A 72,089-nucleotide genomic window follows, 5' to 3' on the forward strand; every position below is an offset into this window, starting at 1 on the left:
CCCTCCACCTTTCTTTGATAAGGCTGCAATGAGCAGGATGAGCCATCCTATGGATGCCTTATGCGCTAGAAATAGTGGCATTCGAGACATGTATACTCGCCATGTATCGATGGAACATTCCATGGGCGAATTCAGGGAGGACATGACCACTCGCCACGAGTCGATGACAGACACCATGGGTGAATTTCAGCAAGAAATGCGCACTTCCATGAAAACATTTCAAGATCATATGACTACTCACCAGAATCAGTTCTAGCATATGACTAGCACCAGTTTCAAGATCAGGTGATGCACACTTTAGGCGATATCCAGGAGCAGTTAGCCTCCATGGAAGCTCATCCTGCACGACATCGTCGGACTCCTGGTTTTTCTTCTGCAGCCCCTGAGGATTCTCCGTATACATTTTATTTTCCCGGTCTTGTATTTTATTTATGTCGGATATTTTATTTACGTGTATGCATTTTAATTTTCCACCCTAGTATGTCTTTTATTTCCTACATTTTCCAAAAATTCTGCCTTGTCTATATAAGATCTAATATAATATTTGACAAGGCAGAATTTTTGGAAAATGTAGGAAATATATATATATATACCACAAAAAAATTAGGTTTGAATTCATTTTGTAGGTGAAGTTTTACGTACGTACTTATTTTAAATTAACTTAAGTAGCTACTATATATATATATAGTAGCTACTTAAGTTAATTTAAAATAAGTACGTACATAAAACTTCACCTACAAAATGAATTCAAACCTAATTTTTTGTGGTTATGAAGCACTCACCATAATGATTATCTTTCCAAAATTTTAGCTCCTTTGGAAACCTCTAACATAGATAAAAATTATTGTCATCTTTAAAAAGAAATCTAATGGTCCAGAAATGTTGAATTTGTGTAATTGTTTTTTGCCAAAGTTAGAGGTTTCCAAATGAGCTGAAATTTTGTAGAGATGATCTTAATATTAAGTATATCATATCCACAAAAAAAATAGGTTTAAATTCATTTTGTAGGTGAAGTTTTACTTACGTACTTATTTTAAAGTTAACTTAAGTAGCTACTTTAAAGAGAAGGACTGTATATATATATTTATTATTATTATTATTTTGGATGTGACACTTAACGGCGAGCTTTACCGTCCACTAATGATTTGGAAAACGGCTCTATTTCCTTTCTATAAATAGAAAGTTCACCACATCCTTCACATTCACTCCTTTCATCTTCTTCCCTCTACATTTTTTTTTAATTCTAATTACATTTTTTTTTAAAGTTCTTACAAAATTTCAAGCTTCATAGATGCACTAGAAAAGTTCGAGCAGCAGCAAATTGAATATGTTCCTCAAATCTTCATGCTCGTTAGTTTTTTTATCGTAATGTTGTTAATGTGGCATATAGTCCTATCTAATATATAGATTTGTATTTTGTTTTCCCGTTGTCATTATGGTGTGTTTTCACATCCCTGTAAGTTGTTACAACCTATTGATTACATTTACGTATTCCTTGTCCTTCTACTTACGCTATTTACGCTAAAAAAACAGAAAAAGAAAGAGTGCGCCACTCCTTGTAGTCACATGCCCTATTCTTTCCCATCCACACTACATCCACTTTTGCGCCTTATTTTAGGAATATACTAGTTGGTCAAACTACCCTGTGAAACCTTCTCTCGTATATTCTATCTCTTTCCACGTTTGATTCACAGTCTCAGGGATTTGATTTTAAATGATCTTTAATACAAGGACCTTGATAGAATTGTTTTAGAAGATACACGTGGTCTAACTACCCTGTGACACCTCGATCTTTATTTTCTGCATCTTCGGATTGGTGCCTATTTATGGAAAGACTAGACACCTCTCAAATCCAGTCTTCCCTTTTTCACTAAATTATCTTCACCACTCCATTCCTTCCCTCATTAATGGCCCTCACTTGAATTTTCGTGCTCAAGCAAAATTTTATGGAAACTTTCCAGAGCGGTCTATTTCACCCATATTTTGATACTGAAATTTTACGTCGAGGATGGTTCCCTCTATTACATCATAAGGAGGCACTTTATTCCAGAGAATTGGTCCTGCTATTCTATGCACACGGTTATTTCCAAAACGGGCAATTATTTGTACGTGCAAACTGATGCGAGCGCGAATTGACTATGGCAATCATCTCTGAGCTCCATCAAATTCCCATTACGAACCCAGGGGTACACCTTCAGGATTCACCATTCGACAATATAAGGCATCTGATGTTTGCAACTATCCTTGCCGGATAATGAGGACATTCTTCCCACAGTTTGTGGCCACTTTTCATGACTGGGTACGAGTAGATTCTATGTGTCCGACGATCAGGATAATTGGTTCTTTGCGATTTCGGGTCTGGCGTCGGTGCCCTTCGAGGTACCTGAGGAACGTTCATTGTTTCCCTAATGACGAAGATATGATAGCTCATCTGGACACTTCAAGAAATAGGAAGTGGAGCGAAGTCTGGGAGAGCATAATAAACTGGCGTGACGCAAAGGAATGGCATTTCGATAAAGATGAAGCCAGAATGGACATACCCCTAATTCATGATTAAGGCAATGTAAGTTGATGTACATATTTGTTGTTTTACTTTTTGATGTGAAAAAAAAATAACCTAACAGTGTCCTTTCCCTTTGGTGTTGTATACTATATGTGGTGTTATCATAATTTTCTATTGAAGATATCAACTTTATTTTTGCTCAAGCCTATCAGGTATATTCTTTCTTCCTCTTGATGCTTTGAGGACACAGCGTCCGTCTATTTGGGGGTGGTTAGAAACTTTCGCAAAAATTAAGCATTCATAGTTGTATATAGTTTTATTCTATGTCTAAATAAGCGTATTTAGTGACAAAGTCTCATTTCTTTTTCTGTGATGAAAAATATTTAGAAATCTCACCCTAGCATTAGAATTAGGACTTATTCTTAAAAACCTAAGTTAATACGTATGCAAAAGTTTTTACATCTTTTCATGAGCATTCATACACTAACTATCATTAAATGTACATAGCAGTAAGTCTCTGGGACCCACGGTTAGACAACTTAATTTCCATATCCTATGAGAATCTAACTAAATAGCCTCAAAATGTGTGATATGTGAGTAATGACTCAGAGGAGTAGTTTTTCCGAATAGAGAAGTTCACACGTCTATGTACTTGATCACTACCCGAATCCTAGGTGAGAATTTAGGCCTTCGTTGGATCGATATAGCCAAAAATTCACACATGTAAAAAAAAATTACCGCTAGTCGCCCCACTAAACCTTTCATTAACCCTTTCTATTTCACCAAAAATTCATTACCCATCTATTAACCACAAATAAATAAGCCCACCTAGATGATGAGTATGAGAAATAGGATGAAGTGCGGAAAAATGAAGAGAAAAACTTGTCACAAATCAAAATCAATTACCTGCTTTAGAAGAAAAGAAAAATACAAATAGAAATATGTTTCCAAAAAATTCAAAAAAAAATCAAAATTAGAATTTCCCCCAAAATCAAATCAAAAGGAAATACAAAAGCTTAAAAAATCCAAGTATGGAAACTCATGTTAGAAGCAGGAAAGAAAATAAGGATTTCTCTAGTATAAATATCTCGAAGACCTTATTCTCTCATACTTATCATTTTTGAATTTTCCATTCCATTTTCTTCTACACTACCACCTAAGCCCCATAACACCTAATAAAGACTTTTAGCTCAATTAGGAGTAGAGTAGTCTGATAATAAGTAGTAGATGTGAATTGTCGACCTCGGCTCCTCTGACTGTCATTGAGTATGTGAGGAAACGTGTGCCCACTGCACACTGGAGTTAGCAAAACTTGAGTGGAAAAATATGAGAGAATTTGTGTTTCGACACATACTTGTGAGAACCTACTTAAGAACGCTATCCAAAGGATCTAGAATCGGCCCTACTCGTACATTTCATTGTAAAGATCACTGCATGCATGATCATATATAGATGTTTTGATTATTGTATGTATATTAACTTGAATTTCAAAAGAATTAAATCCTTGTTTCCCCCACTAGTGAGATGTATAGATATCTGAGATTAATTAAGGGAACAAGCCTTTGTTACTGAGTCGTTGTAGTATAGATGAAGTTTGTGAGTATCTTCTCTAGAAAACTCTCACGAGGCTATAACTTGTCCACTAGGGAATTCCTAGTGGTTCAAGGCCTTGTTGCATACGGTCAATACAACGGCACTCTGCGAAATGAGATTTAGTTTAGGACAGCACAATTTTGGCCAGTTATCGTTTTAATGTCTCTTCTTTGCTTGAGGACAAGCAAAGTGTTGTTTGGGGGTGGTGTGATAAGTACCCAAAACTGTAATATTAAACCCCGTAGAGACATAGGATTTTGGTTAATTATGTGTTTAATAATCATGAAATAATTATATTTTCGTCCTTTTGCAGATTTTCGCAATTAACATGAATATGATGATAAAACATGCATCAAAGTACGAGAATATTATGCATAGTCAAAGTCTTCCCACTCTCAGCCCCAGTGAAGCCAACATAGCCTGACTAGAGTCGAAGATTCCAAAAGGACAAAACCAGTGCAGAACGGGTCCACGAGTAAAGAAGCAACAAACTTTCGAAGCTCACATCTTTCAAACCTGGACGTCGAGTTCAGAAAGTGAACTACCAGAACGACCAGGGCGACGAGCTCTACGCAAAGACAGAAAGTTGTAAAAACGCCAAAATCAGAGCCGCACGCCACTGGACACAACACGTGGACCCACTCTGCAGGCCCGCAAGATATGATGTGTCAGCATACATCGACAAGTGGCAAGACATTTATGTGCCACCTTGCAAATGGGAAAAAGACAAAAGAAAAATCCATGCATGATTTGATGTTGCAAATGAAGAAAAAAATAAAAACAAATTAAAGCAAGTAAAGACAAACTTTGTAATACAAAGTTTAGATTGTTGCAAAGTGAAGAAAAACAAAACAAATAAATGGAGGCTTCACGTGAAGGGGCTATATATATGAGAAGGGGACTTTTCCTTTTTTTAGACCTTAGTTTTAGCTTTACATTCTTGCATTAGTTTCCTTCCGTTATATTGCATTTTTCTTCCAGTAGTTTTATTCCAGCATCAAGTACTGTAAGTCTTTTACTTTAATAAGATTCATTTCTTTCCAAGTTAAATTCCTGTTCTTTATTTACTTGTTTAATGTATACAATAAGATCAATCCATCCATCATGACCATGAGCTAAAACCCTCCCAAGGGGGATGGTTAATGATGCTCATGTGAGGATCCAGATTGACACTTTAATGTTCCTAAATCACTACTTAGGAATTAGGTGTATATTATGCATCCGGTCCCAAAATGATTAAGACTGTCCAAGTTTGGGGTGTTGATGCCCCAGAACAGTTTCGCAAAAGACCCAAAATGTCTCGCGCGAGACCCTATGGTAGCCATTAGCTCTCTGATTTGTCCAGCTGATGTAGAATAAAAAAGGAGCTTAAATGATATTATAGAGATGGAATATTAGTTCAACTCCTTATGCTAGTGAGATGAGCTCAAAGATGCTTGCATCTCACTAGGGATCGATACTCGATGTCGTCTCGGGTTTGTCTATGAACTCGAAATGGATTAGAGATGTAGTGATATGGTACTCTAACTGTTGAAACTGATTTATTCATGAGTACGGTTAACCCTTCTCCTGTATCTTTATCCCTGTTTATTTTACATAAAAATCAATCGTTATTATTTTATGTTACTTGCATTACCGTTAGTTTAATTAAACTTGAGAAATAACCTAAAATCCTACTCACTAAAAGCTGTAAATCCAGTTGTGAACCTTGCCGAGCCCTAAGGTATGGACGATCCCTTACTCGACCTATCCTACAAACCGACGTGAGTAAGGTAACTTGACTAAACGGACGTTTACGGACTTTGGACTTTGGACTTCGGACTTTGGACTTTTAAGAATACAAAACCTAAATGACCGTTTATCAAGTTTCTTAAAACATCTCTCCATAGTTTTCAAAACCAGAAGATATAAAAAAAAATGAAAGATATACATCCGGAGTAACCAAAATGATACCAGATTAGCGTATAATTTTATCTTCTTGGCAAAAACCTCTATATGGATAGAGATATATTTTGAATGAGAAAACAAACCCAAAAAAATAAAAAATAAAAAATAAAAATGAAAAAACGAGGCGTCTCCAAACGAGAATTAAATAAATAAAGTAACCCAAAGTGATACTATTCTCTGTTTAATTCTATCTTTTTGCCTCCACCTCTCTATTTTGTCTCGAGAATCTAACGTTAAAAGACTCAAAAAATTTCAAAATTTTCCTTTCTTAAAAATCCTTCTCCTCTCGTTTAAATCTTTTCCCCTTTTAATCTCTCTCGTTTCTGAAAAAATTTCAAAAATGTCTTCTGTAGCAAACAAAAACCCTCCACCTAGCAAGACTAGATGGATCAGTTTCAATGATCATGTGCAAGCACTTCCTAGAGAACTGCAGCTTAAGATATGGACACATATACCGAAAATCATTCCTGGTTTAGGTAAGAGTTTATACGCACGTAAGAGACGAGTTAAGAGAGAAGGCTGGTGTTTGAATTGTCAAACACCAACTTGCCCTAGTCTTCAACCTCATAATAATTTTGTTTATAAAGTTTAAATGTGTTATCCCCTAGTGCATTATGCTCGGTCTAAGAGAGTAATCCAGCCATATGGTTGGGATTGACTCAAGTTTTCAAAAACCCCAAGTCTCACTATGCTTATCAGAGTTCGCTACGAAGGAACCAGCTAGCAGTATCTCAGTGGACAGCATACAACCTGCTAGGCTTGGCCAAGCCTTCGGATATAGGTAAGGCGATGCTTCATATTTTATGGATTCTTCAAGAGTAAAAGAACAGTTTTTGTATCGTTTCCTTTATCTTCAAGCAGCTCTGCAAACCAAAGAAGACGTCTGCCCCTCTACCAGTGCTGGTCCCCAAGATCATGCAGCACTGGGGGCTCCAAGCCACAGACGCCCTAGTGTAGGTCAAGGACGCTACCACAGGTCCTATCTATGCCCACTACGTCTAGAAGTCATAACTTCCACTTGAAGTTAGACCCGCTGAGCAAGCACGCCCGACTGAGAAGGTGGATTACTTCGCTGAAGATGCCACTCAACAGTTCACTCAGCCCATGGACAGAATTCACTTCCTCCATGGAGGCCAGAGGATTTTGCACTCATATCTCCACCAAATCAGGGAAACTCAGGGAAACATCATAGCGGAATAGCGGAATATCAGAGCGGAACAGCATACCCTTAAAAAAGAGCAGCGGACCTTCCAGCAAGAGCAGCAACGTTTTTAGCACAGTGTCACTAGAACACTACAGAGCATCAGAGACGCGCTCCCGCGTAGTGATAGACATGCCAGGCCTCAACGTCAGCAAGGAGAAGGATCTTCTAGACGTCGAGACGAGTCACGCACGAATTCTGACTAGGATTCCTAGTGTCCGTATAGTTGGATCTATTTATTTTTATGTTTTTTTTTCACGTGTATGACGTAGTATAAGTTTAACTTTATGTTTAATATTATCTGTGTGTTTTATTTTGTTTTTCTTATGGAATTTGGTTTATTAGAAGAAGGTAAAACAGAAACATCATGCCAAAATTTTCCATTTTCTTCATGCATTTTATATAAGTTTTCAAGAAAATACAAAAACCCAAAAAGATTTTATAGTAGATATCCCTAGTATAATAAACCATGTATTTCTCGTTCTATATCAAACAACTCACACCCCAAACTTATTTGGGGGTAGCATATTTTCATTATGAAGAACAGAATACAGGTCTATCGCCGTTTTTGCTTTTGTTTCTATGGTAATCTCTTTCCTTACCTCTTCATACCTTGAGGACAAGCATAAGTGTGAGCTTGCATTAGAATTAATGCAAAACGTTTGATTGATTGAATGAACGCATCAACAAGCGAGCTTGCATTAAAATGAATGGAAAACAGTTGATTGAATGCATCTACGTTTGAGCTTGCATTAAAATAAATGCAAAACACTTGATTGAATGCATCTACATGTGAGCTTGCATTAGAATGAATGCAACACACTTGATTTATTGAATGAATGCAAAACATTTAATTAAAAACATATTCGTGTTAGCTTGCATTAGAATGAATGCAAAACACTTGATTGAATGCATATACGTGTGAGCTTACGTTAGAATGAATGCAAAACACTTGATTGAATGCACCTACGTGTGAACTTGCATTAGAATGGATGCAAAACACTTGATTGATAGAATGAATGGAAAACACTTAATTGAAAACATCTACGTGTTAGCTTGCATTATAATGAATGCAAAACACTTAATTGAATGCATCCACGTGTGAGCTTGCATTAGAATGAATGCACAACACTTGATTGATTGAATGAATGCAAAACACTTGATTGAATGCATCTACATGTGACCTTGCATTAGAATGAATGCAAAACACTTGATTGATTAAACGAACGATTCTACAAGCGTTTTTGCATTAGAATGAATGTAAAACACTTGATTGAATGCATCTACGAGTGAGCTTCCATTGGAATGAATGCAAAACACTTGATTGATTGATTGATTGAAATTGAAACACTTGATTGAATGCATCTATGTGTGAGATATCATTGGAATGAATGCAAAACACTTGATTGAATACATCTACGTGTGAGCTTGCATTAAAATGAATGCAAAAGACTTGATTGATTGAATGAATGCATCTACAACAAGTCTCCATTAGAAAGAATACAAAACATTTGTTTGAATGCATCTACGTGTGTTCTCGTATTAGAATGAATGTAAAATATTTGATTGAATACATCTACGTGTGAGCTTGCATTAGAATGAATGCAAAACACTAGATTGATTGAATGAACACATCTACTAGCGAGCCTGCATTAGAATGAATGCAAAACATTTGATTGAATGCATGTACGTGTGAGCTTGCATTAGAATGAATGCAAAACACTTGATTGAAAGCATCTGTGTGTGAGCTTGCATTGGAATGAATGCAAAACACTTGATTGAATGCATCTACTTATGAGCTTGCAATAGAATGAATGCAAAACACTTTACTCATTGAATGAATGCAAAACACTTGATTGTTTGAATCTGCAACGAGCTTGCATTAGAATGAATGCAAAACACTTGATTGATGCATCTACGTGTGAGCTTGCATTAGATTGAATGAAAAATACTTGATTGATTGAATTAATGCAAAACACTTGATTGAATACATCTACATGTGAGCTTGTATTAGAATGAATGCAGAACACTTGATTGATTAAATGAACGCATCTACAAGCGAGTTTGCATTAGAATGAATGTAAAACACTTAATTGACACTACATCAAAACAACACTTTTTTGACGAGCAGAACTCATCAAAAAATTCTTTTCTTAACGAATATCAACTGTCATTATGCCCGTCAAGTTTTTCACCGTGGTATTTTTTTTGACGGTCAATGCCAGTCAAATAGCCAAATTAATATTGACGTTTCCAAACTGTCATTTATTTTTAATATTATTGACGGGTGAGGTTTGTCAAAGTTGTTCTTTTCACCTGTCAATTACGCCCAAATTTATTTTGAAATTGGATTTTTTTTTTGTTGTTTCTTGGCGTGAGTCTAGTGCTTTTAGAATTGTCAATTTGTTCTTGACAGTTTTAAGCCGTCAATTTTCTGGGCACACATTTTTTTTTTTTTTTGGAAAGAATATGTTGCAAAAATAAAAAATGGCTATATATATTCGTTGCACCTGCAAAAAACAAATATTGCCAACCCAAATACATTCATCCAGATACAATAAGTACCTAATCAAATAACACTACAATCAAAACATACACTTCCATTTCTCAAAATATTACTAGAATGCAATTCAAGTATCAGTACAAGAGTTTTTTTCATAGTCTTTATACAAGCATCTTCGACACTTCATTCTTCAAAACCCCAAAATATTTCACGTTTCATTACATACATGTATATTTTCCAATACTCCATATATACCCATCTTCATGTTAATAACATATACAAAATGAGCTAAAGTGGATAAAGAAAGCAAACCAATACACATCAAATTGACTCGACAAAAGTCTTGGGCCATGTGATTGTATCTCCAATTGAAATATCAGCAAGTGTTCCTTCCCCAACATACAACTCCGCTGTACAATCAAAGATGTCATCTATTGTTATGCTATATGAATCAATAGATATAATATCACTAGACATACTTCCAAGTGAAACAGTTCTTTTTCTGAAGTTCTTCAAAAGACAATGCGTGAATGGTGAAACATGTGGCGATTGTCTTGCCTGCAACATGAAAAGTATAATCTAAGTACAAATGCACACAACAAACTATCAACATTTGTGATTTTATTGAAAGTCATCTAACATGTGGCTAGTAACGCTAGACATCATGCCAATACAATCATTGCAACCTATGAAGCAAACACCAAGCCTATGGCCTATGACATAGACTATGACGTGACATAGCATAATTCACATAGCAGGTGGAGGTATCTGAAAACCCTCGTCCTGACTCTTTTCAACTTCACGAGTCAGCTAGAAGTAATTCAAATGGAACTCTCCGCTCCCTTCCAACTTATCATTGTCACTAATGAGGGAGTAAAGATGGAGTAACATGACACATCCCACCAAATCCCATATAGCAACAAACAGTGAACATATGCTTCCCGCATTGCAACCGAAAGGAGTTGATTTCCCCAAACTTGTTATACACTTCTATCTCATATACTAAAAAATATTATCACTTCATTTCAAGAAAAAGGAAAAAATAATAAATTAATCCAAGCTAGTGATCAGTATCCACTTAAACAAAATCCCATCAACACAAAAACTCTAGGCATGCACAGCACAACTCAAAACTGAGAAAACTCCCCACAATCACATCCTTCAAAACAAACTTGTATACACCGAAGAAAAAAAATGTCGAGTAGATTGATTGAAATAGCATAATTAAACTTTAAGTAACTTACTAGATAAGATTCTAATCATGACTGGAACTGGATTGGAAGAAATGGGTATTCCTGATATTGCTTTTACCACCGTTTACTTCTTATACAGTACGTAACTTCTTTGTCACTAGAAGTTTGTAAAGTTCTAGAGGACGTGCTTTGCTGAAAAAAGGTGTTTCAAACCAGGAGAAAATATGTGAGTTTAAGCTATTACCTTTTTGTTGGTTATATGATTTAGTGCGGTGCGATGAGTTCCTAACCATAGATCAAGATTCTTACCAACAAACAATCATATTTCAAAAGGAAGAAGTAGCACACTTAAACTGAATAACTTCATAACCAACATATAGATCAAGATTTTGTCCAGTCTTCCAACTTTATTTAAGTACCTGAGAAGTACTTCCGAGCTCCGAATGATCATGCACATAAACCTCCATTTTTTCCTCAAGGATCTTACGTGCGGTCGACTCTTCATCAAGACGTTGCATCACTAGTCTGACAATTTCATCTGTAATTTCACGTTTTCTCTTTTCTTCTTCTGCAATTTTCTTATAAGGAGCAACGGCATGTATAACAGTCTTTGTGAACACCAGTTCCTAGTCGTCTAACTCGACCCTTTCCATCACGGCCATAAACCTAATCAAAGGGAAAATGAACACAATCATTCAATAATACTAGTACTAGGAAAGGAAGGCAACAAAGAAAAATAGTTAACTCTTGTTTTTTTAGCTAGTTACACTTTAATTTATATGAAGAGTTTATGCATGTAGCATTTGATTTCTAGAAACAATTGTACACACTTGTACTCCAATACTTTTCTGGACCAATACTATGACATTTAAGGCACTTTTCAACAATATGTATCGAGTGGTTATTCATTAGGCAATGCAAATCAAAAAATAAATAACAATAGATCAAGCACACCTTTGCCATAACATCATTATCTAAATCTTTGTTTCCCAAGTAGGGTCCAGGCTCACAAGCCGTTTGATTTCATCCTAAAAACAAAAATGAAAGTCATACACACCAATCTAGAATTCAAATGATTGCTTCATCATAAAGTAAAGTTTAAAGAACACTAAAATGTAAATCTTACTAGAGAAGGCTTCACAGCAGGAAAAGGACATGACCCATCCTTACTTGTATGTGTAGCCACAAATAGTTGTGTTCTTGTGACGATACCATCAGGACTTTTCTTAATCTAAAACGAATACACAAACCCAATAAGCATAAAATAGTATTGCAGTGAATCTAGAAGATATTAGCGAAAAATAGAATATACCAGTTCATCTTCAATCCTAGCGCATCCGTGTCTACCAAATGTGTGGCAACTTCATATGTTCCCTAGACAACTTGCCTTTTTCTCGCTTTATTTTCTCGTCATCCGTCGAGCAAATTTCAATAAATTTTTCCCAATCTTCTTTCTTTGTACGCTTTGGTATGTTTAAGGTTTCCATACGCGCAACATTCGTTTCAAATTTATCATATACCTTACAAAGTCTATATTTCCAACCCTTCCAAGATATGTTGGCTTTTAGCAAAATACCAGCTTCACGATCAAGTGACAGATCATATTCATCCTTAAATATGATACCATAATGAAAAGTGAAAATAAAATTAAACTTTATATGAAAAAGTGAGAATTGAATGAGTCAGATTGTGTTGAATGTTGATGGGCCGCTCAAGGACAATGACAATGCAAACAACAGCCCTTGCTATCCTAAACCAAGGGCTTTTTGAGATCAGCGGCCTTGCTGGTCTCACGGAACACAGACCTCACATAGCATTAGCCTGAGGGCATCATACCATTGCCTTGATAGCCTTAATAGCATCAGTGTACTTGCTGAAGAAGGTACATCACTCCATCCAAAGACAGCAAACATCTAAAACCATTCCAGAGAAATTCAAACAACAGAGTATGTCGTACTTACTATGACGGTTTTCCACAAGTGTTTCTTGATTGTTTCCGGCACAATGGGACAATCAGCATAAGTAGGTGGACAATGCATTCTAGCCATTCTACCAATAAAAGAGACAAATTTTGCAGAACCAGGACCAACAGGTTGCCCCTTACTATTGAATTGAACTTGCTTTTTTGGACCTAAACATTTAGATAAATTCATGAGATTACAAGAAATACAATTATGAAACGACATCAATTATGAAACAAATAATGATCATATTATCACCTGTAGGTTCGGGCTCGCTTTCTTCATGTTGTGACTCATTTTCTTCGAGCTGTGAGTCGTTTTCTTCATAGTCACTTTCATGATCAGATCCGCTTTGTGACATGATTGAATCCAAACTAAATAATGAAATCATGAAATTCCAGGTATGTTAGTAAAATTCTAACCTAGGATGACAAAAGATCATACCATTCAAGATTAAATATATTCCTAAAAGTTGGACTTGTACAAAATTAAGTATCATCCAAAATCTAAAACATGATCTAGGCACTTTTCACCTCCTGATAGCAAAAAATAGAACAAAAGAAATGCACAAGTAGAAATACCAAAACCAACAAACAAACATAAAAAAAACAAGTACGTACATAACATGCACCCTAATCTAACTTCGGTTTCACTCTCTACAAAACTCCATCGTCTTCCATAATGTCACCCATTAAAGCAGCTGAACCATCTAAGTTTTCCATTGCTTCAAAGACTAAGGGGTCTTCATAAGTATCCACATCATGGTTCAATCTCTTAGGAGCATGCAAGACAACATGCCAACTATCTCTACTAAGATCCTTACAGTAGAAAACTTGAGCAGCTTCGGAAGCAAGAATAAATGGGTCATCATCTTCATTTGAGTTTCTTTTCCACCTCTCTAGACTTACAAAAACCAAGTTCGTATCTGAATCAACATAACAACCATTTCTTTTATCTTCAATACGCACCCATTCACAAAAGAAAACTATTCCTTAAAGTCATGGTAATCTAACTCAAGTATCTGCTTGACGACTCCATAATAAGTGGCTTCGTCTTCCACTAAGTTTTTGTCCTTTGCACTTGCCCTGAAGTTGGTAAATGCCTTCATTGAGACTCCACTATTTCCAGTTGTCATATTTACTTCTGAATCGTATGTAGAAAACACATAGCCATTTATTGAAAAGGATTTATATGACTTGGCAGAAAAGGATGGACCATTAGCAAGCCTCTTGAACCTGGACATCTCTTCTTTCTCAAGTTGCTTTCTCAGCCAAGGAATGTAATCATGTGACTTTAGGCTCTTCAACTGAAAATCACTCAAGCTCACATTGTGTTTCCAATTTCCGCTATATCCAATTGGAACTTTCAATTGGTGCAAAGTTCTGCATATAATTTCTCTCTTTGAACGGGAAAGACAAAAATGTGCCTTAGGATATGATAACTCCCCATCCTTTTCCACTTGCCACAGTTTTTTTTTATCTTCATAGCCTTTAGGTCTTTACGGGCTTCCATCCCATCCTTAGATTTGGGAGCGTCCATGATCAAGGCAAGGAGGTTTTCTGCTACATTTTTCTCCACGTGCATCACATCTAGATTGTGACGAATAGGAAGGAACTATAGCAAGCAACATCATAAGCAAGATGGAATACAGAATTATAGTAATACTATATAGAAAAAAAAAAAAAAAAAAAAAAAAAAGGACAAAATAAGTGAGTACCTCCCAATATGGTAATTTAAAGAAGATAGAATCCTTTGACCAAGCAGTCAATTTCAGCTCTCTTGTGGACCTCTTCCTCTTCTTACCATTCACCTTACCATATATAGTCGGAATTTGACTCATTTTCAGTTTCACTACTGAACCACTCAAACAACGAGGATGCTCGTCATGTTCTTCCTTTCTATGAAATTGGGATTTCTGAGTTCTAAAAGGATGATTTTTGTCTTTTAGAAACTTTCTACACCCCATGTACACAAATTTCTTCCCATGTTTTAACCATCTCGAATCTATCCCTTCACTACAAACAGGGCAAGCATACCTTCCAGTAGTCTTGCACCCTAAAAGATGGCCCAATGCAGGAAAATTGTTAATAGTCCACAATAAAATTGCTTTCATGTTGAACATCTTTTTACTGTACAAATCATATGTATCAGCCCCCTTCAACCACAAGTTCCTGAGTTCTTCAATAAGTGGCTACAAGTAAACATCAATATCATCTCCTGGACTACTTGGACCCGAAATGAGTAGCGTCAGCATTACAAACTATTTGCGCATGCACAAAGATGGAGGAAGGTTATAAGGTACTATCATCACAAGCCAAGTACTATGAACACTGTTATTGTTACCAAAAGGATTAAATCCATCAGTAGCTAGTCCTAATCGAACATTTCGTTTCTCACCAAAAAAATCGGCCGATAGTTAACTGATTTCCAGAAAGAAGAATCTACTGGATGACGCATATCACTTGAGTTTTCAACTGAGTTTGCATGCCAAGTCATATTTTTTGCAAGCCATGGCACGCTATACATTTTCTGCAACCTTTCAGTTATAGGAAAGTACCTAAGCTTCTTCTGTGGAATAGGTTTAACCCTTGGCTTGGACTTTTCGACTGGTTTCCATTTGCTTACACGGCAAATGGGACACGTATTTCTATCCACATTGCCCTTCCAATACAAAATACAATCATTTGGGCAAGCATGGATAACCTCACACTTCATACGCAATGACTTTATCATTTTTTTAGCCCTGATGTTTTCACGGGCACCGTATTGTTATCTGGTAGAATCCTCTTCAAAAATTCCAACATATTTGTGAAACTATTGTCGGACCACCTATGTTTAGCCTTCATGCTCAACAACTCAATTGTAGCGCTAACAACTTCGTGTCCACGCCATGACACAAAGGATATAATGGCAGTAATGCATCCTCTATTAATTTTTTGTATCAACTACCCTCAGGTAAATTACTTTGAATATCATCTTCTAAAATATTAATATCACGAGCATCATCATTATCATCAACTTCATCCAGGCATGCCTCTAAATCATTTGGACGACTACGTCCAAATGTATCATTCACCATGTCCACCATCCTTGGGAATATAATTTCATCATTGACAATAGTCGAGGTACTAGCACTAGCACCAATAACATTTACATCATTTCTAGAAAAAGGCTCTCCATGTTGCACCCACAATGTATAAGAGGTTATCATACCCTTTGTAATCAAATAGAAAAAAATATCTTCAGCTGATCTCTTCTCTAGGTTACGGCATTGCATACCAATCAACTTCTTTCCCCAAACTATCTTGTGTAAATTTAATGAATGGTCGAGCACCTTCGATAAATTCAGTGGACAATGTCGGCAACTTCATCCATGCCTTGCTAATTGGCAGCATCATAGACATCTTTATCAAACAAATAAACTATTAACCTAATAAGGTAGCATATTAATGAAAAAGTGTGACTTTTAGTATTATGCACGCATATATATGTATTCTATACTCAAGCAAGTGATATTATATCATGAAGACAAGTTAATTAAACTTGTACCATCCATTTAATATGCTTTCAAAAACATTTGCACAAAAGAAAGAATTATGCATCATTTTACAGTAAAACATGTTGTGCACATAGTAGTAAGAATCCATGACACTGCCAAGCTAGAAGATATGCAACAATGACCACATTGTCGTGCGCCTAGTACCCCAGCTTTAACACAAGGTGTGTTAAACAACTCGAAGCCCAGAAATGGAGTAATTCAGTTCTCACATATTGAGAGTTTGAGAGACTACACGTACAAGTTGTTGTATGTTCTTCCAATTGAGAGACTACCTTACTAAGAGACTAAGATTACAATTCTTATATTAGCACATCCCACATCATTCAATTGCGCTGAAAAAATTGGCAGATCAACTTAGGTAAATGTACTAGACTACTAGTTCTCTATGCCACCGAACCGAATGTGAATATAAAGCACAGACCAACTACATATACAATGCGCAAATAAAAAACACAAAATGAGGACAAAAGCTTCTTATATATAGTTTTGTATTAAACAATCAAACTAAAAATTATCAATTAAGACTTAAAAAATAACATATTTAAGAGGTGCAGAGAGGTGATTTTGTCCCTTATAAATCATAAATAATTCTGTTTTTGTACTTCAGCAATCACAGGTCCACTATTCACGAATTATCAATTGCAAGCTAACAAGTATCTAATCGTAAGTCAAACATATAAAACCATATGAGGCTACGACCGACCTTACTTACCCACCTTACTAATCGTCACGTTATAATGTCTCTTAGTTCAATAGTGTCTACAAGAGAGGCTTCTCTAACACACAGGCACTAGGGGGAGACATGATCATCCACAGAAAAGATAGAGCCAAGCTCAAATTACCATTCTGTGATGACAACCATCTCTCTTTAGAAATAAAAAAGATGATTCCTCCTAACTAATTGGGTTATACATCAAAACCACAAAGTTTGACTCTCTATTGAGAGTGTTACTACCAGTCAAGATCGAAAAAGTGACTATCAATGGAGCCATCCTCCATAGAGAAACAATACAAACTTACAAAATTAATGGACAACACCCTCACATGAAAACCAACACAACAACCAAGAAGAAGTGCAGTCAAATAAAGGACAGCAATAGAAGTGAACAACAAAATATCACAACTTTCTATAACAATAATTTACACAGAGATGATAATAGTTAAAACAGCTTTATACAATGTATTACAATGAAAAAAAAATCCAGCTTTATACGATATACTGCTAGTTAAGACAGAGATGATAATAGAAGAATGAACAATACTAATTTATAAACAAGACGCATATTGTTTCTCAATGCAAAGAATTTATTTAAAACAATAAAAAAGATATTGAACCTTTAAAAGATCCAAATCAACTGAAAATATTGCAAAGCTCGCTCCAACACATCAGCAAAAATCCACAAACTTATAAAGTTAGGGCTTTAACTAGAAAATATGAGAAAGGAAAGTGTTTTAGACAAAGAAAGGTTTTTACCAACGTTGGTTGAATATATTGTAGAGAAAGGGGCTTGATGTTCTAGAGAGAAGAAGTCATTCAAGCTGTTGGTGGAGAAAAAGCGGTAGGGGTTTCAGTGAAAAAGAAGAGAAAGTGAGAAAATTTGTCTTGATGAATTGGGTCTGAGTTCAAATATTCATGGTTCCATACTCATACTCCATAGACTTTGAGTATTGAGATGCACTGGTGGGGCGTAAGACAGCTTTTTTTGGGTACCAGTTTAAGAAGTGGGGAAAAGGGTTCACGCTCGATGGTTGGAAATTCGTGGAAAATAATTTGACTTCTTTGGACCGTCCAATTTTTTTTCCCAATTTCTTAATGGTTACTTACTGTCAATTCCTACAAAACCCGTCAAATAATTTATTCACAGGTACTAACCGTCAATTCTTGCTCGGCCTTGGTGTCAAAAAAATATTGTTTTCACGTAGTGTGAATGCATCTACACTTGATCTTGTATTGGAATGAATACAAAATACTTGATTGATTGAATGAATGCAAAACACTTGATTGAATACATCTACGTGTGAGCTTGCATTGGAATGAATGCAAAACACTTGATTGAATGCATCTACGTGTGAGTTTGCATTAGAATGAATGCAAAACACTTGATTGAATGCATCTACGTGTGAATTTGCATTAGAATGAATGCAAAACACTTGATTGAATACATCTATGTGTGAGCTTGCATTAGAATTAATGCAAAATACTTGATTGATTGAATGAATGTAAAACACTTGATTGAATCAATTACCTCTTCAACATTAGCAAGCCAATCAATGAACTCCTCAGGTTGCAATGCGCCATGAAACTCAAGAATCTCAACTTCGATGCCTGCATCCCATCGACTTTTGAATACTCTCTCCTGGACATGTAGGCATTGAGGTTCAGCATAAATACGTCTCCTTCTACCATATTCAGCAAAAGGATTTTCCATCAACTCTTCTTCATCTTCAAAATTTTCTTCTTCAAACCGTTGTGGAAAAGGAGATGGGTTTTGCCTTCTGACTTGGGGTTGATTTTCATGACATGAACGGTTTGGAAGGTTGGTTTGGGGAAGTGGATGCACTTGTTGAAGCTGCAAAGCTTCTAATCGTTCCATAATGGCTCCAAATCTATCATCAACTTTTGCCTCTAATCGTGCATATTCTTTATGCATTTGTACTCCATTAGAAGTTGGAGCTCTCTTTGGGGCCATCTTCACTAAGAAAGCAACCTAGCTCCGATACCAACTAGTGTAGAGCGAATAGGAAAGAATGGAGTGTGAACCACTACTCCCTGTGCAAGAGAGGACCTGAAATTCACATAAAGAAAGAGACAAACAAGAGACTCTTTTGTTGAATCTTCACTTGTTTTATACTTGCTCACTAGAATAAACAAAGCACAAAACACTTACAGAAAAAGACACTCAATTTTCATTCAATCCAAAAACTGTCTTCCTCTTTCCATCACAAGCCCCTTTAAATAGTTTGTAGAAAACACAAACTCTAATGGACCACAATAACTCAAGACACAATAAACTAGAACTATAATTACTCCTAATAAAAACTTAAATACATTAATCCAATACCAACAAAACAAACTTATCAACTCTTATGAGAGATTTTCTTTTTGTTACATAACTCCATGTAGCTTTCAGCCTAGGGCTGTCAATGGGTTTCGATAACCCGATAACCGATCCGAACCAAACTGATAAAAAATAGTTTGGGTTTTGGTAATTTGGTTTTCTCTCCACCGACCCGAAACCGAACCGAACCGATAAGATATTGGTTTGGTTTTGGGTTTGTCCTCGACCGAACCAATATGAACCCGAACTGATAAGATGGCATTTTAATAATATTTATAATTAATTTTGTATATGTTTATCAATTATGTGGCTGAAATTAATTGATTTAATTTAGGATTTAATTGATTTTATAGTTTTCGGATCGTTACAGTTTCCGGTTGTAATATATCAGTTCGGTTCGGTTTCGGGTTCCCAATTTTCTTATCGGTTTGGTTCGGTTTCGGATTCCAAATTTTCTTATCGGTTCGGGTTCGGATTTTCCATAATCCAACCCAAACCAATCCATTGACCGCCCTATTTCAGCCACACGATCTACATCAAACGCCCGACCAAAACATCACTACATAACAATTCAAGCTTTTTTTTTGCTAAATAAGTTGTGTATATATATTGGTATTAAGATAAATTACAGGTAATCTGACTGTCCAAAGACACTCAGATATCAAATCTAAAATAAATTCGCTCAAGGGCCTCCCATTTATACAACCATGGGGGTTTCCGTTCATACAATTCCATAACACCTGTAGCAAGACTAGTGCTACGCTTTGCAACTATGTCAGCTGCAAAATTTGCTTCTCGAAGCATGTGTGACAACAAAAGAACATATAATCTATTAAGGCACCATTTCCATCTATTCTTGAACTCCCAAGGCACACTCCCAATAGCAAAATCAGAGATAGCAACTTCAAAATCAGATTCAATCCAAGTATCCATAAAGCCATTATCTATAGAAATCTCAACACTTTCTACGATAACAAAGCATTATGCTCTATAATTAGTAGCTACGCCCAACCCTTTAGTGCAAGTTATAAGAAATGCGCCCTCATTGTTCCTAAAGGTAGAACCCCAACCAGCTAGACCTGGGTTCCCCATGTACTTCGAATGTCCTTATATGTATGTCTCGTGTACTTCTTCGTTAAGTGCCCTACACAAGAAACTTGCCTTCTGACATATCTCTTACAGAACTGGAGATTGAGATTGTTGCCTTAAAAAAACACCATATTCCCATGCAACCACAAACTCACGACTCCCCCAACAATAGCAGTTTGCCATAAGTCCTTGATCAAAGGACTTTGTTTCTGCACGTGTCAACGCACCCTGCAGACTCTGAAAATATCTAACTCTGAACTTGCTTGCCACCCACCTCCACAACAGCTTTGCAACTGGACATTCCCATAACAAATGATGTAGATTTTCAGAACTTCCTTTGCAAAAAAACACATCTGGTAGCGAGGGACACTCCTATCCTCTGGGACTCTCTCCTGTGCACAATTACTCATTAACTTCCATGTTGTACCAGAAGTCTTCGGGTGAATACAGCTCTTCCACACTAACTTGTGCCATGTTACCTTGTCCTTCTTTTTTTTTATCAATTCAAAGGCCGAACCTGTTGAGAAGTCCCCTTTATGATCTGGACACCACACCATTGTGTCTTCCCCTTCAACTACTGGTCTGTTCATGACTTCTATGCAAATCCCATGCTCGTGCAGCAGCTCTTTGAAGTTATCAGGAGGTCTCCACTGGCCATTCACTAAAAAATGACTAACTTCATCAATGCAACTTTTAAGTACAGTATCATATAAGTTTAACACTTGCTTAGGTGAAAAATTACCCAACTAATTATCCCTCCATTGGTCGATACATTTGCCATTACCCACCACCCACTGAGAGTTAGGCTTTATCTTTTTCAGTGTCCATTTTATACCCCTCCATATGGATGAAGGTTTATAAAATTTAATCATATCTGCCCTTTTGTTGAAAAACTTGTTTCTCATAAAGTTAGAGAATTCATCTTTCCCTGTGAGCACCTGCCAAGCCAATTTCCTGAGCATGCTCTGGTTAGCTTCTCTCATTCTCCTTAGGCCAAGACCCCCTTCAATTTAGTGGCTTACAACAGTTTTCCCAACTAACAATGATTTTCTTACTACAAGTTGTCTCCAGACCACAAGTAGTTTCTCATAAGTGTTTCCGCCTCTCGTATAATCCCTTTGGCCATTTGTAAATAGCCATATCGTAGATGGGGCTACTACATAACCCCGATTTGATAAGAGTAGCTCAATCTTGAAACGAAAGCAACTTCCCTGACCAGCTTGTAAGCCTCTTCTTGATCCTGTCTAATACGCAGTTCACAAATCTGGTTACCCTCCCTTGCACAATAGGAACTCCCAAATAAGTCTCTGGAAAGCTACCTACTTTAATTGCCAATTCTTGCTGAATCACATATCTTCTAACCACTGTAATAGCCTGTTTTTGTCTTGACTAACACATTGCCCAGAAGACATCTCAATATCTCATACTTCTCAAACAACTCCTTGATATACCTTATACCCCTTATATCTCATTTTGCAAAGACAAAAATGTCATCTGCAAATAATAAGTGACCAGTCCCCAAAGTCTTCTTTACTTTAACCATTGCCTTGGTATATCCATTGTCCTTTAGATAATTTAACTGTCTGCTTAAAACATCCTCAGCTAGAGCAAACAATGGGGAAAAGGATCTCCCTGTCTCAACCCCCTACCAGTTTCAAAATATCCACATGGACCTCCATTAATTAGTACCAAAAGTTTAGCAGAGTATTGACAATAGTCATAACCCAGTTTATCCAACGCTAAGAGAAGCCAAACTTCCCCATGACCATCTACAAGAAATCCCAATTTAAAGTGACATATGCTTGCGAGATGTCTATCTTAATAGCCACATTACCGCCATATCTTTTCTACTTAAGCTCATTTGCCATCTCTGAAGCAAGCTTTATGTTAGACTGTATACATCTACCATGAATGAACCCAGCTTGTTCCTTTTACACCAGCTTGTCGATGATCACATTGAGCCTGATTTGCATCACTTTAGAGTTTAGACAGAATTTTCATGAGAAAGTTCCCCATGCAAATTGGTCTGAATCTAGAAATCCTAGTCGCACCTTTGTCCTTCGGGATTAAAGTGATGAAATGAGAATTAAGCTCAGAAGGTAACTCTCCCTCCACAAAGAAAGATCTCACTGCTCTAACAACATCCGCTTTATTACGCTCCAACAATGCTGGTAAAAAAACCCTTGGAAGCTATCTGGTCCATGAGAACTTCCTTGACTCATTGCAAACACAGCATGCTCAATTTCCACGGAAGAAGGAATCGCAGTCAACAACACATTATCGTCCTCAGTTACCAAGCTAGGCACCAGGTCCACAAGTGTATCATCAATATGTCCTTCCTTATACTGAAATCTTTTGTCAAAAAAATCCATTGTATACTTCTTAATATCCTCTTGTTCCACTACTATTTGATCCTCTTCAGTGTGTACTTCAGAGAATAGAGCTGCACTTTGTATTATCTTATATAGGCATTGGAAGAATGCACTATTCCTCTCTCCTTCACCATACCATGTTCCTTTACATTTTTGCTGCATCATAGACTCCTATCCTTCAAAACCTCACTGAGTTGAACCTCTTTCTGCATAACTTCTTGCTCCCAGTCTTCATTATCCTCCGCATTTTTTGCTAGCTTCAGTTAAGTCTCTCTATCCCTTCCTTATGTTATTGTCCGCCATTCCCAAACACCTCAAAGTTCCACTTCTTTCGGTCTTGTTTAAGTCTTTTAAGCTTTTGATTCACCACATAGAGCGGTGCACCCCATAAGTTCTGGTTCCAATTGTTTTTTACTAACTCCATGAATCCTTCATGCCTTAACCAACATTTATTAAATCTAAAAGGAATGTTTACTGGCTTAGGTACCTTGACACAACCACCAGCAATAGGTGAATGATCGACCCCCAACCTACACCCCACTTTGTAATTCCAACCTCCCAAGCACTATTAAAGAAGCATCTGTCTGGATTATTTCATGCATTCTCTTAAGTGTCATGGTGACGCATCACAAGGTCTGATGGGGCAGTTCAACTGCAAGCCAGACGGTAGAATCTCCACTGCTGGTCGGATACTGGCAAAGGTTATAGCTCACGCAGTTACATGGCCCATATGGTTGGAACGCTATCATCAAACTTTCGATGATGAGTCTAGAGATGTCCAACAGCTTATTGTCAAATGTAAAACACTAATGTGGGCATGGGCGTCTTTCTTACCTAGTGTTAGAGGTTTGAAATTGGAGGACCTCATTTTTAGATGAGAGTCTGTGGTTGAGGGGTAGCATTTATATGTAATTCTAGTAGTGTGAATCTCTCACACTACATCTTCATTATTATTAATATAAAATATTGCTTTGCTGATAAAAAAAAAAACTTTACCATAGATTCTATTCCTCCCTTGCTGATTATTACACCAGGTTTTGTCAGGTCCCAAATAATGGCTCTCAATCATTTCACAATTATTGATCACCTCCAGGAAATCATTCATAGCACTTCTAGCAGGAGGTCTGCCTCCCTTCTTTTCTTCATACCGCAAAACAATATTAAAGTCTCCCTGCAATGGCCATGGTGCCTGTGAATTGATAACCCACTTCTGTTGACAACACTACAACTAGCATGAACAAAAGTCATAATAGCACCATCACTCAACAGTAATATGCTGGCTAGAGCTGAACAGACATCTCACTTGAATCCCAATTCTATAGAAGACCCATAGATTTCCAAAATGAGACGCAGAGTCATTATGAATAATATGATGAGAGAAATTATTTAACCCCAAAGAACTGATATGTTTGTGCTTAGGTTTCACCATAGGCTCAGCCAGGCATAAAATGTCAGACTTATTAACAGCAACAAGTTCCTTTCTTCTGTCTAAAGCAATTAACTTCTTAGCCCTTCTGATATTCCAAAAGAGTGTCCTCATAAGTTCAGGGAGAGTAGCAATCTCTTACGGCCTTGGTCTTTAAATACACAATCCCTTTTTTTGTCTGCTTTCTCTTGTGAGTTTTTGGTGGCGACTTATCCTGTCGAGGAACACTCACACACCCTTGAGTAGGAGATCTACCAGTAAGTCTCACTACACCCTCTTGAGTAGGAGTAGAAACCTGGCCTGTTTCATCATCTTCTTGCCTGACCAAATAAGTTTCTTCTCTAACTTGCACCAATTCTGGAGATTCTAGAACACTCACCTCTCCTTCAAGCACACCAAAAGCATTGTTTGTAATCAAAGCTTGCCAAACTGGAGACATAAGGGAGCTGCTAGTATTCATAGTGTTGGCACATCCCCAACAGAGCCCTCCTCTTCCTGTTCATGTCCTCATTCTATTGTCATGACTGGATCTTCTTGAACCTCATTCTCTACCAATTCCATGTTGGCATCTTCAAAAACAGTGGAACAACCTCTTCAGGAGTGGCATGAGCCTCTTCAACATTCTGAACAGTATTATTTTGTTCGGCAATCCCTTCACCCTCAGATACTGCTTCAACAGTAGCTATTGGATTTCAAATTCCGACTTCTATCTGCTTTCTTCTCCATTCCGTTTTTCGATTCCTTGACAGGCCCTCAGGCATGTTAACCTTAGGAACTGGTTCCTTAACCTGCTCCTTGTTCAACATTACTTTTTTCTTTTTCAAAATCCTTTTTCAAGAATTTACACTGTCACAATGTGGCCTACAGTTTTGCAATTGTTACAAAACTTAGGCAACTTACCAACAGAAACATCTCGCCAAAATTCAATATCAGTGTTCTCCACTTCCACCAAAATTTTGTCAGGAATTGTTTTGGTCATATCAACATTCACTAGTACGCTAGTGTAGTATCCCATGTCTCTATCTAGTGTGTTCCTGTCCACATGAATAGGTGAACCAACAGTTCTTCCCGTGGACATAACCACATCGACTTATCAATACGCTTTACTAAGCCCTGGAAACTTAATCCAAGCAGAGGCCATTGTATTCTTATATTTTCCACAGAAAAATTTGGTGTCCATTTTGAGAATCGAAGGAGCTGACCCCAAATCAAATTTTCTCATATTCACCCAGATTTTCAAGATTAAAAACCAAGAAGCCCTTCCCCAAGGGTGAAATTTTAACTTTAAAATTCCACATATCAGTTGCCATTTTCCTCACATCAGTGATGTTAACTGCTTTGAAATCTAAGCGCGCTACCAAAGCAAACTTATAGAATTCAATACCCTTCTCAACAGATCTGGTGGATATCTTAATCGAAGGTGTTTCATCTCTCATAATAACAGTTCTTGACCTTCTATCACAAGCTTTGTCTGCATAAGCTTCTTTCCCAGCTTGCTGCCTCACTACCACTGTGTCTGCAGTTGAAGTTCCAGTTGTATTTAAACTCGAGTTCGTCTTCTCCACCAGTAAAGGAGCTTCCTTTCCAACGCCATTTTGAGTCTGTTGTGTACCAACGAACTGACTAGGAGCAGGAGGTTGCTCAAACTAAGAAATATCCATGACTTTGATCGGGAGGGGGGATTAGTCTTCTTACCATTTAGATCTGCTCGAGAGGATAAGTGTTTCTAAAACTAGAAATTAAAAGCATAAGATTACGAGTCTGCCCTTAAGTTTCTCTCAAGTGAAGAGAGAGTCAGAGCAAAAAGAACTCGTAAAATGGAGTAGGAAATCCAACAGAACAAGCCATATTGAAAGGTAGAAGAGATTCTAGTAGACAGAAGTATCACTCAAGCACATGATAATTATCATCAAAGTTTAAATTTTAGCATTTGAGTTTATTGTTGCCTTTTACTTTCACTTACAGCTTGCAAGCTTATGAGCCCCAAGCGTCCCACATGATCTGAGTCGCCTATGGATGTCCAATTTCACTTACAACATTCACTTTTGCAACTAATTAACCATATGTCTAAAGTCTAGACAGAATTGACCAATCTTAACCATATATCGAAACACTAATAATGAGAAGTGGCAGAACTACATACAATAAAATATGGTGCAATGTACATAAACATTTTTTATTTACTTATTTAATTTCTTGCTTGGTATCACTTAGAACAATATTACAACTATGCAAAAGTTTCTTCCATGGGATAGCAAGATTGATATCCAAGGAGAAAATTAAAAATTATCTTCCTCACGGTAAGGATTCACAGATATCTAGGATCCATGTGCACAAAATATAATATGTATTCTAGTAGACACTAGACAGCTAAATGCTCCCACCAAGCTTAAGCAGGAAAAACCACCCACCCCCAAGAAAAAGGTCCAAGCACAGATACAAACAACCACCTTTTAATCACACGCAGATTAAAAAGCTTCATAATATCAGTCGTTGCTAGTGCCAACTCCGCCACAACCAGAGCCTCCTGCTGAGATTATATCCCTCTAAGCTTAAAGTCTCAGGTATTCTATAATAGAAATAATCTCAAATCACCTTATTCTCATACACACTGCACACGCGCATACGGAGAATCTATATTATATATTCTAGCATATTGAGTGTAGGGGAGTAATATCCTCATTAAGGAATATTGCACACGCGCAAAGTATAAGCGAACTCAGGACATCGACCTCCAAGACCGATCTGTGAGCAGCTCCCTTCATGTAGGTGGTACACTTAAGTTCGTTCAAGGATATCTCAAGACGAATAAAAGACTAGAGACAGAACGCCTCAGATAAAAACACACACCACCAGATGTAATCATCACCAAAATTTTACTTTTACATCCCATCGCCGGGAAATATGGACTACCGCACCAACTCCCAATCAGCACACAATTCCTACTAAAACCAACCCAACACACATTCATAATCTCCACCCTACATATGTACATGAGGGTACACGTGTCTCAATGATCAACACTCCCTTAGGCCTATAAATACCACCTACTTGAACTACGTGGGACCTGATTCTTCTCTCCCCTTAAAATCAAGAGAGGATACGTAGGCAGCTCACTCATTAGCGAACTCGGTCTCTCCAAAACCCAAACCCATTCTCCTCTTTTCCATTGTATGTAAAGGAAAACCAAAACACACATTTACATTGGCGCCGTCTGTGGTCTCGACTACTTGAGAAACCACTCTCACACAACTCAAAAACCAACGATTCTCAAGCCCATGAAGCATGGCAAGCCTCGAAGCTCAAATTCAAAATATCGCAAACCAGCTGGGATTAACAAACGAGAGCATTTCCTTGCTCAGGCAAGAAAATGCTGCTTTACGAGCACAAGTAGATGCTTACCAACAACGACCGGTCGGAACATCGTCGGCCGAGCGGCATCAGCGACGGTTAATCAACGATTAACGAATTATCGCAAAGGATCGGCCGAGTGCGATAAGAAAGGATCGACCGCATTGTTCAAAAATGCTCAAGACATACCGCGTCTCTCGCGTTCGGTCGCGGGTCCTCAATAAACCCTCTCCTCAAGATTTTATCCGGCCACATTTCCCGATGTATGATGGCAGCACGTGCCCCGGTCAACATGTGGCTCGCTACATTCAAAGTCTGGCGCTCTACAGTTCACTCGAGTTTGATCACCTTCACTGTCGATTATTTCCAGCCAGTTTCAAGGATGGCGCACTTGATTGGTTCTTCTCACTTGAGTCCGATTCTATCAAAACCTTTGAACGACTTCGATCCGTTTTGCGGTCGAATCGTGCAAATGCATTTAAAGAAAGCGGATCTTGACTCACTGTTCGAGCTATCATTCAGAGAAGATGAAACCATTCGCCAATTCTTAGGACGGTTCAAGGTCGAACTGTTATGTATGGAAAGCGGCCTGAAAGAGTCTTTTGCCACACTAGCATTTTTCTAACGCGTCCGAGTCGTATCTTGACCTCTCGGATCATTAATGAAAGAACGCCCGAAACGGCATCCGGCATGCGCTCGGGTAGACAAGTATATTAAATTGCAAGAAAGTTTGAAGCTCCATGGCTTAGCCGAGGACCAGGAGGTGGCAGCGATCTTTGATCATACTCCGCGTGCCAAGAAGCGATCCAGGTCGCTTGCACCAAAGGCAGGTACCCGACCGGACAACAGCAGAGAGTTCGTTGTCTTGACATGCTCCCCGCTACATCTTGGACAAGATCCAAATGAGCCTCATATTTCTCGACCCGGATGTGAGGCAAACCAATAGATCGACGACAAGCCCCATCTGCGCATTCCACAAAGCAAAATGCCATGAAACCAATGCGTCTTTGGGGGCTTAAGCTATCTCCAAGACCTCGTGGAAGTTCGGTCATATAAAACAAGATACACCAACATTCCCGACGGAGACTTGCGCCATAAAACTTATGGCTCGCCCGAGTACGCGATCGATCTCCTCTCGGCCAGAACCACCAAGAGGTTCAAGCTCGCCTCAAGCGGAGGGGCGTCCCAGACCGTTCTTGCCGCGGCGAAGACAAACACTCGTCGATTATGCATAATGCTAGAACCATTCATATGATTACTTTCCCCGGATGATTACGTAACCTCCTCCGAGAGAAAAGACGTCGTGTCGGCTCTTCGGGAAGTGTATCATTTCACTTCACAGGGCAAAGACATGCCCCGCCGGCTTCGGAGGTTGCAACACAGGAGATATCATTTTCACAGAGGCTAACCTCAACAAGGTCTGCCTCCCTCACAACGACGCACTTGTCATCCATGTCAAGATTAGCGACTGGACAGTCAAGCGCGTCCTAATCGACCCTGGGAGTTTGTGCGACATTTTGTTCTACCACACCATTCAAGAGATGAGCTTACCCAAATCAGTCCTCATAGATCCGATTGCCCCCCTTTACGGGTTCAATGGCTCCAGGGCCGACCCCGTAGGTGACATCATACTCCCAGTATCGGTAGGGTCTAGAGAAGACAAAGTCAGCTACAATACACGCTTCAGCGTTCTAGACATCAAGTCGTCCTACAATGCCATACTAGGACGGTGTTGGATCCATCAAATACAAGCTGTACCGTCAACATTGCATCAAGTTCTCCGTTTTCTAGGCCCTAGAGGAATGATGGAACTTCGCAGCAATCAACTCGAAGCGTATCACTGTAATCAAATCCTGTCAGCAAGTAAGACTGCTAGTGTACCAATCCACACAAAGCACAAGCCCACCAGTTATACAATGGCCAATGACTTAGTTGCCGGAGTCAAAGTCCAAACTGCACCACAGAACGCTGGGGGCTCCAGCAAGAAGACCTTCTCTCCTGTTTAGACGCCCGCAATCGCTCCACTAGTTGTTACTTCACCAGCAAAGACCTCAGACGTCAATCTAGTATCCGTCGTTCCATCGATCAAAGACCCAGAGGTCGTATCAGATGTTGTCGTGCCACCATTTACGACCCCGGAAGCCGCACCATCAAGTATCATGCAACCATCCCCCGTTCCAGAGATCACGCCTACCCCTGTTGTCGTAGCCATAGAGGTCGCTCCAACCTCAACTGTCAATCACACCGTCTCTCAGAGCGATAAAGCATTCCCAGAGATCGAATCGCCAAAAGACACATCGCCATCAGACGCAGCACCCCCAGCTGCAGAAAAATAGCGTGTGAATCTAGGAACAGAAGACGACCCCAAGTTCGTCTATGTAAGGGCTAATCTTGACCCCACAGTCAAGGCCCAGCTTGTAAACTTCTTATCCATGAATAAAGGTGTTTTTGCTTGGTCGTATATAGATGTGCCCGGAATAGATCCTAATGTAGTATGTCATAGATTAAATGTAAATCCCAATGCTAGACCAGTTCGCCAACGGCCTCGCCGACTATCCCTGCGATTTCAGAAAGCCATCAACGACGAGGTCGACAAACTCAAGCAAGTCGATTTCATCAGAAATGTAGACTATCCAGACTAGATCGCTAACATCGTCGCGGTTCCCAAAAAGAATGGAACAGTTCGCCTATGCGTCGATTTCACGAATGTAAATCAAGAAACACCGAAAGATAGTTTTCCCCTACCTCGCATTGACCGACTTGTCGACCAAACCTGTGGTCATGAAACCCAAATTATGGCGAGCTTAGAGCATCATCAACTCGCTGCTATAATCAATTTCTAATTTGACAGTTGACAAAAAATTGGCAATTTTCGTCCCCAAAGCGCTGTCAAAATACCATTTTTATTTTAACAATTGTCAAATCCGAAACCAAATTAGTCAGAAATATAGAAATGAATCGCACGGGACAAGTTGTCCCGTCCAAGAGTGAGACGGGACAAGTTTTGTCGTCTAGTATTTTTTTCTTTTTTTTTAATAAAAAATTCAAACGGCTCGATTTTGTACCGTTGGAATTAACGGCTATATTTAGTTCCGTTGGACTGGGCCTATATATATTGCATATTTGGTTAACTAATTTTTCACCAATTCACTCATCTTCTTCTTTCTTCTTTTATTCTTCACCAAAATCATAAAATGTCTTCACAAAGATCTAGAGGTAGAGGAAATAGAGGTGGTAAAAATAGTGAAAACCAAAGCCAAGAAAACAACCAACATACCTATGTTCAAGGTCTTTCAAAAAATTTCACAGCTATAGAAGATGAAATTTTATGTCATAGTTGGATTTTTATTTCAGAAGATGGCCGCAGTTGTTGGAACGGGCCAAAATAGACATTTTTTTTGAGAAAATTGCTGATGAAATAAACAAGTGTATGAGCCATCTTGGTCATGTAGGGCAACCACGAACTGATGGATCTGTTCAATCACGTTTTCACATCATCCAACATGTGGTAAGTTTATTTCAAGGTTATTATGATCAACAATTGAGAGTGAATACTAGTGGTACTAATGCAGATGATACAATGTCACAAGCTCGTACTATTTTTTCAACTGTTCAAAATGAACCATTTAAATTTGAGCATTGTTATTGGATTTTAATTTTAAGTCCAAAATAGAATCACTTCTATCAAGCTAGAAGTGATAGTAGTTCATAAAAGCAAAGAACCACTTCTAGTAGTGATGTTAGTGGTGGCATCAGTGGTGGATCAACCACTAACAATATTGGAATAGCTAATATTTCGTTAGATGAAGAAAGTCAATCATTAAGGAAAGTGCTCGGATCAGAAAAACGGCTAAAGAGAAGAAAGTTTAAGCTGATGAAGTTGCGCATCAAATGACACAAACTCTGGAGGAGGTCAGAGACAATCAACATACAACTGCAAAATATCTGCAAGAACAAACAGAGCTAAAACGACAAATGTTCCTCTCAATGAAAAAGGAAAAAGAAGACGAAATATTGAGGCTTGAAGTACAGAAAGAACAAGATATCATGATGTTTGATCTAAGCAAGTTTAGTGGTATTCAACTGACATTTTGGGAAGTTAAGCAAGCAACTATCTATCATAAGTGGGTTGAACAAGAACAAGGTATTCCTGTTGTTCCTTCTACTCCATACATTCCAACCCCTCCTAGTCCATACATTCCAACCCCTCTTTCTCAACAATTTGGGTCTTTTTCTTCTTTTGGATCAACAAACAATGTTAGTCAGTCTCGTGGTAGGCCAGCACGCTCTCCCAATCCATTTCTAAGGGATGAAAATGAAGAATATAAAGACAATGATTTTTAGTTATAACATTTTTAATTTCAAGTATGTTGTAACATTTTTAATTTTAAGTATGTTATAACTTTTTAAATTTTAAGTATGTTGTAACGTTTTAAATTTTAAGTATGTGCAAATCTTATTCAACAAATCACAATCTTATTTAAACAAAACAAACTTGATGAAAGTACACTGAACATAAAATACAGAAAGCACACTTAAAAAACACAGTTAACAGAAAATTCAACTAAGACAAATCAAATTTAAACAAACTTATTAGTTGTTCCTTTGGTTGTGGCGTGCACCATAACGTGCCCAATGATGTTCAACCAGATCATTCTTCAATTGTTGATTAGTAGCTCCACAATGAATACTTAATGTCCTGGCTACCATGTTTTGCACAAACAGATGGTCATTACTTTGCATTTCAACTTCATACTACAACCGTTCATCTGAAGGTGGTTTCCACTTTGGAAGTTGTACATTACGTTCATTCTCAACAATCATGTTGTGAAGTATAATACATGTCTTCATTATACGAGATAGAGTTCCTATGTCCCATTGACGAGCAGGCTTGCTAACAATTGCAAATCTAGCCTGTAAAACACCAAAACCTCGTTCCACATCTTTATGAGCTGCTTCTTGCGCTTTTGCAAAGTTAATATCCATGGGAGTAGCAGGAGATAAGATTGTTTGAATCAGTGTAGCCCATGGTCGATATATTCCATCAGCAAGGTAGTAGCCCATGCTGTAAGGATTGTTATTAACTTGATAAACACAAGCTGGAGTTGTTCCTCTGACTAAATTATCAAATAAATGAGAATTATCTAACACATTAAGATTATTACAAGATCCAGCCATTCCAAAGTATGCGTGCCAAAACCATAGCTCCTGGTCTACAACTGCTTCCAAAATCACAGTCATTTTTCTAGCATGGCCCAAATGAGTTCCATGCCACGCAATTGGACAATTTTTCCATACCCAATGCATACAGTCTAAATTACCCAACATACTTGGCCAACCGCATTCTTCACCTACTACAAGCAAGCGTGTTACATCTTCTTCCGTTGGGCTTCTCCGGTACTGTTCTTCAAAACAATTAACAACTACATTGTAGAAATGATGAAGTGATTCTTGGGCCGTACTCTCAGCAAGTTTTATCCAGTGATCCATTGAATCAGCTGGACATCCATAAGCAAGTATTTGTATTGCAGCTATCATTTTCACCAAACCCGAAACCCTAGACAAACCAAGAGCATCATAAGAAGGCTTAAAATATGGATAAAAATTAGTGACAACTTCCAATATATGGTTAAAAAGTGGTCTTCTCATACGAAACCTACAACGAAACTTACCTACTTTATAATTTGGTATAGCAGCAAAATAATCAGCCACCAACCGTTCATATGCACCAACACGATCGCGGTTAGTGTATTCTCTACCATCAACAGGTCCACCCCATATTGGTACAAAAAAAGTGTTGAAAGCTGGAATCATTAATGCCACTACAACTGCATCACTTTGCATTTGTTGAACGATTGCGACAATTTCACCATCATCGTTGAAAATCAGTTCACATACTCTTTCGCACCAATTGCTATTATGACTACTAGAACTCATGACAAAATAATTGAAAATTTATGACTGATGAAAGGAGATGAAGAAATGAAAAAATATATCGATGCTTCACCTGTGATTGATCTGATATATAACGTAGAAAATGGAGGAAAACGATGGGCGCGAAAATGGTTTGGCACCACATAAATGGAGGGAAATGATGGATGGGACAACTTTTGCCGTGCGAAATCGAAACCAAAAATTTAAAATTTTTGCGTTGGTGCTTGACTCGTTTTTAACAATTTTGATTCACAAAAAACACTGAGATGTCACAACAAAATTTAGAAATGCATTGATGATGCTCTTAGGTTGCAATAAAATTTTATTGAGTCGGGCTTCGGTTGGAGAGTAAAAACATGACCTTAATTCGACTACTAATACTATTGCACCTGAGCAAGTGAGCAACTAACTTTATACTATGGGAATAATTATCATCAGTAGCAACAAAGCTTAAAAGCACGATGTAATCAGTTGCTCTTTCATGATTTATAAACAAAATTCTCATGCACTGACCTAGAACTTAAATTTTTTTTATACCCCATTCTCTCTACAAAATTCTTGATGACAATTGTACTGCATTAACTACACCGTACACTTCATCTCACAACATTTTATGCAATATTTCCAACATATCCTTACTTTTCCTCCCATCCTAATCTTCACCGTGATATGATAAATTTGGTTCTAGAAAAAATCAACACTCAAAAAATTAAAATGAAGATCTTTTAACTTTAAGTGTTTTACCAAAACGAAAAAATTGTTATAATTAACTAGCCTTAGAGAGAACACTACACTAACTAAAGTAGATGAATAATGGAGAGAATGAGAGAGATATCTTACTGATAGAAATATGTATGAATGGGATGAGGTTACCTTTATATATAACTAGGTAATCTTATTTCTAAGATACAAGGATTACAAGAATGGAAACATATGAGGAGGTGCCCCATATGGGCTCAATGATGGTATTTCATAACAAAAACTTTAATGTGGAATAAAGATACTTGGGACGCTTTCTAAAAGACATTGGATCTTATAAGTCCAATGGGCCAGAAAAAAGGGTGATTTCCTGAACAAGACACGGATAATGCACATTGTGCTCAAACGGACACGTCTTTTAATTTTGACCCGTTTAACGGGTTTTTGACCCTTTTGCCCTTACTTGCAACACTCTCTCTCCTCCTGCTACACTCTCTCTCCTCCTGTCACACTCTCTCTCCTATTTGTACTTTTGATGTTGACATGAGAAGTTATAATAACCTGTTAGATTCTCTTAGCGATACAGACTAGTGGATTTTGACCTTCATAAAATGAAAATGTGGTAGTAATTTATACAAACACAATTAGCTAACTTTGAAATCTAGAAGTAGCAATTTACAGACCTACTGTAAGCAACTTTTCTATTATTTTTGTAATTGAAATAGGAGACAACTTTTATCTCGTTTTTTGTGCCAACCTCAAAAAGTTTGTATAAAGCTCCAAAACTACTATTTTTTTTCTTCTTCCTCTTGATTGTTTTCTTCTTTTCGTTTTTCTAAGGTTTTTCATGGTGGACAATGGTATAGTTCTTATTATTTATTGATATGTTTTGAATTTTGTTTTGTTGTCTTTAATATTGGTTTGCTTCTAGATAGTGTTGGGTTGTTTTTACATAATAATGTTTGTGTTTTTGAATGTTTTTTTTAAGGTTTCCATGCTTGTATTTACCATTTTCATGTTGACTTTGTTTTTATTGTTATGGTATTTATAGAAGTTTTATGTCATAAATGTAGAACAATAAAGTGGTGGTTATTGTTCTTTTCTAATCTTTAGTGAGCTTCATCTTTCTTCTATCTTTTTTTTTGAAAAAGTTGAATGAAGGGGTTTAGTGATTGGTTTGGGCTGGTTTTTTTTATATACAGAGATGGTGAACTTGGTTTTAACTAAATTCATTCTAAATTGTGTCATTTTTTTGTTTCATTGTGCCGATATCTTCATCATTCATCTACAAAAATTCATTGTTGTTATAGATATGATTATATGAAAACTCATTTCAATAATAATTGATAAAACTAACTCATCATTTAGTTTAGTTATGCTAAAAGTTGTACAAAAAATGATATGAGGTTTGTGGAATAGGTGTTCAAGAAGAACTTACTTGAAAGTGAACTTGTGTTTTTTTTTCAGTACATTTTGTGTAAAGTTTTTTCTTGAATGTGTTAATTGTATGCATATGATAGTTACTTTCATATAATAAGCTAACAACTTATATGATTTTTGGTACTGAACTGGTGGTGATTGTTTATCTTATTTTTTTGGCATATTAAGTTTCTTTAAGTTGTAATTTGTTGATCTGTGATAGAGTCCAAACTACTGGTGATTATGTTCGTTATTTTATTATTATCTTTTTTAAGTTTCTATAATTTTTAATTTGTTGGTTTTTTAGCGAATTACATACTGAGGAATCTGTTTGTTATGTATATATGATATTTGTTGAATGTCGAGCTCTTGCATGTAAAAAATATATATAGTAGTTACTTTCAAAACATATGTCAGGTAGTTTTATGGGTTTTCGGAACTGAATTGGTGGTAATTTTTTATTATCATTATTTATTCATTTTAATTTAAAAATTTTAAGTTTTAGTTTTATTTATTCTATAAGCGTACATACTGACGAATATGTTTGTCACTTATAGATGATATTTGTTGAATGTTGAACATGTGTTTTTCAATACATAAGCCAAGTATCTCTTGGATGTAATGTATATATATGGTAGCTACTTTCGAAATATGGGTCAGCCACTTTTAGAGTTTTGGGAACTGAACTGGTGGTGATTGTGTGTGTGTTTTAAGTAATGATTTGTTGAACTGTGACATATTGAGGTATTGTTTGTCACTTATATATGATATTTGTTGCATGGTGAGCTCATAGTCAAAAGGTTGTGGACAACATTGCCCAACAAATTAAATGTTGAACAAGAGGTGAAGAAAGCTGAAGATAGTAGTTAAAAGGAGGTAGACATTGCCCAAGAGAATGTTGAGCAAGCGGTGAAGAAAGCTGAAGATTGTAGTCAAAAGGGGGTAGACATTGCCCAAGAGAATGTTGAGCAAGAGGGGAACAATGATTAAGATGGTAGTCAAAAGGAGGTGTGCATTGCCCAAGAGAATGTTGAGCAAATGGGGAACAATGCTCAAACTGTAAGTGAGCATGATGAGAACACTGGTGAAGATGGTACTGAGAAGTAGGGGAACAACGATGAAGATGGTATTTAGGAAGAGGCCCACAATGCTACACTTTATGCCCACAAGAGAACTAGGTCATTGCTTGTTACTGATATACGATACAGTTTAGGATGTCAGTTACTTCTTTTGAACTTCAGTATGTATTATTAAACGTTACATTTTAGCTTAGCTTGAAGTAAACTTTTGTTTCACTTGTAATTGGATAATACTATTTTGTACATAAGTTATGAATGTTTATTTAAATCAACCTCATAGTTTATGGCTTAAGTTGCTGATGTATCAGACATCTCAGTATGCCAATTTGTAACTTTATATATATTATTGTCTATTTGAATTGTACAGTGATGCCAATGAAAATAGTGTTATTCTTGGGGAGTATTTTTGTATAGTATCAAAGTTAAATTTTTTGTGTTGTTGATATAAGATACATCTTAGGATGTTAGTTATAATAGTTAAGAATGGCACTTCCAGCCCACCTTTGTGATGCTAACTTTGATGGGAAAAAGTTGGCAAGAATTCTTTTGAGATGGAAAGCAATTGGCGGGAAAATGTTTCCTTAAAACATGATAGGAATAATATAGGAACAAAAATTGCAATTTAATTAGATTTAATAACAAAATGGTCGAGTCCACATGCACAGTTGCTGCCAGTGCCGATGGTTGAACCTTCCACTTCACAAAGCACGTACAGAAATCCCAAAGCATAAGTATATCCAAATATAACATAAGTAACCAAGAACATTTTGTTAGTGGGAATCGGATTTCCAAAAAAAAACAAAACGTGCTGACAGTTAAAGAGCGTGTATCTGACGGTTGCTTCAGATGAAATCTTCATTGCTAAAATTTGGTGCAACTCCAGCTGAAAAGTCAATCCAAACAGCATCATCAGTTGAAGCAGTGCAGGTTGCACAGTTGTGTCCAAGGCCACCACAACGACTACATCTTCTCCTTTGCACTGGAATACCTTCCCCTTTAGATCCTTTTCTCTTCTTTTGTGGCCGTCCAGACATTACCTCATCTACGGGAGGACGGACCATGATGCAGTCACTTAACTAATGTCACTGTTCTTTTCCTTTTAAAGGTGTCCAGTTCTCTTTATAGGTATCCATCATCGTTTCTGTATTACCAAATATTACAACCTCTAAGATCACCTATCTCGGTTTTCTTTCTCTCCTTTTTCTTCTCTCTTTCCTCTCTTTTTCTTGGTCTCTTTTCTCTCTCTCTCTCTCTCTCTCCTTTCTAACTTCTTTTATCTTTCTAACCCCCTCTCTTTTGTGGTTCATCGATCTCCCTTTCATCTAGTGTTTCTTTTGCTCTCCACGTATCGCGTCAGTTTCCTAGCATTTAGGATTCCGCTCTCGCACTCCATGTATCACGTCGGTTCCTTAGCAGTTAGGATTTCGCGGATCTGATCCCCTGCAGCATGTTTCCTCTGTACTATACCGCATCCGGTCAACTTGCCACCACTAACCTCTCAGGTCACGAATATGACCACCACAGATGCCCTCTCTCGGTCATATTGATGATCCGCGGACAGCGATGGGGCCAAGAACTAACGTTACTCATTCCATATATCCTTCATGGTATATCTCTCTTCTTTTACACTGTCATCTCATTCTCTTTTTTGAGGCACGTGTTCCACCTTTATTGCCACGTGGGAAACGGTGCATGCGCATCTGAACCTGGCTCTTCAAATTTCGAGACCCCACGTGTCCCATTTCCCCTAGTCGCTTTCATGGTAATTCCCTTTTTACCCCTTCCCCTTCAAATCTCACTCAAACTTCTCTCTTCCCTCAAAACCCAAAACCCTCAGTTCACTTTTCTCTTCACCTTCTATTCTCTTCAACCTCTTCAACTTCCTCTCCACTGTTCTTCATTCTTGTGGATCTCTCCAGCACCGTTCGTGTTCCCATACATTACTTCGTTGCCTTGGCTACTTCGCATCTCAAGTTTGTTCTCCACCCTCTTTCTTCCCCTCGTTATTTGCTATAGTCATTTTTGGGGTACTATTCCACCATATTTTCCCATTTCTTAACTTGCACTCTCCCTTTTTGTGTAAAATTTCCTATCTTAGTGCTGATTTTATCATGTCGGGATCGGAATCGGTGGATACTTGCACCACCAGATCCGATGGATCTGAATCCTCTACACCCAGATCTAGCAACCATACCGCTGACAGATCTGAATCCCCGGCTTTTGGCTCTGCCAGTCCAGCCGCTGCACCCTCTATTTCAGGGAGGAAATCTTCTCTTCCTCCCCTGTCGTCATATTATCGCAGACCTAACTTAGATGCAGTTAAAGTCGCTTATGGCATCCCCAATGACGTGGTTCTAGAGTACATGTCTGGTGTCACCCACTTTCCTCACTTGGTAACACCACGGCCCGGTTATCTAGTTGCTACTGTAGGACAGATAGCGGCTGGTTTGCACTGTCCCTTAACTCTTCTTGATGTCGAGGTATGCAATCATTTCAACATTCCGCCATGTCAAGGCATAGGTAACTTCTGGCGTGTTATGTATGCCGCCAATCGTTACAACGAAACCCACACCCCTAAAATCCAACTCCGAGATATAATTGCTCATTATTATATAAAGAAGAGCACCAAATTCGGAAGTGTGGGATATCAATTCTTTTGTACTCGTCCGCGGAAGAAGTCTTTTATCCTCCACATCACAACTTCTGACAAGGTGTGGCACTACTATCCGTTATATGTGTCTGGGAGTTTTATTTCCATGGACCTTCCTTCGGAAGTATCTCTGAGGCACCTCAATTTCCTTACAAGTGGTAAGTAAAATTTTTTGAGTCGCAATGCTTCTGTCTTACTTGTTTGTAACTTGTCTTTATTTTTGGTGATCCAGGTTGGAAACCTGATTTGCGATCACAACTTTATACTGGCATTTCTTCAGAGATCTTCCAATCCCTCTGCGAATTGGGGAGTGCACAGTGTGAAGTTCTCGGCATTGATCCCGACAAAGCCAATCCTCTTTTCCTTGACCCTTCTCTAAAAGACATCGGCAAATACCAAGGCCCGCTCTATCGCCTGCCGCCCCCCAAAGAAAGAAAGCCAAAACTTTCCCCCCTCCAAAAAAGGAAACGCAAAGCTCACAAGTCTTTCAAATATACCACCAAGATTTCTCATTCTCGAGCCATTGCCCAACGTGCCGCTGCCTCCCAGTCTCATACTACTATCGTTGACCCCGCTCCTCCTTCGTATTCCTCAGCGGCCGACTGGGAATACAATTTTGCCAACCCTTCCTCTCCTCCCCCTGCCGCTGATATGGATGTTAACAAACTAAAACTTTGGGACAACGACTTCGGATGGCGATCATTCATCGAAGTTCGCGGGCCAGAGCCCCCGACAAAAAAGGCCAAGATCAAGCCCCATCCCATCCCCCGAACACGTGTTGATCCATTGCGGCCTTTGGCTCCCGCACGCTACCCTGGAAAGGACCACATCCCTACGGGCCCCCTTTTTTCAGGTCCGATCAAAGTCTGGCATCCCCAATTCAAGGCCAGAGATCCCGAAGTTACAACCCGCGACCTAGCCTTGGACAATCCAGCAATCGCATCTTCCTTGTTCTTCAGCTCTCATCTCCCCCGGGACCAAGCCTATGGAGACTCTGGCTTGTTTGCCTCCCATCGAGCTTCCATCTACACTAGCTGGGAAAAGGTTTGTGTTTTATTACTCTTTCCCCTTCTTTCCTCTTTTACAACTTTTGCTAACAATTATTTCTCTGCAGCTGAGTCTGGATATTGGTTATGTGATGCGCGAACTAACCAATACTCTAGAGTCTCTGGACGCTGTGAAGCAGGAGATTCATGGTCCTGATGGCTGGAAAGCTAAGCATGCTAGGATGGAAAAGGATAGGGACAATCTTCGAATCATGGCTTTATTAAAGGCCCAGAAAGAACTCTAGAGAGCTGAGGACAAGCACCGCAATTATGTAGTGGGGGTCGCTTCCAAACTGGAAAACCTGGAGGAGATGGAGAGACTTTCCTCCCAGGCTGCCTTAGACAAGGCTATGAAGGAAGCCGCGGAGCATTTTTGAAGCCTGGCTGCGAAGAAGATTGCCCATGAACTGAAGCAGCAACTTGATGATCTTACTGCGGCTGGCCGTCTACTTCCATCTCTGCCTCCAGTCCCTGACATTCCAGCCTTAGCACCCTCGTCTGTGATTCCTGAGGCTACTACGTCTGATCTGCCTCTATCCACTCCTAGCGCTGACACCTCCCCTATCGAGGTGGACGATGACAATACCATAGCTATGGATGAGGCGGAAGTTCTCCCTCAGGAAAAAGTGAATGTTGGGCAGCAGTAAACATTGTAGCTTTCTTTCTTTGAAGTTTACCCTCTTGAATGTTTGTACATTTTGTGTTTGGATGAATATCTTTTAGCCTGGATTTCTAGGTGTGCCGAGCAGGTCTTAATTAAACTCGTTTTGTCCTTCAATTTGTATTCCAATTCCCCGAATGCCAGAACTTGAGATTTCACAATCCTTCCAATTCAATTTGTCTTTTAGCCATTTAACTTCTAGAAATTTAATGTTTGATTCTTACTGTGAAGCCTGATGGGGGCATCTCTATTTGCCCCCAAGTCGATTCGGACACGAAGGGCTCACCCCAACTGTCTTTGATCAGCTGTGAAGCCTGATGGGGGTATCTCTATTTGCCCCCAAGTTGATTCGAACATCGAGTCCGTGAAGGGCTCATACCCCCCCCCCCCCCTTTGATCAGCTGTGAAGCTTGATGGGGTTGCCCCTAGGTTGATTCGGACATAGAGTCCGCGAAGGGATCATCCCCTGTCTTTGATCAGTTGTGAAGCCTGGAAGGGGCATCTCTATTTGCCCCCAAGTCGATTCGGATATCGAGTCCGCGAAGTGCTCATCCCCCTCCCCGCTGTCTTAGATTAGCTGTGAAGCCTGATGGGGTTGCCCCCAAGTTGATTCAGACATAAAGTCTGCAAAGGGCTCATCCCCCCGCTGTCTTTGATCATCTATGAAACTTGATGGGGTTGCCCCCAAGTTGATTAGGACATAGAGTCCGAGAAGGGCTCATCCCCCCCGCTGTCTTTGATCAGTTGTGAAGCTTGGTGGGGGCATCTCTATTTGCCCCCAAGTTGATTCGGACATCGAGTCCGTGAAGGGCTCATTCCCCCCGCTGTATTTGATTAGCTGTGAAGCCTGATGGGGTTGCCCCCAAGTTATTCTCAATACTCATAATACAATTGGAAGAAGTGCATTCTTTATTCATTGATATAATATTGAACACAAAATATCATTCCTAAGCGTGAATGGCCATAACTAAAAGCAAGTCTCCTCTCTTTTACAATAAAAACTAAATAATGATTCATCCATGGAACTTTTTCAATAGTCTAATATTCCACGGTTTATCGATCCGTTCCCCAGCTAAGGTCTGCAACCGATAAGTTCCAGATGTACCATTTTCTATCACGGCATATGGTCTGTAACGCCCGTATTTAAAATACGTATTTATTTATTTTATTTATTAATTTATTTAAATTATTTATTTAAAAATCGGTTGGATTGGATTTGGATATGTGGGCCTGGTTTCTGGGCCCGAGTCTGTGTTGGGCTTGGGTTTCAGACCCAAGTATATAAACACATTGTTCTAGAGAATAGGGTTCTTGGAGAATAAAAAATAATAAAAATGGAGGCGGAGATGAAAGCTCGTTGGCTAGAGCGTCGGAGACTCGGACTAGGAGGGATTCGTTGAGCTGTTACGTCAGGTGAGTAGTTAGTTTTTCTACTTCCCGGTATACCGAAATCGTTTTATTTGTTCATTCTTTTTCGTCGTGTCATGTTATTATTAAACTAGTTAAATATTGGTATATTGTTTTTGGGTGATTATTGAAACTAGTTGGAACTATTGGAACTCGGAAGAAGTCGTCAATGGCGGCGTGAGTTAGAAATTGTTAGGTCTACTAATCGAAATTTGCAGTGGTCATAACCTAGGTGTTTGGGGTGAACCAACACTTAGGAGTAAGTATTGATGAGAGGGGCTGTGGGAGCTTGGAACAGTCGTCAATGGCGGCGCGAGACAGAGAAGTCGTCTCTGTATACGGGTTAAACTGTTCTTATGTTTTGTAGGTGGTTGGATTGGTTGTAAAGGGAGGCGCGAGCCCCCAAAACCTCCTCCCCTGTAAAAAACGCCATTACTGTGATACTGAGGGTTTGGTTGTTAATTTGTAATTTTCGTTGTTTGAACTTTTTGCGGTGTGGGAAGGTTGTTGGGTTGATGTTTGGGTGGTGTAGTGAGGTGTGGGGTCATTGAAGCTCGGGAGCATCAATGGCTTGCCCGATTTGGCCGAATTAATTGAGTGCTTGCTTGGTGAGGGAGATGAGATCGAGTTTTATGTATTAAAGATGTTAGGTTCTTCCTTAGGAGTCGAACCGACTTGATGAAGAAGAGAGTCGGTGGCCGGCGCGATTTGGTGGCTGGTGGAGGAGAGAATTGGGGAAGAAGATGACACTGTAGATGTGGTTGGGCCTTGGGCCGAATCCACTTGCTATTTGGGCCTAAACCTTGGTTGGTTGGGCTTAGCTTGTTTAGATGGTTGCTGGGCCAAAATTCTATTTTTAAGTTGTTGGGCCCGGTTTTGTTTTAAGTGGTTGGGCCATTTTTCTATATGTTTAGTTTGGGCCGGTTTCAGTTCAATTTTTGGGCTGAATCACTTAACTGTTTTGGGCCAGTTTCTAATATTGTTTGAGGCCAGTCCATATAATTTAAAATAGATCTACATTGGTCTTTCACCATTTAGACTTTTGGGTTTTAAGGTTTGGGCTTGGCCAGTTGGGTCCGAACCATTTCCTTAGTTCGTGAGCCCTTGAGCCATGCACCTTTGCCCTTAGCCATGAACCATGGCTATGACCCTGAACCTGTCGAACATGGAAATGACAGTTTGACTTTGACAATGACAGTTTGACTTTGACCATGACGTGTTGACTTTGACTTTGACAATGACAGTTTGACTTCAACCATGATGTGTTGACTTTGATCATGACGTGTTGACATTGACCGTTGACTGTGGAATGTTGACTTTTTCCAGTTTTTCGCATATTTGATTTTATGGACTATTGTAATAATAAAATATTGTCGAACATTGTATAACCTTGTTTGTCATTATCTAATTAAGTTTTGATGTGAGTAGTGCAATATAATATTGGCACGTAACTAGAGGGGAATTCTGATAATAAGAATTTGATATATATGTTTTTATGAGTATTAAATTATATACGGACTTAGATTTATGGACTTTAGTATTGGGATTTGATTGTGGACTGTTTAATTGTGCTACATTTTATGTTGTAAATTGTATGGACAAATCAAATGCTAAAATACTGTAGAAGATTGTATAACTTTGGTTGTCATTATCTAATTAAGATTTGACGTTGATATTGTGACATTATATAATATGTTGGGATATATATATATATATATATATATATATATATATATATATATATATATATATATATAATTTAATAGTTTTGGAGACATAAATGTATAAACGCTCCATTATTTTATATGTGAGATGCTACTATGAGGTAGTATAGTATGTGTGGATATTTTCCCATGGGATTGTGGCTTAGTGCAATAATATATTGGCACGTGAAAGAATGAAAGTAGTTACGAGATATAATTAAGATATTTCTAAATATTGTGGCTTAGTGCAATAAGGTATTTGACCTGCACGTGATATAGTGGAATGTTTATGAGTCATAAATGTATGACACCTGAATAAATTACGTAACAAAAATCCTAGAACCTCGCTACCATAACTCATGTGATTTGCCTTGTGTGGGCGTATGTGATATGATTGGCCCTTCTGGCGTTTCAGTGAATCTGAATGGCCTTCGGGCGTAAGTAATGTGATTGGCCCTTCTGGCATTTCAGTGAATCTGAATGGCCTTCGGGCGTAAGTAATGTGATTGGCCCTTCTGGCGTTTTAGTGAATCTGAATGGCCTTCGTAAAGTAATGTGATTGGCCCTTCGGCGTTTGATGAATCTGAATGCCCTTTCGGCGTAGCGAATAGTGGCTTGAGTATTCCGTTCACAAAATAGAAGCGAGGCGATATTTTATGCCGAATAGTGGCGATTTCTTGCATAATGGCTTCCGTGTGAGGGTTACGGTGTCGCGACATCCCGCCGGGGGTAGTTCGCATACGGAGTGGTTCATTATGTAAGGGGAGGCATGTGGATGTACATGTTCGCGTTGGGTAGCGATTGTGGTAGCCAGGGAAACTAGGTAAGACATAGATACGACGTGAATTTTAGGGACACACAAAGAAAGCCTTAATTAATATAATTATGGTAATATGTTGGTAAATGATATATCTTTAGATAGATGATTGTATATGCTTGGGTTTAGTTAGAACCTAAGGCGCCACGTGGAGGAGCTAAATGCCTTTTTATTATATGTATGGTATGTTGTATTAGTTGTTGGAAGTTAAGGCGCCTCAGTGGAGGAACTACCTGCCTTACCTATTGTAGTTAAGAATGTCGTATTAGTTGTTGGGAGTTAAGGCGCCTTGGTGGAGGAACTAAGCGCCTTATAGATTGTGTAAATATATGTATAAGTATATGTTGTATTTTAGAGCTACTCACACCAACATTTTTTATAATCTTGACCCGATTGCATGTTTGCTTATCGGGTGTGTTCGATAAATGAACACAGTTTGATAAGTCTTAACAGGTTTAGTGTTGAAGAAGATTGGTTCTTTGCTTGTGGTTTTGCGTTAGCATCGCATTTCAAGATAGGCCTTGTTTTCCTTTGAGGTGATATAGATTTTCAGTTGAGATAAGGTTATTTGCATTTTCATTTGTAAATTTTTGTAATGGAGATGACTTTTGTTTAAGTTGAAATTTTTATTGGTTTTTAATTATCCGCATTATTTAAACTGTTTATGGGTTTTTGGGAGTTGAGAGTGCGTCACACCTCGGAGATCGAAGAGTCAGGAACAAATAATGTTTTTTCCGAATTCTATCGAAATTCGGGGTGTGACATGGTCCCTCCCAGTTGGGCCCCAATTTACCTTCATTCTCTTTCTTGGTGACGGGTGTAACTCGGTGCAGCACGAAATCACCAACTTTGAAAGTACACGGTTTCACTCGTTTATCATACTATCTCTGTAGCCTCCGAAGGTACTCTTCCAACCGAATGCGCGCTACTTCTCTCCTTTCATCATTGAGATTCAAATCCATGGCTAATATCATCTCATTCACTCCCCTTTCCACAACTCTTGTTCGGGTCGTTAACGCGATCATCTCTACAGGTATGACCACCTCTACCCCATACGCCATTGCGAACGGAGATTCATTAGTAGAGGTTTGCGGTGTTGTGCGATATGCCCATAGCACGTGATTTAACTCATCCGCCCACGCTCTTTTCCGCGACTCCAATTTTTTCTTTAGATTATCCATTATAGTTTTGTTTGATGACTCTGCCTGCCCATTTCCTTCAGGATTGTAGGGGGCAAAGGACCCCTACTTCACCCTGAATGCCTGAAGGAACTCTCGCACCTTTCCCCCTGTAAACTGAGTGTCATTATCCGCGATGACAGTATGAAAGCTCAAACCTACATATGATATTCTCCTACAAGAAATTCTTTACGTTTTCTTCCTTAACCTATTGTAATGCCACACTCTCTACCCACTTGGTAAAATAATCGGTAGCGGGCAACATAAATCTCCTTTTTCCGCTCGCCATGGGCAGAGGTCCCACAATATCCAGTCCCCACATGGCGAATGGCCAAGGACTGAACACATTATGTAACGGCTCCGCTGGTGAATGTATTAGCGGAGAAAATTGCTAGCACTTTTCACATCTCTTTGCATACTCCGTGTCATCTCTCTTCATATGGGGCCAAAAATACCCCTGTGATATCATCCGGTGTGTTGTTGTTCGCCCGGCCAAATGGCTCCCGCAGTCCCTTTCGTGCATTTCAGCCAACAGCTCTTGACACTGCTACGGCCCTATACATTTTAACAGTGGCCCGCTGAAATTTCTCCTATACAAATCCCCCTCTACTAATATCTACCTTCGAACTACCTGTTCCATCTTACGCCTCTCTTGCTTGTTCTCTATCTCTACTCCCATCAGGAAAGTCAGTATGGGTTCCATCCAACCCATATCCCTCTCAGTGGTTAACCAAACCCCTTCCTCCTCTGAAATACTTGGCTTACTCAAAACCCTTACTTCAATAAACCGACCCTCTGTCCCAGGAAGCACTGCTGCCACATAAGCCAATGTGTCGGCGTGTCTGTTCTCAGCGCAGCCTAAGTGGGTAAACTTGATCTTGGTGAACCTGTTTGCCTTTCTTTGTAAGACCTCCAAATATTTCACCATTCGTGGGCAGCGGGCTACAAACCCTCCATTCGCCTGACAAATTACCAAGTTTGAATTGGAGTACACAGACAATTTGCTCACCCCTAAATCTTTAGCCAAATCCAAACCTGCTATCACCGCTTCGTATTCAGGCTTATTATTAGAAACGGCAAATCCCAGTTTCATCGATAACTCTAGACGTGTGTTCTCAGGAGTCACCAAGATGACTCCAATTCCATTCCCTGTATCTGTAAAGGAGCCATTGGTGAAAACTCTCCATCAGTTCCGCGCATCCCAAAGATCCAAAGGGTCGCGACTAACCTCCCCTTCCTATTCCATGACCATTTCCTCTCCCCAAGTTGGGTCCTCGACAGGGAATTCTGCCAGAAACTCTGCCATAGCTTGCGCCTTTTCTGTTGTTCTGATTTGGTACTGAATCTCATAAGAACTGAGCATTATCGCCCACTTTAGCATTCTGCCTGACTTCTCTGCCTTCAATGCTTGCTTGAAGGGCAAATTTGTTACTACCACCACTAAATGTGCCTCGAAGTAAGGCTTCAACTTTAATGCTGAAAATATCAAAGCCAAGGTGTATTTCTCAATCCTACTATACCGGGTCTCCACGTCCTGCAGGGTTTTACTTTGAAAGTAAACTGGTTTTTCGACTTTATCGACAACTCGCACAAGGACTGAGCTTACCGCGTATTCAGTGACTCCCAAGTACAAGTACAATTTCTCCCCCTGTTCAGGTCGTGACAACAAGGGTGCCTTTCCTAAGTACCTCTTCAATTCCTGAAAGGCACATTCGCACTCCACAGTCCACTGGAAATCTGGCATTTTCCTCAGCAAACGATATAATGGTCGGCATTTGTCCGACGATTTGGAAATGAATCTATTAAGTGCCGCGACCCTTCCAACCAACCATTGTACTTCTTTCACATTCTGAGGAGACAGTATTTCTACTAGTGATCGAATCTGCTCGGGATTTGCCTCTATGCCTCGGTGAGTGACTATATAACCCAGAAACTTTCCTGAAATTACCCCAAACGTGCACTTCTCGGGATTGAGTTTCAGCTTATACATTCGCAGTATGTCAAAAGTCTCCTGGAGACCTTTTAAGTGTTCCACTTCCGACATGCTTTTTTCCACCATGTCGTCGATATATATCTCTATCCCCTTCTGAATCTTGCTTTCAAACATCTTTTCTCCTAACCGCTGAAATATGGCCCCCACATTTTTTAAACCGAAGGCCATCCTCGTGTAGCAGTAGATACCACCTTCTACTACAAATGTTGTCTTCTCTTGATCTGGACCGAACATCACGACCTGATTGTAACCCATGGACGGGTCCATGAAAGAAAATACTTTGAAACCTGCCATTCTGTCTACTAATTCATCCGCCCGAGGCATAGGATAACAATCTTTAGGACACTCTTTGTTCACGTCTGTAAAATCAACACACATTCTAACTTTGCCGTTCTTTTTCGGAATCGTGACCACATTGGACAACCATTCTGTGAACTCTACATCCCTTATTATCCCAGCCCCCTTAAATCGTGTAACTTCTTCACGAATCCCCTCAACATACTTTGGTGTCACACTTCTCATTTTTCGCCTTACAGGTTTCGCATCTTCATTCATATGCAGGTGATGACAGGCAAACTCTGGGTCTAACCCCATGATATCCTCAATTACCCATGCAAATATATCTGTATTCTCTGCCAAAAACTGCACCAACTTCCCCTTCCATTCCTCCGCCAAGTTAGACCCCACCGATGTAAATTTCTCCTTGTCTGCAACTCCAAGGTTCACTATCTCAATTTCATCCAACATTTTCGACTCCATCGGAGTTTCATAGACTTCCTTCGCGGCCGCCTCCTGTAATTGCTATGTTGGTTCGTCTTCGCGAACTGAACCCTCCCCCTTAGTACCTCGAACCATATTTTTCTCGGTCACTTGATGGATGTTCTGCACAGCAACTTGATCCCCTCTTATTTCATAAATTCCCCCATTCGTGGGGAAGCGGATCACTTAATAATATGTCGACGGACTTCATTTCATGGATCCATCTTCTCCCTAGGATTGCATTATATTGGGAATTAGTGTCCACCACCATGAATCTTGTGAATACAGTCGTCAGACCAGCTGTTATGAGTAACACTAATTCCCCCATGGGCTCTGTCATGCTGCCGTTGAACCCAAACAAATTTGTTTGAGGGGCTTTCAGCTGATCTCTAGCGATGTTTATTTCCTCCATGGCCCCTTTGAACAACAAATCCACCGAACTTCCACAGTCTATCAACACCCTCTTTACCAGATAATTACCGATCGCTATAGTGATCACCAAGGCATCCTCATGCGGTGAGATTACCGGCTCTAGGTCTTTTGGGGTAAACATTATGGTTTCCTCGCCCATCGCGGTTTCACCGACTAACCGCGGTATGCTCATTACCTCATTAACTTGCTGTAAACTCGCTGTCTTTCTTATCATGTCTCTGTGTGCATTTCTCCCCATTGTTTCTCCACTAAAAATGACATTGATAGTTACCAAGATTCTAGCCGGAGCCGACACTCTCTCGGTTTGCCGAACCTCCGCGACAAATTCCCTAAGCATCCCCTTCTCAATCATTCTTTCCACCAGCCACTTCAAAGCATAACATTCATTAGTGGCATGGTTCCTAATCTGATGATACAGACAAAATGGTTTCCCTTCTATTTCCCCTGGTGTACTACGCGGACCCTCATAATATTGTTGCCTCTTAATTAGCGGTAAGATCTCCTCTAACGGCCTGTTAAGAGGAGTTTGCTCTATTTCGCGATATGGCTTCCTCTCTCTGATATCCCTCCTGCCTCGATCCCCAGTCCTCTCTGGTCCTCGGGTCTCCCCTCTATATGATCCCATTTCCCTTTCCTCTATCTTACCCTTACCCTTTCGGTCATCTCTGTCTACATCTTGCACTGCCTTCCCTAATTTCTTCTGTTCCTTCACATTCCTCTACATTATGTCCTCATATCGTATGTATTTTTCTACCTTTGGATACAGAGCATGCAAAGTAGTGATTTCGATTTTGGAAACCGACTCGTGGACTCTAGTTCCCGACCTCAAGCCGTGCTGGAAGGCAATGACCGCTGTGTGTTCATCCAGATTTTCCACCCTCAGTGTCTCTTCTTTAAATCTGCATAGAAACTCCCTTAATGATTCCGCTAACCTCTGCTTGATGTTGAATAGGGCAGCGATATCAACCACCCTCCTTTTCTGGTGTATGAAGTGATCTACAAAGGCGCGCTCTAGCTCTTCAAATCTATTGATGTTCCACGAAGCCAACTTGTAATACCAGTTTGAAGCTCCCCCCTTAAGACTAGCAGGGAACATCATACAGCGGAGTCCATTATACTTACTTTCCTGCCATAGCGGCATCTGTTGCAGAAAAATGATGCAAATTATTAGTCGGGTCTCCTTTCCCATCATACCACTCAAACTTGGTTGGGTGAACCTTTTAGGTACTTTCGAATTCCATATCGAATCTGCCAGTGGGTTTTTATTGAAACTCGCAACCACTTTTTGTGCGGCGCTTTGGTTCGCTTTTTCTGCTACGCGGTTCACTTCCCTATCTTTCTCAATCATCACCTGGACTACCTCCAGTGTGATGCCCGCTATTTGTTCTGCGTCCGGTATCGGGTATTCTTCATTCTCCCCCTCCACTTCACTACCTCGAGGATTCCCCAGTTCTGTTTCCCCATGTGTGACCTCCCTCTCTTTTCTCAACTTGTCATTCTCGTTCCTTAGCCTAACTATCTCATCTTGGAGAAGTCTGGTGGCATCTGCCGCCACATCTGATATCTCTTCTTCCCCTATCCCTTCCATCTCAGCACTTTCTGGTTCCTCTACCGCCTCTCGACCTGCTACTTTCTTAGGTCTTCCTACTCCTCTTTTCGCACGGTGGCCATTTTCTCTCTGTCCCCACAGACAGGGCCAAATGTATTACCAAATATTACAACCTCTAAGATCACCTGTCTCAGTTTTCTTTTCTCTCCTTTCTCTTCTCTCTTTCCTCTCTTTTTCTTGGTCTCTTTTCCTTCTCTCTCTCTCCTTTATAACTTCTTTTCTCTTTCTAACCCCCGCCCTCTCTCTTGTGGTTTGTCGATCTCCCTTTCATCCAGTGTTTCTTTGCTCTCCACGTATCGCGTCAGTTTCCTAGTAGTTAGGATTCCGCTCTCGCTCTCCACGTATCGCGTCGGTTCCTTAGCAGTTAGGATTTCACGGATCTGATCCCCTGCAGCATGTTTGTTCTATACTATACCGCATCCGGTCCACTTGCCACCACTAACCTCTCAGGTCACGAATATGACCACCACAGATGCCCTCTCTCAGTGTAAAAGAAGAGAGATATACTGCGAAGGATATATGGAATGAGTAACGTTAGTTCTCGGCCCCATCGCTGCCCTCGGATCATCAATAGGACTGAGAGAGTCATGGCAGTGGAATGCGAATGATATAATGTATATGACCATTCACAAAATAATGTCACCTAAGTTTGAGTACCATGGCAGGCAATAGTCATACACATTGAACTTTGCATTGTCGATGGCATTCATCGCATGGTTGCATGGAAGACCTACTTTTTGAAAGAAACCACAACTACAACATCTGTGAAGTAGGTCTACCGTATCGGTACACTCTAAGCTGGTAATCGAGTAGACATACTCACTAGCCCTTAATGCTATGAATGGTCGACTAACATATCGGGAGGAAATGATTACCTCCTCAGCTGATCTGGTTAGCTTTGTCTTTAGTTTTGATGCCATCACCTGATAGTCATAAAAGTGTCTCATTATGTTCATTCGAATTCCATATAGCAGAGAAGTAATTGGCATAGCTCGCTTAGACAAAATCATCTTATTCCAGCTCTCTATATGATTTGTGTAACAAATGTCATACCTTCTCATTTCAGCAAAGGCAAATGACCAGCTTTCCTTTGGAATCTTAATAAGTTTTCTGTATCCTTTATTGTCGCTACACCAAATGCGGCTCATGATTCTAACAAATTCACTTTTGTCATAAGTTTATGCCGCCTGCTTAACCCACCCTTTGGTCTCTTCTTTACTGATATTGTTAGAGATATGTTGTGCACAAAAGCAATGGAAAATATTTGGGAGGATTTTTGGCATGCCTTGAAGAATGCTTGCATGCCTATCAAATAAAACGACGAACTTATTTGTGGAACCAACGACAACATCCCTTAATTTCTCAAGAAACCAATCCCAATGTTCATTGTTCTCTTTTGGGACCACGACAACTGCAATTGGAAAGCAGTGGCTATCTCCATCAGTAGCAAGAGCAGTGAGGATGACGAACTTGTATCTACCCTTCATGAAAGTTCCATCGATCATTATCAAAGGTCGAAGGCACCTTTTGTACGCACGGATAGTCACGCCATAACTTACAAACAATTGTTCAAACTTGTGCTCACTTGTTGTTATTAGATCAGTGTGATAATCTGGATCAATTTTCTTAAGTTCTTTAAAATAAGTTGGCAACAACTGGTACGATTGACTGAAGCTTCCCCTTATCTGCATAAAAAAAATAACAAAAGTAGAAGGGATATTGTAGATGTAGTTACATATAGCTAACATTTGGCTAATGACTTGCTGATAGTTACAACGGAGTTGCCTTTTCCATTACAATTTCCCTAGCTCTCCAAGCAACTTTATAAGATACTTCAGTTAGGTGTGTGTGTTTCAACTCCAACTGCAGGTTCTTTGCAGTCAATTCCTCATTATCTCTAAGTTACGACTTAATAATTTCTGAAACCCACTTTGCGTCAGCTTGTGGATTTGTTGAAGCAACCTTATCTTGTGCACAAGTGTGTGCCTCTCTAAAAGTGACCACAACCCATATATCAGACCCAGACATTGGTTTTGCATATAAATGAAATGGATAGTCTGTTGCCTTACACTTCATCACCACCCTTTGGGCGTTAGTATTGACACGGCGTAAATTGAACATGTGTGCAATTGCATAAGATTTCATGTCTTTCACGAGATCATCTCGAGTAGCATAGTGCTGACCTACTTTAGGGGAAACAAACTTCAACCCCACATTACAAGGAATTGGAACCTCCCTTTGATTTGTATGATTTGTAGGGGTTTTTGAACTCTGGCCACATCCAGGATTATATCATTGATGTAGGTCTTCGCAATTCAGATCTTTAGCACCAAACAACACAACATCAACTATTCCCTCCATTTCAAAATCAATATCACTTTCCCCTTCACCATCGTTCACTACTATCATAGGTGTGTCCCCTCATAAATACTCTTGACTACGGTTTGGAGTCGACCAACAATCAGCATCATCTCAACGCAATACTTGAATTGGATCAACATCATTATCATCAACTACCACAATTTCTGCTGAACCACCTTCTTCAACTACTCCATCATTTACTATTTGAACTTCATCATCATTTTCAATTTGAAATTCATCCTCAAAATCCTCATTACTCCAGGGACTGGCAATTATGTATTCTTCAGGAATGTCAGCTGTATCTCTATACGGATTTTGGGAATCAAAGTCATCATCTGCAACTCCAGGCGGATCATCACCCGCATTCAATTCCTTTACAATAAGTCAACTATTAGTGCATTGACTATCAGCAACAATACTATATTACCCCTTGAAAGACAAAAGTCGCACACCTTCAATATTGGTTAATGGCAGTATGATTGCTTCTTTTCTCCCTGAAGAACCAAGTTCAATTGAGCTTCCCTTGTGGAATAAATCTAAAACAGTAATGATGAAACAGTCAGTAACTGGATAAGCAATATCAGTAACTTATTCTTTTACACTTGTACATAATGCTGGCCAACCCTCACCTCCCATGACCTTTTGGAACGTTGAAAAGCTGTGTGGGATCCTTTCATCGACCTCATGAATCTCTACATCTTCCAGTTGATGAGTCTCAGCTGACGGTTGTTCAAGCGGGCTGTCTAGTAAACAAAACATTTATAATTGTCAGCAATAAAAGCATGTACTAGAAGTAATTAAATAACTATAACGTAAATCTAGTTTCTCATTTACCTATTGGTTCGTCCACAAGGTCGAATGAACGTTTCTGTCGAGCTAGCACCTTTTCTTTCAAAAGAGATTGTTTTCTAGGAGAAGTAATTCGTCTAATTTATATATTAAACAACTTAGAACATACTTGATTCTTCATAGTAGGTTGTCCACCTCTTGATCGAGGAGAAGCAGTTCTTGGCACTTCTTGTTTATTCTTCATACTAGCTTGTACACCACTTGATCGAGGAGAAGCAGTTCTTGGCACTTCTTCTTTAAACAGCTCATTACGAACTTGTTTATTCTTCATACTAGTTTTTTTTTTCCACCACTTGATCCAGGAGAAGTCCTTCTTGCCACTTCTTGTTTAAACAACTTAGTACATACTTTTTTATTCATCACACTAGGTACACCACTTGATCTTCTACTTTCTCTTGCTCCCCGACCATTTGGTGTGATAACGGTTACTTCATTGAGAACCCAAACTCTCATTGCTTTGCTTGGAGTCTTCTTGCTTCTTAATCATGTTCACGTAATCGGTTTCTTCATCGATTCTACTAGGGGACTTGTTCATCAAATACCTCACAGAAAAAGTCGATCTCTTGCGCGAGGACACACCTTCCACAAGACACATGAATCTTTTGAAGGAACCATCCACATCAAACACTCTCAGTTTCACCTTGCCACCTATATATATACTTCATTACACCATGTTTGTCGACTTTCATCTCTCCATCATAACAAATAAGCATATCAAATGAGAAACTTGGAAAAATGCAAAGTCAGTACGTACTATAAAGATATATGCTTTTAATGAGATACCAATAAAGTTATCATATTTATTATTTATTCTTCTACATTTATGACTGCACTTATATAAATACCATATCAATAACAATAAAATCAACATGGAAACGGTAAACAGAAGCATGGAACTTTTTAACCAACCTTAAAACAACATACCTTATAAAATCAATACACTACCACGTAAAAACAACCCAACTCAACAGTAGTAACAGCTACAAACAAAACAAACCTCAAAACAAATCAATAAACAATAAGAACTATATCATTATCAAGGCTTGTGTTGTTCTCCTCCATGACAAACCTTAAAAAAATCAAAAAGGAAGAGAAGCTAGACAATCAAGAGAAAGAAGAAAAAAAAAACAGAAAGCTTTGGAGCTTTGTGTAAACTTTTTGAGGCTAGCACAAAAAATGAGGTATGAGTTATCTTTCATGTTTGTGCAGACACAATGAAATTCTTGCTGATAGTAGATATGTAAATTGCTACTCTTGTATTCAATCGATAGCTAATTATACAAGGGTAAATAACTACAACGTTTTGTTTTTGTGTTGGTCAAAATCCAACGGTCACTAATCGCTTGTACATAAGTCTAAGATGATCTAACGGGTCACAGAAATGCTCATGTCAACATCAAAAGTACAAATAGGAGAGAGAGTCTTGCAGTAGGAAAGAGAGTGTTGCAGGAGGAGAGATTGTTGCATGCAAGGGTAAAATGGTAAAAATATCGTTGAAAAAGTCAAAATTAAAAGGCGTGTCCGGTTGAAGCACAATGTGCATTATGAGGGTCATGTTCAGGAAATTACCCCAGAAAAAATTTCAGTCAATTTAAGCCTTTGCCTTAATTAAGAGTCTTCATAGTGGAAAACCCAACTTAGTTGTTCAATTTGGAAAACTTAATTATGTTTGTGATTCAGCTAGCACGGGAGAGTAACATACACTTTTTGCCATTCCTATGATAAGAAAGTGCACATCTGCCAAGAGAACTAAGAGAATTCGGATAAGCTTTTAAAGAGTTCCATATCTTGGAAAGTTATGTTGTCCAAGTAGAGTATAACAAGATACTCTTTATAGGAATCACCTATGTAAGTGTGAAGTTATTGAGGGCCAAAGTTTCAAAAGCACTCATGACACTAAGAGGTGTTCAAGGCCAAAACAAACACAAACTTGGAAACCGGCCAACTGTGTAGAGAAGTTATTGTGTGGGGAAAATTGTCTAGGTTTACACCAACGTACAGCTAACAATTCAAATACATCAAGTCTTCTTATCATCAAAGTAAATCCAGTTGTCTTTCACTAAGGCAAGTTCAATGTCACCCATGCTACTTGACCTAATGTAATAATTTCTCAAATTTACTCAAACATGTGTCTGCATATTTTCTGCATGTTGGAAAGCCAATTTTTACATTAATGTAGGGCATGTTGGAAAAATGATTTTTCCTTATAGCCAAGTTCAACTTACGATATTTAATGCAAAAACACCCTAAAACTTGAGCACCTCGACTCTCATCCAAGCTTAACTTATGATATTTAATGCAAAAACGCCCTAAAACTATAGCCAAGTTCAACTTACGATATTCACCCCATGTGGGGTGTGATGGGGTAAATAATACTCGCATCCAACAACTTGAGCACCTCGACTCTCTCTACCTCTCTCATGTTAGGATTAAACCGTCACTACATCTCACAATTTGGTTTTAGTTTTTACTCGAGATGAATTTGATGTATACAATCAGTTGGGTATATATCATTAATATTAGCAATAGTCCACCCTAAAACTTTCTTATGCTCTCTAAGAACTCTTAAACACTTTACCCTCCTATTCACTATCTAGATTAGAAGCAATAATAATAAGCAAAGTCTCAGAAGGTCCCAAAATCATTGTTCATTTTGGTCTTTGAATATTAATGTACTGTTTATTGTTTTTGTGATGCAGGTAGAGGCTACTAAGTAATTTGCCATTTCTTCTTAATTTTCTTATGGTTTCTCAGTGAGAAAAAATGAATGTACATGTGAAAAGGTATCTCGTGAGAAACCCCCCATCCCACCCAAAATACACCTGCAAATAAAATTTGGTAACTGAAAAAAAAAAAATGAAATATTATACATTTCCTCGTCTCTTCGCGCTCTCTCCCACTATTCTCTCTACAGATAATAGAAAATAATTATTACACCACACCGCCCTCACACCCACTGACCCACCGCCATGCGATTTAGTAACCGAAAAAAATAATGAAACAATATATATTTCCTCATTTCTTCATGCTCTCTCCCACTATTTTGTCTCTACATATAATAGAAAAGAATTATTACACTGCCCTCACACCCACTGCTATACCATTTATCTAGTAATCATGACCTTTAATAGGATTTCTTCTACTTGGTAGCACAGACTTTTTTAGCATATTGTAAATTGGCCATGTAAGGAAATAATTGCACCTATTCAAATTTGTAATGTAACACTACTGATGTGAAAGTATCAAGAAGCGCCATGATCAAAAGTATTTAAACACCCGATGGTTATAAATAACCCGAGCATAATATATATATCTATATCTTAATATTAAAGCTCCTACAAAGAGTATTTTTCGAGCTCTATTAAAATTCCACGTCATCAACTTAATAGTTAACTTAAAATGGGAAACTCTTTTCCATTTAGAATCCAACTTCAAACGGGAATCGCTTTTCTTTTTAAAACCAAAACTCAAATAGTAGCATAAAAACTCTTTATTTCCAAATTAAAATGTGATTCCTCCCCCAATTAAAAAACACGAGTTTTTAAAACTTAATTAAAACAATTTGTTAAGAAATTAAAACGGGTTTTTAAGACTTGATTAAAATAATTTGTTAGGAAATTAAAATAGGTTAGCGACGAAAACAGGAATCACGATTTGTTATGATTGTTGAGCAAATTTTTAAAAGAGCCGGTGCGTATGCCACGGGTCTACTTTCTAGTGTGTGTGTGTATATATATATATATATAAGTTCCCGATTAACTGAACATAATAGATAGAAACTAAAATAGAAAATATTAATTCTAGACGGAAGCATCCCACACATGACTTGTGGTTTTTCAACTAATTAGTAGAACACGTCCCAAATTCACATCATGCACGGTCAGATTTCCCTGCAACAAATTCCACTGAATCAGAATTAAAGTGATCAGAAGTATACTTCAAAATCATCATAGACAGAAATTTTTAAGCACTTTGAAGCATAGTATACTAGTGATTATCAGAGTTGGGAAATAATTGAATTACTACACGGATAGTATTACTAGTGCTTAAAGGGAGGGGGGGGAAACAAAGCCACAAGAACTCTCCACTTCTTCTAAAAAAGATTCTGTTATGGAGAGGAGCAAGAAAGGAGACTGCTTCAGAATTTTAAAAAGGATTTACTAGAGTCGAGTAGTTTTGATTTAATCCGTCGGTGGACCTTTAATTGAATCAAATGGCCTTGATCTCTTAGATTTATTGGAGACTTTTAACTGTGCTTCTATTATAAAGAAGAAAGCAGTAGACCACCTAACCAACTCGCAATAAATAATTTCATCACAACGCTATGAACGTTACCCTAGTAGAAGTTCAAAATAGTGGGGCTTGGGCTGACCTGTTGTAATGAGCACTAACCAGATAGGTGGGGGTAGACTAGCTTCAAAAATTGACAGAGCATTATCAACATTAGCAGCACAAAGAATGGAATATAAAATTTACTTAATCAAAAGTAAAAAATTCCAGTAAATGTTCCTTCCAGATTCAATGGCAAAAGGAACTTGGAGCTCCTGCATAGGTTATGTTAATGAAACAAATACAAAGGCTACTAAAGCAAGACCTTAAGTTTTGAAGAAGGGGATGTCTATGGCAATATCGAGAAGGCACTCTTGAAGATCTCATTAAAGGTAAGAATAATGTTGATGAAGATCCGGATAACGATGCACTGGTAACAACTGTTCTTCAGAAAGAACTAGACCTGAATAAGGCTAACTACTTCTATGCAAACGAAGAAGTACTGAGGATATTTGGGAAGACAGACGTGAGAGAACCACCAACTACTTCCATGAACAAAATGAAGCAAGGATTATTTCTACTTATAGAAGCGCACACCAAGGGTGGGGAGTGTTGGGGGTTTATACCAATACCAATCGATTCCCCACTACACAAATAACTTGTATTTGAACTCAATTCAACTCCAGACAAGTTCTAAATATCAACTACAATCTATACTAACATGCCCAACTCGCTAAAAAACTATTAACAACAGATAATAATGTAAAGTAGAATTAAACACATACCACAACACAAAAATATACCGTGGTTAGGCCAATGGTGCCTACTTCCACAAGAGCTAGTTCTTTATAAAGTGGAAAGGAAGATTACAATCTCTCATTTCAGTCTCTCACCTTACTAGATCACTCTTATCTCTTTACAGGGTTGTCTCTCTGTAGAGGTTATCTCTCAAACTTGATAGCTTTCAAGATTGGGTTTTCTCTGACTTTTATGCTGCCTCTAGTGTGTTTTATGGGTGTTAGGTTTTACCAAAAACTCTAACTCTTATTGCAAACTCGCGGTCCCAATTTTCTTCTGAAAATAGAATTGGGCGGAATCGGCGCGCTCGACAAGACAAAGTCGGCGGGCAGCCGCTACCGAAGGTACCGGAAGTCTTCCACTGCATGGGCGCTGAAGTCGCCTTTTTGTCAAGGCCAATCCGAGCGAATTGTCGCCACAAATATTTCCACCTGTAATGAACTCCTTCTCTCTTTCCTCATGTGAGGGATAAAGCCAACAATCTCCCCTTCCCGAACAGTGAGGGGGGCTTCCTCCATGCAATTTCCAAATCAACAGGAGGAGTGTACTGCCATTCTGGCAATAGCACAACAAACATCAAACTTACCTTTCGGTAAGACTTTGGTCATCATATCCGACCCGTTCTTGTCGGTATGGATCTTCTCGATACACAAATGCTTGTCTTCGAGTACTTCTCTAATCCAGTGATAACACACTTGTATGTGCTTGGATCTAAAATGAAAACTCGGATTCTTGCTCAAATGGATGGCGCTCTGACTGTCACATAGAACTACAAACTGTTTCTGCTTTAGCCCTAGTTCGTCGAAGAACCTCTTCATCCATAGGAACTCTTTGCAACACTCAGTGGCTGCAATATACTAGGCTTCTGTAGTGGAGAGGGCAACACACTTTTGCAACTTTGATTGCCAAGAAACTGCTCCCCCTGCAAAAGTAACCAGATAATCGGAGGTGGACTTCATCGAGTCAACATCACCTGCCATGTATGCATCAGTGTAGCCTTCAAGTAATGGCTTACTTCCACCAAAGCACAAAATGATTTGGAAGTGCCACTGAGATATCTCAATATCCACTTAACACCTTCCCAATGCTCCTTCCCCGGATTTGACAGAAAACGGCTTACAATGCCCACAGCGAAAGCTATATCCAGTCTTGTACACACCATTGCGTACATCAAACTGCCCACTGCAGATGCATAAAGAATCTTTTCCATCTGACTCTGCTCATGCTCACCCTTTGGACACATCTCTTTGGTCATGCAGAACTGGCCACCAAGCGGACAACTAACTGGCTTCGCTTGATCTATGTTGAATCTCTTCAACACCTTCTCAATGTAGCTTTCTTAAGAAAGCCACAACTTTCCACTCTTTCTGTCATGAGTGATCCGCATCCCAAGTATCTGCTCTGCTTGACCCAAATCTTTCATCTCAATGGACTTACTCAAGTCTTTCTTCAGCTTGGATATCTTGTTGATGTTTGGGCCAACTATCAACATATCATCCACATACAACAATAGCACTATAAAATCCCCATCTGGAAATCTCTGAACAAACACACAATGATCGAAAGCAGACTTCTTGTATCCTTGCTTCGCCATAAAAGAATCAAACTTTATGTACCGCTGTCTCGGTGCTTGCTTCAACCCATACAATCTCTTTATCAGCTTGCATACTAGGTGCTCCTTGTCTTTGACCTCAAACCCCTCTGGCTGGTCCATGTAGACATTTTCTTCAAGGTCTCCATGAAGAAAAGTTGTCTTAACATCTAGCTACTCAACCTCTAGGTTCATACTTGCGGTCATACCCAATACCACCCGGATAGAAGTCATCTTCACTACAGGAGAGAAAATCTCATCAAAATCACTCCCTTTTCTTTGACCGAATCCCTTCACAACAAGGCGAGCTTTGTGCCTTGGGTGAGGATTGTTCTCCTTATGCTTGACTTTGTATATCCACTTATTCTTGAGAATTTTTTCGTCCTTGCGATTTCTCAACTAACTCATAAGTGTGATTCTTATGCAAAGAATCCATCTCGTCATGCATAGCCTTCAACCACTTTTCTTTGTCTGTACATTCAAGTGCCTCTTAATAGTACATAGGTTCTCCACCATTCAATAGTAGCACGTACGTATGTGGTGGATGCCTAGTTGAAGCTAGTTTTTCTTTGTTTGACCTCCTTGCCCCATCTGCTGGTGTCTTAGGAGGATGCACTTCTACTTGCTCTGGTGGTGGTTCATGCATCTCATTTACATCTTCCATACCATTAGGTTATATCCTATCATAAGCAATAGGATTCTCATCATGAGCTTCAAACTCATGGAAGACCAAATCGCGGTCCCAATTTTCTTCTGAAAATAGACTTGGGCGCCGGTTGCGCTGAAGGTACTGGAAGTCTTCCACGGCATGGGCGCGGGTCGGGCTCAAACTCCTTCTCTCTCTCCTCATGTGAGGGATAAAGCCAGCAGGGAGTGCTCTTAATTATCAAGATGCCATTCCAGACCACATTTTTCAGTTTTATTGGAAGCGAATCCAATTTCAACAGGTCTAAACTTGTATCCCAAATCTACTTTTCTACTGATGAAAAAAAATTCAAACAACGATATTTGAATTAAACCATGAAAGCTCACCAGGGCTGATAGATTTATAGGGTATTCTTTCCGCATTGTTGGAATATTGTAAGTACTGGTGTATGTTTTTTCATCAGTCTTACTTTATCAAATCCTAATGAGCCTACTATCTTTAACTTTAACTTTGAATCACTTTCCCCCAAGAAAAGAAATACTCTCATAATTCTCGTAATAAAACAATGAGCCCGGCTATCCCTGGGATATCATAGCTGGGATATCCTCATAGGGATGAGCTACTGGTGCCGTTAAATTTACTCGTATCTCGAGACTTCATTAACTGACCAAAACAAATGGCAAAGTGACGAAAATGTACATACTTGTGTGCTCGTCTTCTTCCTAAGTTAACCTCTCTCTCTAATTCTCTTTAACATCAATCAAAATTTCTAGCATAAGATTACTCATCCATACCACATATACTTCGAATATTACCAAGTTAGACTGTAGAATTGAAATATATGTTTCATTATGCAAACAGTCAATATGCAATGTCAACTCCAAATCAGCAACCCACCAATCTACTTTCTCTTCTTCCAATTGAGAGCAAGTGACCAACCACTCAACTAACCAAACCAATCATATGTTACCTGTAGCTTCATTGCACTTCCTAATTTTGATTTATCTCTCTCTAATTTTGATTGATGTTCACATGGTAATTCACGTTGATACTTACTTCTCTAGCCTAAAGTTCTTGATACTTATAAAAAGCTTCCTTGGGATTCCATAATCTATGTGAATCATAGTTTTGTTTTAATAAGAATTGGAAAAAGAAAAAGAAACAAAAAACAAAAAACCAAAACAAAAAGGGATTCCATTAGCGAGGTATGAGAAGAGCAAAAGATGAATTAGAGGACGACTAATTTTTTTTTTTTTTTTTTTTTGCTTCATCAGTTTTTTTCTATATTTTCTACCTTTTTTTATCTGCCAGTGTTTTTTTTTTTTACTTTTTTTAGTTGTATGATAATTGTTGAGATTTGTGGATCTACTGGTCATAGTAGCTCGTCCCTATGAGAATATCCCTGGGATAGTTGGGCTCTAAAACAATTATTAAAAACCAATCTTATAAGTTATCTGTTGTGACCTATCTTTCTCTCCTCCTCTACTGTTCTATTTATAATCCCTCACCTCTCTCTTAAGCCCTCCATCTCTCGGTCCATCGATTTCCGTGTGGAGGGTTCCCGTACAATCCTAGGGTTTTCCCCTTGCTCGTGTTGGGCACGTGTCCCGATGGTACAACTCCAGGTCAGCTACCCCTTCAGTTCGCGGCTTTCCACTGCCAGTCCTCGGTTCTCGGCCATCACGCTTGACTCTTATGTTTGCGACCTTTCTAGAATGCCTCCCATACCACCGTATGTCCTCTTTCTGGATCCATCATCCGCCGGACCCCCGACCATCATAAATTGGGTCGCTATAATGCCCCCTCTCGAGTTCGCGAACCTCCTGAATGTTCGTGGATTCGAGAACTCATCTTTGCCTGCCTTTTCTCTTGGCTTCTGTTTCACGCTTCATTATTATCCGTACACGTGTCCCACGCGTGCTTGGTTCGGACCGCCTCCTTTCCCGTTCCTCCACGTGTTGCTCCTCCTCTGGTTCAACTGATGGCTCCTTGGTTTCTTCTCCCCTTCTTTTACCCTTTTACCCCCTTTGCACTTCAAATTCCACTCACTCCCTCTCTCTTCTTCATTTACTTCTCACTCTCCTCCTTCTTTCTCACTAGACGCCATTTTTGACTCCCTATTCTCTTTCTCCACTACCCCCTCTCCTCCTTGCATTCAGCCCTTCCCCCTTTTTAAATTTCTTCTCCCCCTTCATTTCTCCGTTCATTGCTTGCTCAGACGCTCGTTCTTGCCATTTGATTGGTGCATCAGGTTGGTAGTCTTTCCTCTTCTCTTTTGTATTTCCTTTCGTGAACTGTTCATCTTCCTTAACTCTCTCCCGATGTCGGATTCCCAATCAGAGGATCCGACTTCCTTGCGGTCATGTGCGGAGGCATCCACTCCTCCGTCAGATCCCACCACGGCCCCCTCCACCACTGGGCGGCCTTTTAAACTTCCACCGCCTCCCCCACACTCCCATCGACCTAATCTAGAAGCGATTAGGGTTGGCTATGGCATACCAGACGATATCCTTCTTGAGCATGTGCCTGATGTGACTCACTTTCCCCATTTAGTTCCCCCCAGACTTGGATGTCTCGTGGCCACGGTTGGTCAAATTATCTCTGGCTTGTGGCTGCCGCTGTCTCTACTAGATGTTGAAGTATGCAACCACTTCAACATTCCCCCTTGCCAGGGTATAGGAAATTTTTGGCGTATCATGTATGCCGCGAACCATTACAACCACCACCATGAGCCCTAAATAGTCCTCCGCGACATAATTTCTCATTACTATATACGCAAAAGCACCAAAGACGTGAGCGTGGGGTACCACTCCTTCTATGTCAATCACCGGTAAACAGTCCTTCATCCTCAAAATCACCACCTCGGACAAAACTTGGCACCACTACCCCCTGTATGTCTCCAGTAATTTCCTATCCGCGGATATACCTTTTGAAGTGACTCTCAATCATCTCACTTTTCTGCCTCGCGGTGAGTTCGCTTAACTACATCTCTTTCTTATGTCGATTGTGCTGCGGACTCACTCATTATCTTTATTTCTCTATTACACAGGTTGGAAGACCGACTCGAAATCTCGCTTTTATGTCGGCGTTACATCCGCAGTCTTTGAACAGATTCGCAACTTGGGCTCTTCTCAAGTTGAAGTTCTCGGCATAGATCCCTCCCACGGAACCCCTTTGTTGACAAACCCCGCTCTGCATACCTTGGGTAAATACTCTACCTCGTTCCACCGTCCACCGCCCCCCAAAAAACAAAAGCCTCGGCCTTCACCTCCTCCCCCATCTGCGTCCCATCCTCCTAAGAGTAAGCCTCACAGTCGCGGCTTTACTTGGAAAACAACCAAGTCGCAGGCCCAGGCTCGTGCTCTAGCAGAGATAGTCAGAAAATCAACTGCTGCCCTTCCTTCTCAGTCTTGCCGATATACCCCCTCTTCCTTCCGCTCCCTTGCTGACTGGGAAGATCAATATATTCCTCCAAATTTCCCTCCTACAGACTCCTTGCCTTCCCCCATGGATGTCACCAAGATTAGGTTATATGACAGTGACTCTGACGATGAAGTGACAGAGGTCCTCACTTCTCATACTGTCCCGGCCTCAGCTGGCCCCCACATGTCCACGGATCCATCATCCGAAGAGCCCCCACTAAAGCGCAGCAGATCCTCTCCTTCCGCAAGACCTTCCTCGGTGCCTCACCCCACTTCCCAGATGCAGCGCCCCGACAAGGAAATCGCTCGGTCTCTCCCAGGGTCCGCGGCTCCTGAATTTTTTTGCCCCACATTCAAGGTGCGCGGCCGTTCTGTCAATGTTGAGGACTCTGCTCTGGAGAATCCTAATGTGGCCTTTGCTATGTTCTATGGTTCCCATCTCCCCCGTGACCTGGCTTATGCAGATACTGGGACCTTTGAACAGCATCACACCTCCCTCTATGCCGGCTGAGAGAAGGTACATCCCTTTTTCCCCACCTTCCACTCTCTACTTTATCCATTGTTCTGATTGCTCCTTCGTTGCTAGGTGAGCTTGGACATGTCCTACATGATCCGCGACCTTTTCTCATCCTTGAATACCGTGGAATCTTTAGAGAAGGAGGTTGGTGGTCCCAATGGACTGAGGGCCACCTGTGCCCGCCTCTAAGCCGATCTGACAGCCGCGAACATGGCCAAACTTCGAGCTGAGGATGAGTTAAGGATTGCAGAAACTTCTCATCAGGACTTCATGGACAGAGTGAATGACCGCTTGAGCAAGCAGCGGGAATCCCTTGTCCTCCAACATACTGAGAATACCACCGCCCTCCTTCTGCAACACACTCAAGACATGGAGCAGCTGCGGATAAGCTTCAAAGCTCAAGCTGATAAGCGTATGGCCAAGAAGCTCTCTGACGAACATGCCCGCTTGATCAAAGGCCGACTCCTCCAAGAAAAACCTCACTCTCCCATGTCAAAAGACCCTATTGTCACGGTTCCAGTTGTCGCGGACCCGACTGTTTGACTCAATTGATGTTGCTACTCTCAATCCGCTGCCAGAAGACCCTGTACGTGAGGCCACCTCTCTGGACCAAGCCTCGAGTACTCTTGAACATTCAACCCTTGCTGAAGACCTACTACCGAACTTAGACTAGCCCCCATGTTGGCTATCTGGTCATTTTGCTAGTTGTTTTGTAACTAACTCATCCTACTATGTGTGTCGTTGTTATTTTTCCCTTGCGTACTTATTTTGTTTAGAACTATTTTATTTCCCCACATTATATGTGTGGTCTCTTTGTTTTAATTATTGTTTTGCCTGAAGTGTTGCTATTCATCCCTTTCCATCTCTACTCTCTCTCCACTCGTCGGTGTCCTCACTGGGGCCTTCTCTCTTCTTGCCCCCATGTGTGACCCAGGCCTCTCATCCGTGAATGACTCATTCCACTTCGCAGGCACTCATAGACTATGAGGTCCGTTGGGGCAGCACAACCTACCGTAGACACGATTTGAACAGTTTGTCCGCAAAGGGCTCATCCCCCTCGCGACCTCTCTTTTGGAGTGGCTTCGCCAACCGCTGGGCCTTTCTCTTTGCCCCCAGGTGCAGCTTATGCCTTTCTTCCGTGGATGGTTCTCCCTGATCCACGGCTCTAATTTGATGTGGACCTCTCATCCTTGAATATCTCTTTCTCCCAAACCGTGTTTAGTATGATTGCTGAATTTACGCATAAGGGCGAAATTTACTTCCCAAAAGTGTCATTGTATTATATATTTACAAACAGCTCCAGTGTACCGTTATGGATTTTCATTACATTCAAACGTAGAATTTTTTTAACATTCTCACATTCCACGGCTTTTCTAGTACTTTTCCCTCTGCTGTCTGCAGCTTGTAAGTGTTAGCTCGTCCTACGTCGACCACTGTATAGGGCCCATCCCAGTTCGGGCCCAGCTTTCTGTCGTTCTCTTTCTTGGTACTGTGTGTCACTCGTCGCAGCACGGAATCCCCTATTCTGAACTATCGCGGCTTGACTTTCTTGTTATACCATCTCTGAAGGCATCAGTGATACTCCTCTAGTCTGATTCGCGCCGCGTCTCTTCTCCTAAAGTCATATCTGCTGCCAGTATGCTCTCATTCAGTCCCGTTTCCACCGCTCTTGTCCGCGTTGTGGCCGCCACCATTTTCGAGGGGATCACGGCCTCGAATCCGTAAGCTAAAGAGAAGGGAGTTTCCCCGGTTGACGTTCGAGGCGTTGTCCTGTAGGCTCAGAGAACATGACTCAGCTCATCTGCCCACGCGCCTTTCTTATCCTCTAGCTTTCTTTTGAGATTGTTCATAATGGTCTTGTTAGAAGATTTTGCTTGCCCGTTGCCTTCTGGATTGTATAGAGCTGAGAACCCTTGCTTCACCTTGTACGCTTGTAAGAATGCCTGCACTTTGGATCCTGTGAACTGGGTTCCATTGTCCGCAATGATAATATACGGCAACCCAAATCTACATATGATATTCTCCCATAAGAATTTGATCACTTGTGATTCCTTGACCTGTTGCAAGGATACTGCCTGGATCCATTTGGTGAAATAGTCTATGGCCGCTAACGTGAATCTCCTTTTGCCGCTAGGCATGGGCAGCGGACCCACTATATCCATTGCCCACATCGCGAAGGGCCACGGACTAGACACACTATGTAATGGTTCTACTGGCACAAAGATCATCTGAGCAAACCTCTAACATTTATCACACCACTTAGCATAGTTCACGGCATCCCTCTTCATGTGTGGCCAAAAGTAAGCATGCGTTATCAATCTGTGCGCCGTTGTTCTGCCCACCGAATGACTTCCACAATCTCCCCCATGTAACTCCGCCAGCACCTTTATGGCCAGCCTCGGCCCGAGACACTTCAACAAAGGCCCGTTAAAATTCTTTCGATATAACTCTTCCTCTATTAGTACGTACCTACGAGAAGTCTGCTCCAATCTTTTTTTCTCCTTTTTATCTGTTACCACGTCCCCAGACAAAAAATTCTTGATAGGTTTAATCCAACCCCCCTCTTCCTCCTCGGCCTGACATATCTCCGCCCCTTCCTCTTCCACTTCCTTTGTACTAGGTTTCTCCAATCGCTTTATTTTTATCACTCTCTCTTTGGACTCAGGAATTGCAGCGGCCACGTATGCTAAGGCATTAGCATGTCTGTTCTCTCCGCGACCCAGATGTATGAACTTGATCTTTGCAAACCTGGCGGCCCTCTTTTGCAGTACTTTCAAATATTTTACCATCCGTGGGCATCCCGCGGCAAACCCCCCATTTGCCTGGCACATTACCAAATTTGAGTACGAATACACCGTCAGCTCTTTTAACCCCACATCCTCTGCCATTCTCATACCCGCTATTACCACCTCATACTCTGCCTCATTGTTAGATGCCGCGGACCCTAACTTCATGATTAACTCCATTATGTTGTTCTCCGGCATAACCAATACCACTCCTATCCCACTGCAAGTGTCTGTGGCTGACCCGTCGGCAAATACCCTCCACCCATTTCTCTGGTCCTAGGGGTCTAACCAGTCCTGCTCAATGATTTTCTCTGGCTCCATGATCATCTCTTCTCCCCAAGTGGGATCCTCCGCTGGGAACTCTGCTAAGAATTCTGCCACCACCTGCGCCTTCTCCGCTGTCCTGATCTGATATTGTATCTCGTAAGAACTCAACATTATTGCCCATTTCAACATCCTCCCAGATTTTTCTGCTTTCAACGCTTGCTTTAAGGGCATATTTGTCAATACCACTACTGAGTGTGCTTCAAAGTATGGTTTCAACTTCAAGGCAAAGAAAACCAATGCCAAGGCATACTTTTTGACTTTGCTGTATCATGTCTCGGCATCCAGCAATGTTTTACTTTGGAAGTACACCGGCTTTTCTAACTTACCCACAATTCTGACTAGCACTGAGCTAATTGCATACTCCATGACCCCTAAATACAAGTATAGTTTTTCTCCCTGTTCTGGCCACGACAACAGAGGGGCCTTACCTAGATAATTCTTCAACTCCTGGAATGCCTCCTCGCATTCCGCAGTCTATACGAAATCCAGAGTGCTTCTCAGCAACCGATACAATGGCCTACACTTGTTTGACGACTTTGAGATGAACCTATTCAAAGCCGCGACCCTTCCCGCCAATCTCTACACCTCTTTGATGTCATGAGGCGACAACATCTTTACCAGGGCTCTTATCTGTTCAAGATTGGCCTCTATTCCTCGGTAAGTAACTATGTACCCCAGAAACTTCCCCGTAGTAACGTCGAATGTACACTTCTCTGGGTTAAGCATTAAATTGTACGACCGCAGTATATTGAACGTTTCTTTCAAACCCTCTAAATGTTCTTCCTCTGACATACTCTTCTCCACCATGTTGTCTATGTAAATCTCAATCCCCTTTCGGATCTTGTTTTCAAACATTTTCTCCCCTTGCCGCTGAAATGTAGCCCCGACGTTCTTCAACCCAAACGACATTCTCGTATAGCAATACGTACCGTCTTCTACCAAGAAGGCTGTCTTCTCCTGATCTGGCCCATACATGGCGACCTGGTTATATCCCATAGATGCGTCCATGAAAGAAAATATTTTAAACCCTGCGGTTCTATCCACCAGCTCGTCTACTCTTGACATGGGGTAGCTATCTTTAGGACATTCTGAATTCACGTCAGTGAAGTCGACACACATATGTACCTTGCCATTCTTCTTAGGCACCGCGACCACATTTGATAACTAGTCGGTGAACGACACCTCTCGTATTATACCTGCCCCCCTTTAACCTCGCGACCTCCTCGCGAATTCCTTCGGCGTACTTCGACCTAATGCCTCGCATCTTCTGTCTTATTGGCTTAGCGTCTTCCCTCATATGTAACTTATGACATGCGAATTCTGGGTCTAATCCGGTGACCTCCTCAATCGTCCACGCAAATACATCTTTATTGGCAGACAAAAACTGTACTAACTTAACCTTCCATTCCTCAGACAAACTAGAACCTATTGATGTGAACTTCTCCTCATCGCCTTCCCCTAAATTAACTACTTCTATCTCATCCAAGGTCTTTGATCCCTCTGTCGACTCCACCGACCCCTCCCCGGCGTTGCACTGTAATTGTTATACATGCCTCTTCCTGGAATGCGAAGTCTCTTCCTTTGAACCGCGGATCGATCTCTTCACTGTACTCTGGTGACTGTTTTTGGCTGTCACCTGATCCCCGCGGACCTCATATACCCCGGTAGGAGTAGGGAATCGGATCACTTGGTAGTATGTAGAAAGGACCGCTTTCATCTCGTGAATCCACCTCCTTCCCAGGATGGCGTTGTATTGCGAATCGGCATCCACCATTTTGAACCTCGAGAACACTATAACTGGTCCAGTGGTCACTGGGAGTAGAAGTTCCCCTAAGGGTTCCGTCATGCTTCCGTTGAACCCATACAAATTTGTCGGTGAGGGCCTCAACTGCTTCCTTTCTATTTTCATTTCCTCATTTGTCCCTCTAAACAGTAAATCCACCGCACTGCTGCAATCCACTAACACTCTCTTTACCATGTAATTTCCCATCGCCACTGTGATCACCATCGCATCCTCATGCGGGGAATCGATTGCTTGAAGGTCCGCGTCGATGAACATTATGCTTCCCCTTCCATTCACAAACCAGGGGGTCACCTGCGAATGTCCTGTCGATTCATGGACCTGCTGTATGCTCGCCGCCCGCCTTATCCTGTCTCGGTGTGCATTGTGGCTCAATATCTCTCCACTGAAGATTACGATGATCGTTCCCAATATCCTCCCCTGGGTCGGTGCTTGCTCTACTTTTTCCTCTTCTGTTATAAATTCCTTCAACAACCCCTTTCCTATCATCCTCTGAATCAACCATCTCAATGCGTATCATCCGTCCGTCTCATGGTTATGTATCTGATGGTATGCGCAATAGGGTTTGCCTTGCACCTCCACTGGTTTGGTTCGCGGACCCTCATACCCCTGCAAATTTTGAATCAACGGTAGTATCTCGCTCAACGACTTGTTCAATGGCACTTGTTCTACTTCGCGATAGGGCTTTTTGTCTCGACTCTCCCTCCTAGCCTCTTCTTTGCCCTTCTCGAGCCGTGATGAATATCCTAGGTATCCGCTGCCTCCTTTGTCCGATGACTCATATCACCGACGACCCTCGCCTTTTTCCAGCAATAACACTGCCTTCCCCGGCCTTCTCACCTCCTTTTGCATGGTGTCTTCATACCTGATGTACTTCTCCACCCTCGGGTATAGCTCCTGTAATGTTGCAATTTCATTCTTGGCTACCGACTCATGTACCCTCGTTCTCGGACGCAATCGTCTCTCGAAAACTATCACCGCAGTCCTTTTGTCCAGATTCTCCACTTTCAAGGTCTCCGCCTTGAATCTACACAAGAAGTCCCTCACCGATTTAGCGGACCTTTGTCTTACATTGAACAAGGCTGCGATATCAACAACACGCTTCTTCTGGTGTATAAAATGGTTAATGAACGCCTGCTCTAACTCCTGAAAGCTACTAATACTCTTAGAAGGTAATCTGTAATACCAGTCAGATGCTCCCCCTTTTAAGCTTGCCGAGAACATTATGCATCTCAACCCGTCATACCGAGGCTCCTGCCACAGCGGCATCTGCTGCCGGAAGTGATGAATATGGTCTGCGTGGTCTCCAGTCCCATCATACCTTTCAAACCTTGGCTAGTTGAATCTTTTCGGCACCTCAGACTTCCAGATCCCGTCCGCCAGTGGGTTGCGGTTCAATCCTGCCACCACCTGACTTGTCGCACCTCCCATGCCCTTGGCCTGTTGCAGACTAGCTTTCAGATCGCTGGCAATCATTTCTCTGACTTGCTCCTTGGTGAGTCCCACCACCGTCTGCTCTTCCGCATCTGTCCCCCCTTCCTCCTCTCTCTCTGCTCCCGACACCTCCCTTTCCAACTCC

The 72,089-nt window shown here is 40.1% G+C and overlaps 6 protein-coding genes across 10 annotated transcripts; all 6 read right to left on the reverse strand.

Annotated features, from left to right (window-relative positions):
• Nucleotides 1-9,824: 9,824 nt before the first annotated feature.
• Nucleotides 9,825-26,435, reverse strand: LOC147496296 (uncharacterized). 5 transcript variants are annotated; one of them, XM_086559301.1, is made up of 9 exons: nt 18,707-26,435; nt 13,160-13,275; nt 12,902-13,071; nt 12,253-12,550; nt 12,067-12,171; nt 11,895-11,968; nt 11,360-11,606; nt 10,227-10,305; nt 9,825-10,157 (listed from the first exon to the last, which is right to left on the reverse strand). In XM_086559301.1, the coding sequence occupies exons 1-4, from the start codon at nt 18,865-18,867 to the stop codon at nt 12,284-12,286; spliced, it is 714 nt and encodes a 237-aa protein (XP_086415427.1). In that variant the 5' UTR covers nt 18,868-26,435; the 3' UTR covers nt 9,825-10,157; nt 10,227-10,305; nt 11,360-11,606; nt 11,895-11,968; nt 12,067-12,171; nt 12,253-12,283. The 5 variants fall into 5 exon arrangements, with proteins under 5 accessions (XP_086415427.1, XP_086415428.1, XP_086415430.1 ...); XM_086559302.1 differs by having other exon boundaries at nt 9,825-10,305; nt 18,707-21,269; nt 23,977-26,430; XM_086559304.1 differs by having other exon boundaries at nt 9,825-10,305; nt 12,253-12,519.
• Nucleotides 26,436-32,512: 6,077 nt separating this feature from the next.
• Nucleotides 32,513-33,694, reverse strand: LOC147496297 (uncharacterized). The gene has a single exon (XM_086562532.1). The coding sequence runs from the start codon at nt 33,692-33,694 to the stop codon at nt 32,513-32,515; it is 1,182 nt and encodes a 393-aa protein (XP_086418658.1).
• Nucleotides 33,695-49,253: 15,559 nt separating this feature from the next.
• LOC147496298 (uncharacterized) lies at nt 49,254-50,159 on the reverse strand. Its single transcript, XM_086562533.1, has one exon. It carries the CDS (start codon nt 50,157-50,159, stop codon nt 49,254-49,256), a length of 906 nt encoding a protein of 301 aa, XP_086418659.1.
• A 17,215-nt stretch (nt 50,160-67,374) lies between these two features.
• On the reverse strand, nt 67,375-68,580 carry LOC147496299 (uncharacterized). The gene is made up of 2 exons (XM_086562534.1): nt 67,939-68,580; nt 67,375-67,836 (listed from the first exon to the last, which is right to left on the reverse strand). The coding sequence occupies exons 1-2, from the start codon at nt 68,578-68,580 to the stop codon at nt 67,375-67,377; spliced, it is 1,104 nt and encodes a 367-aa protein (XP_086418660.1).
• Nucleotides 68,581-70,252: 1,672 nt separating this feature from the next.
• Nucleotides 70,253-70,999, reverse strand: LOC147496300 (uncharacterized). Its single transcript, XM_086562535.1, has one exon. It carries the CDS (start codon nt 70,997-70,999, stop codon nt 70,253-70,255), a length of 747 nt encoding a protein of 248 aa, XP_086418661.1.
• Nucleotides 71,000-71,293: 294 nt separating this feature from the next.
• LOC147496301 (uncharacterized) lies at nt 71,294-71,779 on the reverse strand. Its single transcript, XM_086562536.1, has one exon. The coding sequence runs from the start codon at nt 71,777-71,779 to the stop codon at nt 71,294-71,296; it is 486 nt and encodes a 161-aa protein (XP_086418662.1).
• Between the last annotated feature and the right edge of the window lie 310 nt (nt 71,780-72,089).

Source organism: Coptis chinensis, chromosome 5 (assembly GCF_015680905.1).
Source record: "Coptis chinensis isolate HL-2020 chromosome 5, ASM1568090v1, whole genome shotgun sequence".
Classification (NCBI taxonomy): domain Eukaryota; kingdom Viridiplantae; phylum Streptophyta; class Magnoliopsida; order Ranunculales; family Ranunculaceae; genus Coptis; species Coptis chinensis.

What these genes read in the sequence shown, in the direction of transcription:
- LOC147496296 (XM_086559303.1), bottom strand. Translation starts at nt 18,867, where the DNA reads ATGGTAGAAGGAGACGTATTTATGCTGAACCTCAATGCCTACATGTCC. An exon ending in AAGCGAGCCCGAACCTACAG is followed by an intron (nt 13,072 to 13,159) that starts GTGATAATATGA and finishes CTAAATGTTTAG; the next exon opens with GTCCAAAAAAGCAAGTTCAA. An exon ending in ACTTGTGGAAAACCGTCATA is followed by an intron (nt 12,551 to 12,901) that starts GTAAGTACGACA and finishes ATCATATTTAAG; the next exon opens with GATGAATATGATCTGTCACT.
- LOC147496297 (XM_086562532.1), bottom strand. Translation starts at nt 33,694, where the DNA reads ATGAGTTCTAGTAGTCATAATAGCAATTGGTGCGAAAGAGTATGTGAA.
- LOC147496298 (XM_086562533.1), bottom strand. Translation starts at nt 50,159, where the DNA reads ATGGGATCATATAGAGGGGAGACCCGAGGACCAGAGAGGACTGGGGAT.
- LOC147496299 (XM_086562534.1), bottom strand. Translation starts at nt 68,580, where the DNA reads ATGCCGGAGAACAACATAATGGAGTTAATCATGAAGTTAGGGTCCGCG. An exon ending in GAGATTGTGGAAGTCATTCG is followed by an intron (nt 67,837 to 67,938) that starts GTGGGCAGAACA and finishes GATAAATGTTAG; the next exon opens with AGGTTTGCTCAGATGATCTT.
- LOC147496300 (XM_086562535.1), bottom strand. Translation starts at nt 70,999, where the DNA reads ATGATAGGAAAGGGGTTGTTGAAGGAATTTATAACAGAAGAGGAAAAA.
- LOC147496301 (XM_086562536.1), bottom strand. Translation starts at nt 71,779, where the DNA reads ATGCCGCTGTGGCAGGAGCCTCGGTATGACGGGTTGAGATGCATAATG.